Source organism: Zingiber officinale, chromosome 4B (genome assembly GCF_018446385.1).
Source record: "Zingiber officinale cultivar Zhangliang chromosome 4B, Zo_v1.1, whole genome shotgun sequence".
In the NCBI taxonomy this organism is placed as follows: Eukaryota; Viridiplantae; Streptophyta; class Magnoliopsida; order Zingiberales; family Zingiberaceae; genus Zingiber; species Zingiber officinale.
Window position 1 is genome coordinate 140,868,877 of NC_055993.1, and position 66,895 is coordinate 140,935,771.

Below are 66,895 nucleotides of genomic sequence, written 5' to 3' on the forward strand. Positions count from 1 at the left end.
GTAATTTCTCCTGAGAGGAGTAGGTGATGGCGCATTCCCCGAAAAGGGAACAGTAGGCGTAGGATCGACATAGAGTTTTAGCGAAACTCAAACTCAGGACCGAATAGTCTGACTAACTCATTTTTGCAACAAAGAGAAGTGCAAAAAAGGGGAGTTCGGGCGGGTGTTGCAGGCACTCGAGCGGTTCAGGCACCCGGGCCATCCAGGCATCTGGACCAGAAAAGTTATCCTGAACATTATTTGGAGCGCGACAACTGGTCAAACTCACGTCAACAATCCAGGCGCCCGGAGGGGTTCCAGGCGCCCATAATGGGTTATAAAAAGAGGCTTGAACCAGTTGGCTCAAGAACATCATTCCAAAGTTCTTCTTCTCTTGCGCGCTGCTTAGAAAAAGCTTCCACGACGCCAAAAAGCCGCTCCAATGACGATTATGCTGAAGATTTCATTCTCCAAAATCGTCAGTATTTTTATTGTTCAAATTACTTGTAATCATTCGAAACTATAATTGTATTCTTTGATTGATTAGTGATTGTCCAAAGAAAACACTCTCACGTGCGGGCCTTGGAGTAGGAGTCATCATGGGCTCCGAACCAAATAAGTTTTGAATAATTCAATTGACTTTTCGTCTCTTTATTTATTCCACTGTGTTCTTTTCGAAGTTTTAAACGAACGTGAAAGCCACGAGTGCTATTCACCTCCTTCTTACACGTCTGGATCCTACAATTACAACATAACAAACTCATAACATATAACAAATGCACAGTACATCACAGACAACACAATAATCCATATGAACTAAAATGAACAATAAATGCATAATAGTAAATCCAAACACATGTCCAAATCTAATACAAGATAAAGTTTGTCATCCTAATGAAAATAAGGAAAAAGATAAAATAATCTAATACAATACATCCTAAGGGAAGTCATGAACAAAATTATCTCTGGGTCCTACATGAAATTTCATTGAGATTAGTTGTGAATAGAAAATGCGATGTTAAATTACAAAAGACATAACTACTTATCTTAAACTGATAAGTAGTTTAGCTAGCAGATATTCTTTAAAAAAACATACCTACGTCTCTGGGATAAAAAAAATACAAAATTTAAAAATGATCATGGAAATGTATAATACAATTAGAGATGCATATAATTATTTGAAAATAGAATTATTTTTTACTAAAATTAAAAGTTAAGATAAATGGTACATACCTCAAAATAATCTACTCCGCGGGAGAATCGTTGGTATACACTATGCCTCCATTCTCAAAGGTATTCGGGTCATACACCGTGCCTCCCAGACTCTCATGCCGCTCGATCGAGTTATAAGGGAACATGCTCTCGTGCCTGTCCTAGACTCTCGTACCGACTAACCGAGTTATGAGCGAACATGCTCTCGCACCCTTGTTCCAAAACATTCAGGTCATACACTGTGCATCCATTCTCCAAGGTATTCAAGTCATACACTGTGCCTCCAAACTCCCGCACTGCCCGACCGAGTTATAAGCAAGTCTGCTCTCAAGCTTGTCCAGATTCTCGTGTCGCCCTGCCAATTTATGAGCGAGCCTATTCTTATACTTGTCTCAGACTCTCATGCCGACCAATTGAGTTATAAGTAAGCATGCTCTCACACTCATGTTCCAAGGTATTCGGGTAATATACCGTTCCTTCCAGACTCTCGCGTCATCCAGCTGAATTATAAGCGAGCCTACTCTCGTGCCTATCCCAAACTTTCGTGCCGTCCGCTCAAGTTATAAGCGAACTTGCTCTTGCGCATGTCCTAGACTCTCATGCCGATCGACCGAGTTATAAGCGAGCATGTCCTCATTCCAATGTTCCAAGGCATTTAGGTCATACACCATGCCTCTATTCTCGAAGGCATTCAGGTCATACACCGTGCCTCCTAGACTCTCGCGCCCTCGGTTGAGTTATAAGCGAGCATGCTCTCGCACCTGTACCAGACTCTCATGCCGCTCAGCCAAGTTATAAGTGAGCTTGTTCTCGTGCCTGTCCCAGACTCTTGTGCCGACCGTACAAGTTATAAGCGAGCATGCCCTCGTGCTCATGTTACAAGGCATTCATGTTATACATTGTGCCTCCATTCTCCAAGGCATTCAGATCATACACTATGCCTCCCAGACTCTCGTACTGCTTGATTGAGTTATAAGCGAACCTGCTCTCGCGTATGTCCCAGACTCTCGTGTTGACCTGCCAAGTTATAAGCGAGCATACCCTCATGCCCATGTTCTAAAGCATTCAGTGTTGGAGTGTATACTGAAAGCCTAAGCTTTGTAAACATTCATTATGAATAAAGAATCACATTTGGTCAAATTGTCTATATTTAGTTGTAGTTGTTCAATTAATTTATACTGTAGGTAACATAGTATGTGGTGCCACACGCAGAAGATGATGTTATCAGTACCTTATAAATTATAAACAGTAGCTCACGACCAAAATGGAAAGGAACAAATCATTAGAAGGTCGTAGTGTAATTAGGTATCAGTTTATCTTGACTGTATAATTACACTAGTACACTTAGAGTGTAATGAGTACGACCATTTGATGTCATTTCTTTTATACTGACTTTATAAAGAAACAAAAATCTCGGTTATTATGGAAGTGTGTGCTCTTAATTCTAATATAATAACAAGCACATATATTTGATATTTATTTTTTTAATTTATCAATGAGTGAGATTTAGTTCGATGAATCAATAAGCCCGATAAGTTGGGAAATGGTATCACTTATAGTGTGTGTTGTTGATTATAGAAGGAAACTGTGTCCTAGAGATACTAGGTTGATAATGTCCTCAAGAGGAGCTCATAAGGATTATCATGTTAAACCCTGCAGGTGGACTTAGTCCGACATGATGATAAGGTTGAGTGGTACTACTCTTGGACTAAGATATTAATTAAATGAGTTGTCAGTAACTCACTTAATTAGTGGATATTCGATATCTTAAACACAGGGAGACTAACACACTTATAATAAGGAGCCCAAAAATGTAATTTGGGATTAGTGCGGTAGTTCAATAATAGTTCTCTAGTGAAATGAATTATTATTGATAAAATTAAGTTGTGTGTTCGGGGCGAACACAGGATGCTTAATTTTATCAGGAGACCAAAACCAATTCCTCCTCTCGGTCCCTATCGTAGCCTCTTATTTATAGAGTACTATACCCACCTATACCCACTTTCTATACCCACCTAATAGGGGCCGGCCAAGCTAGGGCCGGCCTAAGCATAAATTGGGGTGGCCGACCCTAGCTTGAACCCAAGCTAGAGGGGCCGGCCATATTAAATTTAAAAGGATTTTAATTTTAATTTTTATTATGTGGAAGATATAATTTATTAAAGAGAATTAAAATTAAAATATCTCTCTTGTAAAAGATCTACAAAAGATTAAAGAAAGAGATTAGATCTCTTTCCTTATTTGTAGATTGGTGAGATATTTTATTTTCTCTTTAAAAATTATTCACATGATGTTAAATTAAAATTATAGAAATTTCTTTTTATATGAAGAGATTTTTGAAGAGAAATTTTATTTTTAAAATTTCTGGAAACAAATTAGGAAGTTTTAATTTGTTGATTAAAACTTGTCTAATTTATTTCTCTTGATGTGGCCGGCCAATATTGTTTTAATTAGAAATTTTATTTTATTTTTCTCAATTAAATCATGTCAAGGAAATTAAGGAAATTTTATTGTAATTAAATTTCCTAATTTACCTAGGCCAAGGAATATAAAAGAAGGGGTGGGGGTGTCTTCACAAGACACAACCTCTATTATTTCTCTCCCTCTTTTGTTTCTTGGTGTGGCCGGCCATCATCATCCTCTCCCTCTCTTCCTCTTGTGGTGGCCGAAACATCCCTATTGCTTGGAGTTTTTGTGGAGGTCGGATACTACTTGGAGAAGAAGAAGAAGAAGGAGAGAAAGCTAGCATCTCTTGGAGCTTGGTTGGTGTTTTGATCTTCTTCCTTGGTGAAGCTTCCTTATTGTTGGTCGAACCTAGCTAGGAGGAGAAGAAGGTGGTTGGTGGTTTCTCATCTCGGAAGATCGTTGCCTACACAACGTCCGAGGTTAGAAGAGGAATACGGTAGAAGATCAAGAGGTCTTTCTAGAAGGTATAACTAGTAATTTTTCCTTTCCGCATCATACTAGTTATTTATGGAAATAATACCAAATACAATAGGCTTACATTCTAGTATTTCGAATATATTTTTCGAAGTTGTGTTCTTTTGTTTTATTTTTTCCTTGTGATTTGATTGTTCTTTTCAGTTAACCTAAAGCTATTTTAGGAAATTAAATATTAAATTTCTATAAAAGGTTTTATCTAGTCAGTGGTGGTTGCTCTCATATCCAAGAAGGTCATGTGCCTCGCCACGTCAGTACTGGGAACCAATTATGGAAATTAATATTTAATGGAATTAATAACTTAAGGTGATTTGGGTCGAACGTGTTAAGTTCCACAGGCGATCCAAAATTTAATTTAAAAGAACACATGGTAGCTAGGAAAAGGTTCAGACCTTTGTACAAAATTTTTGTACAGTGGAACCTCTAGGCTTTCCGAGTAGCAACCAACATTCAGGTCATACACTGTGCCTCCATTCTCCAAGGTATTCGAATTATATACCGTGCCTCCCAAACTCTCGTGTCGTTCGACCGAGTTATAAGCGAACTCGCTCTCACACCTATCCCAGACTCTTGTGCCTCTTGGTCGAGTTATAAGCAAGCATGCCCTCGAGCCCATGTTCCAAGGCATTCATGTCATACATTGTGCCTCCATTCTCCAAGGCATTCGGGTCATACATTAAGCTTTCTCAGCTCTCTAAGGCATTTGAGTCATATACCGTGCCTCCTCAGTTCTCCAAGGCATTCAATCATACACTGTATCTCCTCAGCTCTCCAAGGCATTCAGATCATACACTATGCCTCTTAAGCTCTCCAAGGCATTGAGGTCATACACCGTGCCTCCTCGGCTCTCCAAGACATTGGAGTCATATACCATGCCTCCTTAGCTCTCCAAGACATCTGGGCCATACACCGTGCGGTCCGTGCCTCCAGACTCCCGAGTCATTTAGTCGGGTTATAAGCGAACATATTCTCGCACCTATGTCCTAGACTCTCGAGCCTTTCGGTCGGGTTATAAACGAGCATGTTCTTGTGCCTATGTCATAAACTTTCGAGTCGTTCAATCAGGTTATAAGCGAACATGCTCTTGGGCCTACGTCCTATACTCCCGAGCCATTCGACTGGGTTATAAATGAGTATGCTCTCACACCTATGTCCTAGACTCTCAAGCTGTTTGACCGAATTATAAACAAGCATGCTCTTGTGCCTATGCCTCCAGACTCCTGAGCCATTCGGCCGAGTTACAAACAAACATACTCATGCGCCTATATCCAAGACTCCCAAGTCGTTCTGCCAGGTTATAAGCGCACATGCTCTCGCGCATATATCCCAGACTCCCGAGCCGTTCGACCGGGTTATAAGAGAGCATGCTCTCAGGCCTATGCCCAAACTCCCGAGCCATTCAGCCGAGTTATAAGCGAGCATGCTCTTGCGTCTATGTTCCAGACTTCTGAGCCATTCAGCTAGGTTATAAGCAAGCATGGTCTCGCACCTATTCTCAACTCTTATCACAACTGCAAACTATTCTAAAGGACAATGCTCCCAACATAAAACTTGAACGGCAAAAATATGACCAAGCGTCCAAGCCAATGACATTCAAGAACATGAATGTCTAGTCAATTCAACTGGCAACGTCCTTTGACTAAATTTGAAAGGGAGACTAGTGATACGATGAGTAAGGTGACACACTCGAAGTGGTGTTCAACGTCAAGAAAATCAGCTGATGTGGCAGTCAAAGTCAAGAAGGGGCCAACTCTCAGATTGTATCGATATCATGTCGAAATAAGTCTACTGTCCTCGCCGAGTGCTCTGACCAATCGAACCAAAAGGTCGATCGGACACGCTAGGCACATTGCTCGACTAGACCGAACTCTATATTTAAGTATAACGTCCGAGTGAAAAATGAACCCCCAACAAAAAATCCAATCAGATATATTGTCCAAGCGGGTTTCGAATCTTCAAGCATAAACTCGGTTGGATCAAGGCCGATCGGATCTTAGGGGATCAACTATAGGATTGTTACGCTAAAGGAGATGAATAGCGCTTGTGGCTTTTACGCTCATTTTAAAACTCAAGAATAACGGAAGAGGAATAAAGATAGAAAGAAAAAAACAATGCAAACACACCAAGATTTACTTGGTTCGGAGCCCGTGGTGACTCTCACTTTATGGTCTACACGTGAGAGTGTTTTCATTGGGTAATCACTAATAGCTTGAACAAAATTACAAATTTGAATTACAATAGCTATAAAATAAAGTTATCGACTGTTGGTGCAGGTTGCAGTAACGGTCTAACTCAGATTTTGAAGAATGACAAATAAGTTAAGTTAGGTATAATTGTGATCTAACTACTTTACCAAGTGTGCAGGAGTTAACCAGATAGGTCGACGGACCGACCGGATATATGGTGAGAAGTCCAAATAGGTTGATGAGCCAATCAGATATCTGGCGGAAAGTCCAACTATGCCAACGAGTCGATCGGATAGCTGGTGTGAAGTCCATCTAGGTCAACGGGACGACCGGATAGCTGGTGCAAAGTCCAAATAGGTTGACGGGCCAACCGGATATTGGCAGGAAGTTTAGTTGAGTTTGCGGACGGACAATTGTCAAACTGGTATGTAAAGATAAGTCACTGGAGGAGAGTGACTAAGTGAGAACGCGTCCCGGTTAAGGGGACAGTAGATGTCGGTCCATGTTAGGTCCATTTCGGATCCCTAATCTGAGACCTTGACTAGTTCCTAGTCCCGAGAGGATAGGAACTAATTACTACTACATATTATTATTATGCTAACACTTATCTTGCAGGTTATTATTTGATTTATTGGACTAACGTTATTTTGCAGGACAAAGGAGCAAGTTTGCCTTCAGATGAACAGTGTCCGAAGGCACCTTCAAGCAGCTAAAGGAGCCTTCAAGGTGCTTTCCAAAGTTATGAAAGGCGTCTTCCACAGGATGAAATTTAGACATCGTCGCAGATAAAAGCCAAACTGTTCAGGATAAAGTTTATCCCATTGGAGGCGCCTTCCAAGGCTATGAAAGGCGCCCTCAATGCCCTATATAAGGCAGTCTCGAGGGAACTCCAAAGTACAACACATATACGAGCTACTACGCATCTATTTGAGGTTCCGACTGCTCCGAGCTCTTGCTACGACTTTGCTACGAAGCTGCTGTGCCTAACGACTGCTCCGAGGACTTCTGATCGCGGTCGACAGACCGACATCAATACATGAACAAGCTATTGTTGGGACCCTTAGCGGCCGGCAAGAGGGGGGGTGAATAACCCCTACACAAATCAAGGAAAAAGAACCTTTCTCGGACTTATAACTTAAAATAATACTTACATAAATATAGAATGAATAATAAACTAAAAGACAGAGGCACAACAGGTTTACTTGGTTACAACCGGGAAGGTTGTTAACCCAAGGTAGATGAAGTCACACTAATTTCTCCTTCAGGTGGAAAAGCCTCTTTACAGCAATGAAAGCTCAAAATGACAAAGTTAAACAGAAAAGAAAGTGTGTACAAGTGTTGCTTAGATCTTTCTTGTTGTTGTTAGTTTCTGGGAGCAGGACTGCTTATACAGCCCTGCTCAGGGTGCTTAGAAGGGTTCCAGGCACCTAGAATGGGATAAAACTTTATCCCTGACGTAACGGTACACGCCATGTCGAGTTTGGCTAAAACTTGGGTTCCTGGCGCCTGGAGTCCAGGTGCCCCGGACTGGTCCAGGCGCCCCAAACTGGTCCTTCCACTCCGACTCCGCTCACTTGGGTGATTTCGGTCATCTGGAATAGGGTTCACCCAAACCCAACTTTCGATATTCTCCTTGAGCAAGCTTCCGCTCTGGCTTCTCATCCCTCGGAATCGTGCATGCTTCCTTCTCATCCACCAGCATACTCTTCAACAACTTTTCGTCCCTTAGACAGTTGCGTCTTTTGCTCATTGAGCAATCTTTCGCTCCGGCTTCTCGTCCCTCGGAAACACTGTAGGCTCCCTTCTCGTCTGTCGGTGTACTCTTCTGCAGCACTTCGTCCCTCAAATGCACTGAGCCCGTCGGCTCTCTCCCGTGTCATCCTTCTCGCTAGTTGCTTCTTTTGCTCGACATCCTGTCCTCCTAAGTTTCTGCACACTTAGACACAGGGTTAAACACAACATGACTTAACCTAACTTGTTTGATCACATCAAAACTACCTTGGGGTACCAACAACTACCTTATTCCCTAAGTGTCGGTAACATTTTTTGTACTTAAATTCTACAAACGGGAAGTGCAGTCTATTGCACTTCTCTGATATTCTTTGTACTCGATTCTCTCTTTTGGAGGTACCGAAAGAGGTTTTTAGTGGATTAGGTTTGCAGGACCAGGGTCTTGGAGTAGGAGTCGCCGAAGACTCCGAACCAAATAAAATCGTCTAAGTTTTTGTGTGTTATTTTTTTTTAATTTCTGTTGCGTATGATTTCAAAACGAGAAAACGAGTTGTTTTCAAAAACCACGTGATTTACCCCCCCCCCCTCTGTCACGTGCATATCGATCCAATACCAACAACTAGAAAATTAGCATAAATTTGTTCATCGATTGTCGAAGTAGCATTTGGGCATCGTCGAGTCGTTTCTGAAGTAGCACGGAAGAGCGAAAGATGTTTGAAATGTTGTGTTTGAGGTGCTGGTAGAATCCTCCTTTTATAGTCCACTCTTGGTGCCTAGAACCTCCCCCGAGTTCTCCCATAGGGCTGATATAGCGTGCTCTCATCAAAACTCGATCCGGCAAAAGTTATCCATCTCCGAGCGCCCAAACCACCCCCAAGCGCTGGATTGTGATGTAGGCTGACCAACTGGAGTGCGCCAACTCACTGCCTGAGGGTGCCTTGTCGATCTGACTCTGGGCGCTCAAACCACTCCCGGGCGCACGAAGTCCGGGTACCTGGACCACTATTTTTTCTAACCTTGTTTTCCTGCAAAAAAGAGTTAGTCAAGGTAAGTTTTCCTTAAAAAAAAGAGTTAGTACAAGTAATAAACAATATATTAAGTATGATTTGGACAACATCTGGACTGTCTTATCCTGACTTTGAGTTTCGCTGAAACTCTTGGTCGGATCGACACCTACTATTCCTTTTTCGAGGAACGTGTTATCACCTACTCCTCTCAAGAGAGTTTACCTTTTGCCAGATTGATCCTCCAGACCATCTAGGCTTTTGTTCAGCGTCCAAGACTTCATGCTGAACGTCTGATCCACGAGCTATCCAATTTTCCACCTGGGGTCCCCTAGGATTTTCACCTAGCATCCTCGACCCACCAAGACTTTGTCCAGTCCCTCGAACCAGGACTTTGTTGTCTAACAGCAGCTAGGACTTTCCATCCCCTAGTCCCAACTAGGACTTTCCTTTAACTAAGATCATTTAAGACTTTCTTGCAAACTTAGTTACACTTATTAGATTACAAGATAGTTTAACTATTAACCCTATTGTCATTATCAAAATACAGGTTTGATCATATGGTGCTCCTTATACCAATAATCTCTCCCTTTTTTATTATGACAACCTGGTTCAAAAATTAAGTAAAACGATATAGCAGTTCAAGAGAAAAAGACATAGTAATTTAATACTAAAGCAATTTTTTTTTAAGAATAAGTTTGAGTGTTACAATAACTTTTAAAGGAAAGATTAAGAAAATAATCTTTTCAATTTAACTCCCCTTAATTTATCACTCCCTCTTAACTTTCTTTCCTCCTTTACCATTTATCAAAAATAATTTCGGGAGAAAAAATAATTACTTAATTTTAAAATTAAACATTTTAGTTTTTCAAATACTTAATTTTTTGCCAAAGTTTAAACTTGAAAAAACTTATTATTTGAAACATCATTTAAAACAAATTATGCTTTTGAGATAGTTAAATTTTGCTTTGAAAGACTTTGAGAAGGAGAGTAAAAAAAAAATTCAAGTACAAAGTTTAACTAGAGTACTTAATTTTTTAGAAAAAAAGCTTACTTAAAAAATATTAATTAGGTTAAAAACAAACTATCTTTTGAAAATACTTAGTATTTTTTAAAAGCCTTGAAAAAAAACTTGACTTTTAAAAATACTTGATTTTTAAAAGATATCTTTTTAAAATAGACTTTAACTTACAAAAAACTCAATATCTATGAAAAGATACTTAAAGGTTTTGACAAATAGATTAGCTTTTAAATACTTAAATAATTTAAATTAGAACTAAGCTTTGTTTAGCTTTTAAAAATTTTGTTTTAAGAAAAAACTTAGTTCCAAAAAAAACTTTATTTTGAAAAACCTCTTTCCTTTGTTTTTGGTTAAAACAATAAAAAAAATAAAAAAAATAGGCAAGACTAACAGTATAATATTAGGGTCCAAGCATGAGTAACAATAACTAAAAAATATCTATTTTCCTAATTTTTCATCTCATCCTTTCTAAATTATTAAACATGTTAAACTTATGAATTTGTGTAAGATAAAATTAATTTTGAAGTTAATTTTTAAGTTTGAAAATATTATCTTAGAATTTAGAAAATATTTAAGTTTAAAATTTAAAAAATATTTAAATCTGAATTTTAAAAAATATTTACATTTTTTAAAAATATGTATGTTTGAATATTTAATTTTTTATTTTAAAAATGTTTAAATTTGAATTTTGAAAAATATTTAAATTCTAAAAAAATATTTAAATTTAAATATTCAAATTTTAATTTTTAAAAATATTTAGGTTTGAAATTTTAAGTTAAAAAAATTAAGTTCTAATTTTGAAAAATATTTAAATTTAAATTTAAAATTTGAATATCTAGAATTTTTAAGTTTTAAATTAAAAAATATTTAAGTTTAAAAAATTTAAGTTTCAATTTTTAATAATATGTAAGTTTGAAAATTGAATATTTATGTTTGAAAATTTAAGTTTAAAAAAAATTGCTTTGATTCAAAGATTAAGTTAGATTTAAGTTTTATTTAATTAATTTTAAACCTAAATCTATTTCACCCCTTTTTAGATTATCAATCATATAACCTTATCTAGTGAGATAGTTAATTTTATCTTCAATTTAAATTAAAATTTAAGGATTGATTTATATTTAACTTAGACTAAGGTTTAACAATTAGTCAATTAAACATCTATTTCAATAATTAACTTTCAGGCTGTGACAAGTCACTAGGTCTTCTTGGGTATTGTAGCAACAACCACTTCTAAATAAAACCTTTTAAAGAAATTGAATATTTAATTTTCTTTCTGAAAATCCTAGATCTAACTAATCAAGTATCAATCAAGCCTAAGTCTTTATCTATCCTAATCTAAGCATCAATCAAGCCTAAGTCTTTATCTATCCTAATCTAAGCATGTATAAGGAAAGCGGTAAAGCAAACATCAAACAAGTTTATCTAATAATAAAGATGATCTTTCTATTGACTCTCCTTGGATTATAACCTCGATAAGGGCTATCAAGGTAATGGATTTAATCCTTCGGGATCCAATATTGATCAAGTCTAACTTAATTAATCATGTTAGACTTGGGGATCCATACTTAAACTAGATTCTTAGTTGATCGATTCACTAAAGACAAGTAAGATTTGAATCGCTGTCTAGCCTTATACCTAAGTCCGGTTCGATTGTATAAGATCCTTTATTTTCCAAGAATCCGATCAAGATTCTTGAACCCCAAGGTGAACCATTCCAACGTGTTCTTAAGTCCTTTGACTTGAGTTTTTAAATTGAAATTTTCTTCCTCAAGTTGTTGGACTTGGATTGAATTTCCACTTTGAACTAACTCAGTCAAACGACTTGGGTTAGTCTTCTCCTTAAGGTATTCAATCTCCTTTTGGAGTGTCTTAACCTAGATATTGGACTTAGCTAATTTTCTTGATAAGTAAGAAATTAAATTACGTGATCTAATTAAGGAAATACTTATAGTGAATTGGGAACCTTTTGAACTGGATACTAATCTATGACTTCGCTTGGACTTAGCTTTCGATTTTGTCTCGAACTCAGATTCAGTCTCGATAACATGAGCTTACTAATAGAGCAAGGATGCTTGCTTGCTCGTGTTCTTCGTTGGAGTCTTCACAGGATTTGGACCACGTTACTTTCAAAGCCTTCCTTCTTCTTTGCTTCTCGTTTGGACATTCAGGCTTGGTATGCCCCTTTTTATTACAGTCGTAGCAGGTGACTTCGGACTTGACCTTTGTGTTTGATATTGGACTTGGTTGCATCGTTTTTGACTGGATCACCTTCTTGATCACTCTTTTGGTGAATCCCTTCTTCTTGTATAGTTTCGGAAATAGGTTCACGAGTTCAATGGTGATTTTGTCATCATCTTCCGAGTCCGATTCATTTTTGGACTCGAGTTCGGTCTGACGCTTGTTCCTAGACTCCTTTGTCATGCTTCTACCTGCAACCAATGCAATACCTTTCTTCAAATTCTGAAAATAGCTCGTCTAGTCTAATTAAAAAAAATGTCCTTATATACTCTCGGAAAAGCATTTAATGTGTATCTTATAGTATCACAATTCTCTACCTTCCGGTCGATTGCGTGTAGTCCATTAAGCAGGTCTTGGATCCGAGCGTAGAGTTGACTTGTTGACTCACCATCCTGCATTTTAATATTGTATAACTTATTTAAAATTATGTCATGTTTGCTTACCTTAGTATCGAAGGTTCCCTCATGCAGCTCGATTAGTTTTTCCTATAATTCCTTAGCGTCGTTGAAGGGGCCGACCCAGTTCAACTCTTCTTTAGTTAAGCCACATTGGAGAGTTTGAGTGACTTTCACATCGGCTTCGTTCTTCTTATGGGTTGGTGTGTCCCATTTGTCACAGGGGACGAGAACTCCGTCTTCGGTGGGATATGTGAATCATTTCTGAATGATTGTCCATATTTCCACCTGCGTTTTGAGATGTCACTCCATTCGGCTCTTCCTGTAGCCGAAATCTTCGCCAGAGAAGAGTAGTGGGCGTGTGGTATTATAGTCTTCTTGGTATGCCATTTGAAAACAAAAACTAGCACACAACAAAATAAGTAGACTTGTCCCAAGACTTGGTCTTGGATTAACAATGCGAAATAAAGAACTTATGAAAAACTAAAAGAATTCGAGTGGTGTTGCACCAACTTCGACAAACAAAAAAACTCAATTGTGAGAAAAATGATCAGAAGGGGCAATTATACCTATTCCGATTGACTCCAAAAAAATTTAAAAATAATATCACGAAAAAATTATTTGAATGGTGGTTTCACCAATTTGAAGCAACCTCGCTCTAACACAAATTGTAGGATCGTTGCGCTAGAGGAGGGAGTGAATAGCGCTCGTAGCTTTCACATTCATTTTAAAACTCGAGAATAACGACAACGGAATAAAGACAGAAATAAAGAAACAATGCAAATACACCAAGATTTACTTGGTTTGGAGCCTGTGGATACTCTTACTCCAATGCCCGCACGTGAGAGTACTTTCGTTGGACAATCATTAATAGCTCGAACAAGATTACAAATTTGAATTACAATAGCTATAAAATAAAGTTATTGACAACCAAAAAAGTAGCAGAAATTCGTTCGTTAATTGTCAAAGCAGCATTTGCCTATCGTCAAGTCGTTTCCGGAGCAGCGCGCAAGAGTGGAAGATGTTTGAAATGTTGTGTTTGAGGTGCTGGTTGAATCCTCCTTTTATAGCCCACTTTGGGCACCTGGAACCTCCCCCGGGTGCCTCCATAGGACTGACGTAGCGTGCTCTCGTCGAAACTCGATCCGGCAAAAGTTATTCATCTCTGGGCACTTGGACCACCCCTGGGCGCCTGTACTATGACGTAGGCCGACCAACCGGAGTGCACCAGCTCACCACCTAAGGGCGCCTGGTCGATCCAACTCTGAGCTCCCGAACCACTCTTTTTTCCAGCCTTGTTTTCCTAAAAAAAAGTTAGTCCAAACAAGTTTTCATGTAGAAAAGAGTTAGTATAGGTAATAAATAATATATAAAGTATGATTTGGACAGGCTCTGGATTGTCCGGTCCTAACTTTGAATTTTGCTGAAACTTTAGGTCAGACCGACGCATATTGTTCCCTCTTCAGGGAACGGGTCCTCACCTACTCCTCTCAGGAGAGTTTACCTTTTGCCAGACCGGTACTTCAGACCGTCTGAACTTTTGCTCAGTATCTGAAACTTTAGGATTTCATGCTGAACATCTGATCCATGACTCATCCAGTCTTCCACCAGGTGTTCACGACCCCCAGGATTTTCACCTAGCATCTTCAACTCTAGGATTTCGCCCAATGTCTTCAACCCGCCAAGACTTTGCTCAGTCCCCTAGACCAGGACTTCATTGCCTAACCACAACTAAAACTTTCCACCTACCAAACCTCAACTAGGACTTTCCTTTGTCTAAGATCACTTAGGACTTTCCTACAAACTCAGTCACACAAGATAGCTTAACCTTTAACCCCTTTGACATTATCAAAACACAGGTTCAATCGTCTGGTGCTCTCTACACCAACATCAGCCTCCCACTTCTCCAAAATGCAAGGCTCTCAATTTACATCCGCCCGACCCTAGCACTAGTCAATTTCATGTCAATCCAAGGTCATTTGGTCGATCAACCGATTTTGAACAAAATCGACTGATGGACCAAATGACCTTAGATTGACATGAAACCAGTTCCTATGTGTTCATCTACGTTTCCTTATTATTTTTGTGCCCTCAAACGTCAATTTGACGCAATATATTGAGAGCAATAATTTTTTAAACACAAATTAAATTTTTAAAATATATTCGTATTCAAAAAATCATTGCTCTCATTATATTGAATTAAATTGACGTTTCAGAGCATGAATATAATACATAGGAATTAGTTTCATGTCAATCTGAAGTCGTTTGATCCATCAGCCGATTTTCCCCAAAATCGACTAATGGACGAGCAAAACTGGCTGATGGATCGAATGATCTCGGATTGACATAAAACTAATTTCTGTGTATTCATCTACTTCTCCTGATTTTATTCATGTCCTTAAACGTCAATTTGATTCAATATATTGAGAGCAATGATTTTGTGAACGCGAAAATATATGAAAATTTTAATTTGTGTTCAAAAAATTCAGCTAATGGGCCAAACGACCTCAAATTGATATAAAACTAGATCCTATATATTTGACTAGTTCTCCTGATTATATCCATTCTCTTAAATATCAATTTGACATAATATATCACTACAAAAAATAAGGCATTTTGGGACGAATTTTGGGACGAATTTTACAAAAAAATTCGTTGCAAAATTTTTTGGGACGAAATCAGGGACGAAATTTTTTTCGTCCCAAAATGTTTGATGCCAACTTTTGGAACGAATTATGATTTGTTGCAAATTCGGCAACGAATTTGGGGACAAAATTGGCAACGAATAAAATTTTCGTCCCCAAATTTGTCGCAAAAAAGGAACGAATAATTTTTTTGTTGCAAACTTAGCAACGAATTTGGGGATGAATTCAGTTCGGAGGAAATAATTTTTTGTTGCCAAATTTGTCCCTATTTTTGCAACAAAATTGGGGACGAATTCAGTGACAAATTATTTTTTGTTGCTAAGTTTGTCCCTAATATTGCAACGAATTTGGGGACGAATTCGGTGACAAATTTTTTTTGTTGCCAAATTTGTCCCTAATTTTGCAACGAATAATAAATTTGTTGCAAAATTTTAAGCATTTGCGACAAATTTGGGGACAAAAATACTAATTTAATTAATAAATAAATTTTCGTCCCAAAATTCGTCCCAGAATCTGGGACGAATTTTGGGATGAATTTGTGGATTCGTCCCAAATTCTGGGACGAATCCACATATTCGTCCCAAATTCTGGATTCGATACAATTACGATAGAGTGGGAACAAATCGTTTTCGTCGCCAAATTCGTCCCTAATACTAAATTTTTTTTCCAGATTAAATTTCTTTTTGCAATTCAATCCATAGATACATAAACACCAAATTCAAATAACATTTATATACATTCAACACATCTTAATTTCACATACAAGAGTAATAATTGAACTCGATCAACTCATAATTCAACAAATATAAAGATCTCAACAAATTTTACAAGATCTATCTTGTTCAAGCTTCTAGAAAATATTATAAAGTTCAACAATCAAATGTTATATAAGTCCATCATCCATCCAAGGAGGTAAATAAACTAAAAATACATCAAGTCATCTTCGTCTGCCCAAAAGCTTTGCACCCCTTCAAATCTCCTTTGCCTACATAACAACAAACAAATAAACCAGATCATGTGTAACAAGAAAGATCATAAATATAATACGAAATGCCCATGTAACAAGAAAGATTGGAAACAAGACATAACTGTGAAATTCCTTAAACATTCAAATAAATGTCCTATTTACCAACGATATGAACCATCCATGTCATAAAATTATAAGAAGTATCTTGAAGCTAAGTAAAAACATCGTAAATATGATACAACCTAATATAAATGGCACATCAAATTGTTATAATAATACCTATTTCACCATATCAATCAATAGCTACAAATATTCTATGTCCATGTGATCACATGGAGAGCATGAAAGATATTCTTAAAATTTCCTAACATATGAAAATAGCTCAAATGAAGAAAACACAAACTAATTAAACTTAATTTTTTTGTGATACAAGTGTTTTAGTAATCATGGTTACTTGGTTGTTAGGTAAACTCTAATCATAATTTGCAATTTGAACTAATAAAGCAGTAGTAATAAATTTCAATAAATTAAAAGCAATTAGAAAATAAATAAATAAATAAATAAATAAAATTAAAAGTTTAACATGTTACTTAATACTTACTTTTTTTCTCGGACCTTTAGTTCGCCTCACCAACCCTGTTAAAAACAAATTGACAATATTAATTAAAATAAAAATTAGAAAAGTTAACAAGCCATTGATTAATGTGTAAAACAGTAAACATGAGACAAATAATCATCATACATAATTATGGGAAATTTCTTTAAATAAGCTAACAAAACTTACCCATCGTCAAAAATTAAAGTCATCATTATGATTATCATCCTCCTCCTCCTCTTCCTCATTCTGCATTATACTTGAATTCTTGTTATACATCCAACTTCGCACATTCTGCATTTTACCTGAATTCAGCTATTTAGTTAAACATTATTAACAGAAATAAATCTTATCATTGAAGACAAAACAACAAAGAAAAGCTTATCAAAAAGAAGAAATACAATTAATCAACTATAAAATAATTATTTAAAGCTAACTTTATATACAGATCATTAAATGCATATTAATGAACTTAGAAATACCGAAAAGACGTGAACAAATACAGTTGTCTTCAACTACACTGAGATCATGCCAAATTGAAACCTGCACAAGCAACATTATCAATTATATAGTATTATTCTAACAATTTTAATAGAGTTGAAGCAATTGTAATTAAATTGAAATAATAATATTTTAATGGAACAAAATTTGGAAAAAAACAAAATTACTCTCTATATTAGAGCAATTGTGGATCAGAATTGACATTTTTTAGATGAAAAATAAAATATTTTGATAAGGATATTTTTGAGATAAAAAATAGAATAGGGTCGCTTCTGTTTTTTTCTTTAAAAGAAAATCTTTTTAATAATAATAATAATAATGAGCACCCTTTGAATTTTGTATCAAAGAAAAAAAAACATGTCAACTCTATTGTAATTTGTCCCTCCATTAATTAATTCCAATCTAAAAACTATCCTACAAGTATTTGTAATGATAAAGAGGATCAGTACACAGAAAATCAAAGGTAAATTTATACCTATGGTATACTGGAGCTCCCCATACATTTAGGATTCGAAACCCTAGTATCAAAATTTTGCCCTAGTGTAGTTGAGATTTTATTACTTCCACACCCCTAAACTGTACATCTATATACAAGAAAAACTACAAATCTTTATCCAAAAACAGCCCTAAACCGTATTTCACAGATCATTGGTCATTGACATCTAAGTGATCAAGAGTTGCAGTGCTTTTCTTTGTTAACAAACAAGAATGAAGCCCTAAATTTCACAGATCAGTACTCCACCATTCCAAATCTTGCGACATCAGTGCTAGCAGCGGCGACTCGCAGCCCGGAATTTGGGACGAATTCAGGATTCATCCCAAATTTAAGAAAAATAAAAATTAAAAGAAAAATCATTCGGAAGGCCTAAATATGGACCTAACGATCTCAGAATTTCATGAAACAAGTTTCTTTGGGTTCCTAATTTTCTTATGATCTTAAAAATACCCTCATCCGTAATTTTAATCTCATATATTTAGTGTGGTGATTTTTTAACCCGAATTTGACCTAATTCAGGTAAAAAAACATGAAACACAATATATTATTTTAAAATTAAGGAAGAGGATATATTTATGAATAAGGGAAAATAAGAAACTTATAGACTCTTGTTTCATGAAATTCTGACATTTGTAGATCTATATTTTTAGTTTTAAACACATATTCAAACATGCGTTAAACGCTAACATACTTAATTAATACTAAACTATCTATGTTTCACTAAAAATGGACCTAACGATCTCAGAATTTCATGAAATAAGTTTCTATAGGTTTCTAATTTTCTTATAATCTTAAAAATATCTTCATCCATAATTTTAACATATTATATTGAGTGCGGTGAATTTTTTATTACAAATTAGGTCATATTCATGTTAAAAAATCACCACACTTAATTTATTAGGTTAAAATTCAGATTTAGGATATTTTTATGATCATGAGAAAATTAGGAATCCATAGAAACTTGTTTCATGAGATTCCGAAATCATTAGGTCCATATTTAGGCCTTCCGAATGATTTTTCTATTATTTTTTATTTTTTTTAAATCTGGGACAAATCCTGGATTCGTCCCAAATTTTAGAAAAATAAAATATAAAAGAAAATTTATTTGGAAGGCCTAAATATGGACCTAACGATCTCGGAATTTCATGAAACAAGTTTCTATGGATTTCTAATTTTCTCGTGATCTTAAAAATATCTTTATCCATAATTTTAACATAATATATTAAATGCGGTGAATTTTTTATTATGAATTTGGTCAAATTCGGGTTAAAAAATCACCATACTAAATATATGAGGTTAAAATTTTGGATGAGGATATTTTTAAGATCATGAGAAAATTAGCAACCCATAGAAACTTGTTTTATGAAATTCCGAGATCGTTAGGTCCATATATAGGCCTTCCAAATAAATTTTCTTTTATTTTTTATTTTTTTAAATTTGGAACGAATTCCAGATTCGTCCCAAAATCTGGGACGAATCCAGAAATTTGTCCCAAATTTTGGGACGAATTCCTGGATTCGTCCCAAATTTTGGGACGAATCCAGGATTTATCCCAAATTTAAGAAAAATAAAAATTAAAAGAAAAATCATTCGGAAGGCCTATATATGGACCTAACGATCTCGGAATTTCATGAAACAAGTTTCTTTGGGTTCCTAATTTTCTCATGATCTTAAAAATACCCTCATCCATACTTTTAATCTCATATATTTAGCGTGGTGATTTTTTAACTCGAATTTGACCTAATTCAGGTAAAAAAACACGAAACACAATATATTATTTTAAAATTAAGGATGAGGATATATTTATGAATAAGGGAAAATAAGAAACTTATAGACTCTTGTTTCATGAAATTCTGACATTTGTAGATCTATATTTTTAGTTTTAAACACATATTCAAGCATGTGTTAAACGCTAACATACTTAATTAATACTAAACTATCTATGTTTCACTAAATATGGACCTAACAATCTCGGAATTTCATGAAATAAGTTTCTATAGGTTCCTAATTTTCTTATAATCTTAAAAATATATTCATCCATAATTTTAACATATTATATTGAGTGCGGTGAATTTTTTATTACAAATTAGGTCATATTCATGTTAAAAAATCACCACACTTAATTTATTAGGTTAAAATTCAGATTTAGGATATTTTTATGATCATGAGAAACTTAGAAATCCATAGAAACTTGTTTCATGAAATTCCGAGATCATTAGGTCCATATTTAGGCCTTCAGAATGATTTTTCTATTATTTTTTATTTTTTTTAAATCTAGGACGAATCCTGGATTCGTCCCAAAAATCTGGGACGAATCCAGAAATTTGTCCCAGATTTTGGGACGAATTTCTGGATTCGTCCCAGATTTTGGGACGAATCCAGGATTCGTCCCAAATTTTAGAAAAATAAAATATAAAAGAAATTTTATTTGGAAGGCCTAAATATGGACCTAACGATCTCGGAATTTCAAGAAACAAGTTTCTATGGATTTCTAATTTTCTCGTGATCTTAAAAATATCTTTATCCATAATTTTAACATAATATATTAAATGCGGTGAATTTTTTATTATGAATTTGGTCAAATTCGGGTTAAAAAATCACCATACTAAATATATGAGGTTAAAATTTTGGATGAGGATATTTTTAAGATCATGAGAAAATTAGGAACCCATAGAAACTTGTTTCATGAAATTCCGAGATCGTTAGGTCCATATATAGGCCTTCCAAATAAATTTTCTTTTATTTTTTATTTTTTTAAATTTGGGACGAATTCCAGATTCGTCCCAAAATCTGGGACGAATCCATAAATTTGTCCCAAATTTTGGGACGAATTCCTGGATTCGTCCCAAATTTTGGGACGAATCCAGGATTCGTCCCAAATTTTGGGACGAATCCAGGATTCGTCCCAAATTTTAGAAAAATAAAAATTAAAAGAAAAATCATTCGGAAGGCCTATATATGGACCTAACGATCTCGGAATTTCATGAAACAAGTTTCTTTGGGTTCCTAATTTTCTCATGATCTTAAAAATACCCTCATCCGTACTTTTAATCTCATATATTTAGCGTGGTGATTTTTTAACTCGAATTTGACCTAATTCAGGTAAAAAAAACACGAAACACAATATATTATTTTAAAATTAAGGAAGAGGATATATTTATGAATAAGGGAAAATAAGAAACTTATAGACTCTTGTTTCATGAAATTCTGACATTTGTAGATCTATATTTTTAGTTTTAAACACATATTCAAGCATGTGTTAAACGCTAACATACTTAATTAATACTAAACTATCTATGTTTCACTAAATATGGACCTAACCATCTCGGAATTTCATGAAATAAGTTTCTATAGGTTCCTAATTTTCTTATATTCTTAAAAATATATTCATCCATAATTTTAACATATTATATTGAGTGCGGTGAATTTTTTATTACAAATTAGGTCATATTCATGTTAAAAAATCACCACACTTAATTTATTAGGTTAAAATTCAGATTTAGGATATTTTTATGATCATGAGAAAATTAGGAATCCATAGAAACTTGTTTCATGAAATTCCGAGATCATTAGGTACATATTTAGGCCTTCAGAATGATTTTTCTATTATTTTTTATTTTTTTTAAATCTAGGACGAATCCTGGATTCGTCCCAAAAATATGGGACGAATCCAGAAATTTGTCCCAGATTTTGGGACGAATTTCTGGATTCGTCCCAGATTTTGGGAAGAATCCAGGATTCGTCCCAAATTTTAGAAAAATAAAATATAAAAGAAAATTTATTTGGAAGGCCTAAATATGGACCTTTCAAGAAACAAGTTTCTATGGATTTCTAATTTTCTCGTGATCTTAAAAATATCTTTATCCATAATTTTAACATAATATATTAAATGCGGTGAATTTTTTATTATGAATTTGGTCAAATTCGGGTTAAAAAATCACCATACTAAATATATGAGGTTAAAATTTTGGATGAGGATATTTTTAAGATCATGAGAAAATTAGGAACCCATAGAAACTTGTTTCATGAAATTTCGAGATCGTTAGGTCCATATATAGGCCTTCCAAATAAATTTTCTTTTATTTTTTATTTTTTTAAATTTGGGACGAATTCCAGATTCGTCCCAAAATCTGGGACGAATCCAGAAATTCGTCCCAAATTTTGGGACGAATTCCTGGATTCGTCCCAAATTTTGGGACGAATCCAGGATTCGTCCCAAATTTAAGAAAAATAAAAATTAAAAGAAAAATCATTCAGAAGGCCTATATATGGACCTAACGATCTCGGAATTTCATGAAACAAGTTTCTTTGGGTTCCTAATTTTCTCATGATCTTAAAAATACCCTCATCCGTACTTTTAATCTCATATATTTAGCGTGGTGATTTTTTAACTCGAATTTGACCTAATTCAGGTAAAAAAACACGAAACACAATATATTATTTTAAAATTAAGGAAGAGGATATATTTATGAATAAGGGAAAATAAGAAACTTATAGACTCTTGTTTCATGAAATTCTGACATTTGTAGATCTATATTTTTAGTTTTAAACACATATTCAAGCATGTGTTAAACGCTAACATACTTAATTAATACTAAACTATCTATGCTTCACTAAATATGGACCTAACGATCTCAGAATTTCATGAAATAAGTTTCTATAGGTTCCTAATTTTCTTATAATCTTAAAAATATATTCATCCATAATTTTAACATATTATATTGAGTGCGGTGAATTTTTTATTACAAATTAGGTCATATTCATGTTAAAAAATCACCACACTTAATTTATTAGGTTAAAATTCAGATTTAGGATATTTTTATGATCATGAGAAACTTAGAAATCCATAGAAACTTGTTTCATGAAATTCCGAGATCATTAGGTCCATATTTAGGCCTTCAGAATGATTTTTCTATTATTTTTTATTTTTTTTAAATCTAGGACGAATCCTGGATTCGTCCCAAAAATCTGGGACGAATCCAGAAATTTGTCCCATATTTTGGGACGAATTTCTGGATTCATCCCAGATTTTGGGACGAATCCAGGATTCGTCCCAAATTTTAGAAAAATAAAATATAAAAGAAATTTTATTTGGAAGGCCTAAATATGGACCTAACGATCTCGGAATTTCAAGAAACAAGTTTCTATGGATTTTTAATTTTCTCGTGATCTTAAAAATATCTTTATCCATAATTTTAACATAATATATTAAATGCGGTGAATTTTTTATTATGAATTTGGTCAAATTCGGGTTAAAAAATCACCATACTAAATATATGAGGTTAAAATTTTGGATGAGGATATTTTTAAGATCATGAGAAAATTAGGAACCCATAGAAACTTGTTTCATGAAATTCCGAGATCGTTAGGTCCATATATAGGCCTTCCAAATAAATTTTCTTTTATTTTTTATTTTTTTAAATTTGGGACGAATTCCAGATTCGTCCCAAAATCTGGGACGAATCCAGAAATTCGTCCCAAATTTTGGGACGAATTCCTGGATTCGTCCCAAATTTAAGAAAAATAAAAATTAAAAGAAAAATCATTCGGAAGGCCTATATATGGACCTAACGATCTCGGAATTTCATGAAACAAGTTTCTTTGGGTTCCTAATTTTATCATGATCTTAAAAATACCCTCATCCGTACTTTTAATCTCATATATTTAGCGTGGTGATTTTTTAACTCGAATTTGACCTAATTCAGGTAAAAAAATACGAAACACAATATATTATTTTAAAATTAAGGAAGAGGATATATTTATGAATAAGGGAAAATAAGAAACTTATAGACTCTTGTTTTATGAAATTCTGACATTTGTAGATCTATATTTTTAGTTTTAAACACATATTCAAGCATGTGTTAAACGCTAACATACTTAATTAATACTAAACTATCTATGTTTCACTAAATATGGACCTAACGATCTCGGATTTCATGAAATAAGTTTCTATAGGTTCCTAATTTTCTTATAATCTTAAAAATATCTTCATCCATAATTTTAACATATTATATTGAGTGCGGTGAATTTTTTATTACAAATTAGGTCATATTCATGTTAAAAAATCACCACACTTAATTTATTAGATTAAATTTCAAATTTAGGATACTTTATGATCATGAGAAAATTAGGAATCCATAGAAACTTGTTTCATGAAATTCCGAGATCATTAGGTCCATATTTATGCCTTCCGAATGATTTTTCTATTATTTTTTAATTTTTTTAAATCTGGGACGAATCCAGGATTCGTCCCAAAATCTGGGACGAATCCAAGATTCGTCCCAGTTTTTGACCCATTTTTTTCATTTTTTTCTGAAATATATTTCGATTCTGGAACGAACCCTGGATTCGTCCCAGAATCTGGGACGAATTCTAGATTCGTTCCAGAATTTGGGACGAATCCTGGATTTGTCCCAGAATCTGGGACGAATTTTGCAACGAAAATAATGTTCGTTGGGAATTTGCGACGAAAATATTTTGTTGCAGATTTCGTTTCTAATTTGGATCAAAATTTGTGTTTGTCGCCAAAATTGTTGCGATTTTGGGACAAAAATTTTTCGTCCCAAACTTTCGTCCCTAAATTATTGTTTTTTTGTAGTGTATAAAGAGCAATGATTTGTTGAATACAAATTGACTTTTTAAAACATACCAGTGTTCAAAAAATTGTTAATCTCAATAGATTGAGTCAAATTGACGTTTGAGAGTATGAATATAATCAGAAGAGGTAGATGAACACATAAGACTAATTTTATTTCAATCTGAGGTCATTTGATCTATCAACCTATTTTGTCTAAAATCGACTGATGGACCAAATGACCTCGGATTGATATAAAACTAATTCCTATATGTTCATCTACCTCTTCTAATTATATCTATGCTCTTAAACATTAATTTGATTCAATATATTGAGAGCAATAATTTTTTAAATATGAAAATACTGAAAAATTCAATCCGTATTCAAAAAAATCTAGCTGATAGACCTAACTACCTCATATTGATAAGAAACTAGTTCCTATGTATTCGTGTAGTTCTCCTGATTATATTTATATTCTCAAAAATCAATTTGATCTAATATATTGAGGACAATGAATTTTTGAACATAAAAATAATTAAAACTTTTAATTCATGTTCAAAAAATTCGGCTAATAGACCGAATGACCTTAGATTGATATGAACTCCGTTACTATATGTTTGTCTACCTCTTTTAATTATTTCTATGCCCTCAAACGTCAATTTGACTTAATATTTTGATAGCAATGATTTTTTGAACATGAAAATATTTTAAAATTTTAATTCATGTTTAAAAAATCATTACTTTCAATATATTGGGTCAAATTGATATTAAGAGCATGGATATAATTAGGAGAACTAACCAAATACATAGGAACTAGTTTTATATCAATTCGAGGTCGTTTGGCCTATCAACCGATTTTTTTTAACACAAATTGAATTTTTCAAATTTTTCGTGTTTGAAAAATTATTACTCTCAATATATTGAGTCAAATTGAGCTTTGAGGGTATGTATATTATAAGGAGAGGTAGACAAACACATATAAACTGGTTTCATGTTAATCCAAAGTCATTTGATCGATCAATTGATTTTGGACAAAATCAATTGATGGATCAAATGACCTCAGATTGATATGAAATCAATTCATATGTGTTCGACTACTCCTCTTGATTATATTCATACATTCAAATCTCAATTTGACTCAATATATTGAGAATAATAATTTTTCGAACATAAAAATATTTTAAAAAATTAATTCATATTTTAAAAAAATTATTGTTCTCAATATATTAGGTCAAATTGATGTTTAATTGTAGGGATAAATCAGGAGAACTAGTCGAACACATAAAATCTAGTTTCATGTCAATCCGATATAATTTGGTCCATTAGCCTATTTTTTTAACACGAATTAAAATTTTCAAATATATTCATCTTCAAAAAATTATTGCTCTCAATATATTCAGTCAAATTGACATTTGAAGGTATAAATATAATCATGAGAGTAGATGAACACATAAGAACGAGTTTCATATAAATTCGAGGACATTTGATTCATCGGCCAATTTTGGACAAAATTGACTAATGTACCAAAAGAGATAACTGAATATATAAGAACTAATTTATGTCAATCGTTGTTTGATGTATTAACCAATTTTATCTAAAATTAACTTTGAAAAAATAAATAAATAAATAAATCAGTCAACTGATTTACTTAAAATTTAGACTTTTCAACATAGAACGAAATCAATTAAACTAACTTAAAAAATCAATCAACTGATTTAGATAAAATGAAAAATAAATACAAAATTTGATAATTTTAAATTTCCCTGCATGATTTGATAATTTTAAAAACTTATTACATGATTTAATAAAAAAGCCCTTTATGTAAGTTTTCATAGTAATCCATCCGAAGTCCAATTCTGGTCCACCAACCAACCAACCATCACAAATGTTTTTATTTTTTATAATAAAAGCCACACAATTAAATTCAATTAAAGATAAAAAATCGAGCATTCTAATGCTGCTATAATATGATTTCAGAGAATAATAATAGCATTAAGTGATTAATTTTTAATATAAGAAGAAAAAAATTGTCATCCTCTACCCACTTAACAATCGACTATCCTTTTCTTCTCACATAATTTGAAGATGATCGTAAAAATTGAGATCATAGAATAATAACTTTGCTATAATGAAATAAGTATCAATTTTTAATATATACATGATTCGAAGGAAAAAATTCTGTCATCCTCTAACCACTTAACAATCGACTATCCTCTAACCACTTAACAATCGACTATAAACTGACCTTTCCTTCTCACATAATTTGAAAATGAACCGTAAAAACTGAGATAAACATAATCATCGTCTCACCTCTAGAGAGGGAAATGGGAAATGGATAATATCGTGGCCGTAAAAACAAGAAGATTCATAGTTCTGCTCTTGTCATAGCAACATTAGATAACATGTTTCCCGGACTGAGCTGAGTTGATACCCATAGACTATATAATATGTCCCCGCTGAAACTTGTTTAGAATTCTTCCCTCCGTTATCCCTGTAAAAGCACCCCCTCTAAACTTGTACTTTCTGCTGAAGTAAACAAGAACTAAATCCATATCACCATTAATGCCACGTAACAGTTTTAGTAGTTAGTAGTTGGAGGGTAAAACGACCATCAAGTTCTTGATCTTGAAAATTTTCCAGACATTTAGAGAGAGTAAAACTAGAGGGAATGAAATTTTCCCTCATACCATCTTATCAATACCTCCAGATTAAAAGTCACATAAACAATTTTAATGCAACCAACATTCAATCTAACTCATCATTAATTATTCATGACATCTCGGTGATTGATGCCAAACCTCAGTCAAATAGCAATGACGATATCGTGGCTGAATAAGCAAAGTAAATTTCAGCTGGGTGGAGGAACTCTGTAATATGCAGGAACAGTTGCAGGGAGGAACATTTGCCGAACCCCTTCTGCCTTTATGATAGGAAAAATTATACCTGATGCACTCTGAAAAAAAAAATGGAAGGATGATGAGGAGCATTGACAAAATAGATCCACAAGCAGCCACATCCAGCTATGTTGATCATCGATCAGAAAGTTTATTACTTACAGAAATCAGTCTAGCTCCAATCCACAATCCCTTAAGAGATGGAAATGGCAGAAGCAGGCGTCCAACCCCATAGACTGCGACAGCAAAGAAGTGAGCGACCAAACTCATTGGACGAGGATTAAGACCAGAGAGTAAGGCGATTGGTCCACTTGAATAGATGCCTCCAAGACTCAGGTAGTCAAAACAGGCTTGTCGCATTTCGATCCTAGCTCTGTCAGGAGAGGCACTGAATACCTTGTACAAGGCACCTGCCAATGTGTTTATGGTAGAAGCCACTGGCTGCAAGTAAAATGTGAGCTTCAAGTAAAATGTGAGCTTTTAAATGAATGACGTTCAGCATGTCAAAAATAGAAGAAATGGCAACGGAGATTCCTTACTTTTCTTAAGGTGTAGAAAGATTCCAGGTATTTGCAAAGAGAGGATGCATCATGGAGATCATGGAGAGGCCTCAGGAGGTCCCGAAGAACAACAATATCAGACAAGGCGACTGTCATTCCACCACCAGTGAGTGGGTGACGCATATTAAATGCATCCCCTAACAAGAGGGCTCCGGGAGTGGGATGTGGAGCAGCCGGCATACTTCTGTTTGGCATAGATCTAATGTTTCCTTTATCAATGGCCTCAATAAACGCAGCATGCAGTTCAATTGGAACCTGCATCAGCCATATGAAGTTAGTTTTTTCGTTGTCAATTAGTTGTTAACTGAAGCAATTTTTATAGGAATTCTGGTGGCAAAGTAAATCCATGTAACTGATTCTAAAGTACCTGAGGTGCCACGACAGTCTTCAGATAATTTGCCATTTCACCATTGGCAACAGAAGGTACCTTATTTCCAGGTATATCAACCAGACAGCGAACTTCGGTGCTACTTATTGGGTAAAACAGTATTGGTGAAGGATCTCCTAAGATGACATGCCCGTGGTTTGGAAATGGAAGAAGACAATTTTCAAGAACCAAACCAACAAAGCATGAAGGCACATCAACCTGAGGAAATAAATAATGAATTGCAGCTCACAATTAAGTTCAAGTATGTATGATGCTAGCTTACATCTTGCGCAAAAACACATGAAATCTGGAGTATCCAATACCCACATAGATCTAATTATCTGAGCATCCAACATCTCATTTTCTGATTTTTTTAACATGCATCTGAATGTTGGTGTCAGAGTGTAATGGTAGAGTTGTATGATAAATAGCATGAAAATAAATCAATATACTTATTGGGAAGAACAAAAGACAGTCTGTTACCTTCGGAGAGCAAAGTCTACGTCTCAGATTTGAGAAGCAACCATCACACACAATTGTAAGTGGTGCAAAAGCTTTACACTCTTCGCCAGATTTAGTCTTGTAAACTACTCCCTTAACTGTTCCATTTTCTTCAATCAAGGACGTGACCGTTCCCTGCTCCTGCTGGACACTGCAAGAAAGGTTGACAATCTACTTGTAACTACAAAAGTAAAATATGTGTAAACTAAGTTGGTATAAATATGCATTCAATGTGATGAAGTGAATCTTGATGATGTATTGCATAGATAGATCAGGCCTATGAACAAAGCAGTATCAAGAACTAATGGAAGAAAGATGCATTTTGTTTTCCTTATGCAATACATTGCTATAGGCCTATAGCTAACATAGGAAAGACCACATATTGTACGAACTTGTCAGGGTTTCCCAAGCCTAGTAAAAGCCACTTAAACACATTGTTGAGACTTATGTATATATATCTTTATACATATATATCTTTATGAATTAGTGATCATATTCAAGGTTCCTTTTATCTCCCTAATCAGCTCTGTGGAAGTCTTAAATGAGGAAACTCTTTCCAAGTAAGCTAAATATTCCCTTTACTAGCTTGTATCGAAACACAGATCTGGGTATGACATTAAAAGTGCAAAATTATTCAACTAAAGATCATAAATAGATATATTCAGAAGTCTACAAATGGTTTGAAGGTTACTTAGCCAAGGATGCTGCTTTCTCTCGCATCCTTTGGATGAAACGGCCATTATGGAAGCTCCTTCCAGCAACATCAGCATGTTGCTTTTCCAATGGGTACGAGAGCCTGGTGCCTTTCCCATCTTTAAAAAGGGCATAACCAACTATTCGTTGAGCATCAATTTCACCAACACAGTCTGAGACAAATACAGAGAAGATGAGAAGATATCAGAAAAGACATTGAACAAAAACATAAATTAGGAAATTAGTCGTTTTCCTCCAAAAGAACGTGAAAATTGTAGAGACGCAAAATGAAGTCTTCAATGTTGGCAAAAATCATTAGGGTGCCGTGCCAGCACAAAAAATCATTGAAATTCAATTAACACTGATTGATTTGATGGATTACCTTCAAGGCCCAATTCTAATAATTTTAGGTAGCCTCCAGGTTGCAAAAGTTCACCAACAATTCTGTCAGGTTCAGACAAATCTCTCTCAATTACATGCACACGTCTACCATCCTGCAAATAAGAGTAAAATCAATCACAACCATGAAACTACTTTCTAATCTTAGATCATAGTGCATTTTCTCAACCAAATTGACTGGTCAGATGCGTATCATTGACAACAAATACATTAGATTGTGAGATGGTAGTTTGCCATTTGATAAACTAGCAACGGAAGCAACTTGAACAACATAAATGACTTACGAAATTTACATAGAAACCCACGATTTTTTTTCGCAGTCTCTTGCAATAATCTACTCAGGAGTCAGGAGTGCATTTTCTTCACAAAATGTTAGTTTTCCACAAGAGTGAAACACAGCTCTCGAGCACAAACACTAATTTACACTCGTCACAAACACTCAAAGGAGGAAAACATAGGGGATGAAAGCATAGATAACTAATGAAAATTAGGAGCGCTAGTAATGCATTAAGCATAATTTTCTCATCTAAAAAAAAATAAAAGATTAAGGCTAAAGAAATCAACTTACAAAACCCGAGATATATTCAAAAGCGAAAAAATGAGCTAAATTTTTTATAAAAGCAATAAGTATAGAAAATTGTCCTATTTCCTGTCGGCATCGAAGAATTCAAAACCTACTTCTGGAAAATCGAAGAGCGAAGCAAAGGCACGCCTCACCTTTCCAAGCGTGTACGCTAGGGCAGAGCCGGCGACTCCAGCGCCGACGACAATAACGTCTGTGCCAGTGCCTCCCTTTTCAGCGCGAATACCACAGGAACTCCGGTTTCCCGGAGCCAAGTGAGCCTTCCGCTTGCACCCCCAGAACCCGACCAGCAGAAAAAACATTAGGATCGAAGCCATGATCGTTCCCAGGAGGTACTGATCCGCCATCGCCTACTCCTCTGGAAGAGAAGCCTCTTCTAATTTGCTCGGAACACGGTATCACACCGATCGCTTTCTCTCTCTCCCTCGATAGTCGCACCTTTACTGCAATTGAAGCTTTTTTTTTTTGTTCTCCACGTAAATAACATTGCAATGAGAGTATCGTACTCCGCTCTTATCTCCACCTCCTATGCTTCGCCCTGTGCAATTTGGGAGATTAACATTTTAAAAAAGAAATATTCTATTATTATTTAAGTTATTCACTCTTACCTTGTAAATTGTATGTTACGTTTTTTATCTTTACAATTTTATTCTTGAGCTTAACATCATTAGAACTACGAGATGAAAATTCAGTCATTTTAAAAAAAATACCTTCTCAAACTTTTAAATAATATAACTAAATTATGTAAATCTTCATCATTTCATATCAGGTACAAGCGTTATAAAGTTATTTTAATGATTTTACAGGTGCAGAACGTGATAATTTGTTTTTCTTTGAAAGGTTTCCGGGTTTGTAGACCCTTCTTCTTATTAGCTTGCCTTGCACTGACGTGACCGTATACTGACATGACAACTTGGGTCTTTTCTGTACGGCCAATTGCCAGCTGTTTTGAAGTTTCTACGTGGCACCACCGCTTGCCTTAGATAACAGAACTGATTCATCGATTTTACCAGGACAAAATTCCACCGTCGACAGAGCTATTCGGAATCAATTACATCGATATACTTGCGTTATTTCAAAATTTTCTCAATAATTTCAGAATCATCTTGCACATTTTATTCTCTAACTATTAAATCTTATTTTATTCTATTAAAAAAGCAAAGTAGCATATAAATAATATATTTATTATATGTCAAAATTAATATGTAAAAATGAGAGTTTAAAAAATTTAGAGTATTTAATAATTTGAAATTTTTAAAAATATCCTTTAAAATATAATGTAAATTTTATAAGACAAAAAGTTGGAAATTTGCTTTTTTTAGATTTTGAGTTTGTCGTCTTCTTTATTTTTCATATTTAATTTATAAAAAATGTGCGTTGGGAAACAAGTCCTCGTGTTGGAATAGATTGCCTCACAGTTTTTAGTGGTTCGACCCCCTTCCCAATATCTTGAAATTATTATTATTATTATTATTATTATTTTAATAATTTCTTGTCGCAAATTCGCAATCACAATTATGTCGTCTTTAATTGGCCGGCAAAAAAATGGATATGCGTTTCTATCATAAGAATATGAAATCTGACTCATTATTTATTTTAAGGGAGACGAAAATAAAAATTCATATAAGTGTTTTTTTTAGTTGGTACTGTGTATCGCCGATTAATTCTTTTGATAATCGATATGGTCCATAAATTTTTTTATTAATTATTATGATAAATTAAAAAATATTCATAATAAACGACTCATTAGCCAACATCTCATTACAAAAATTCATGTATAAATTGATCGAAACTTAAATTCAATCTTTAAATAGAAAAAAAATTAAAAAAGGTATCCTCTTATTGTAGTAAAAAAATAATTATACTCATTCTAAAAATTTTATAATTCGTTCCCACGAAAAGAGATAGATTTAGAATTAAATGAGAGAAGATTATTAAATAAAAATTCGGTGAATTCTCAACGTTCACGAACGGAGTACAGCGAGTGTACTTTTCAAAGTGAAGGCCAAAAAAAACTTCTGTATAAAATAATCCTTTAATCTATTTAGACAATATCAAAGCATGAAATAATATTTTAAGCTACCTTACACAATATGAAAACTGTATCTTTAGCCCGGAAGTCAAATGATTAGGCCTCCAATAAATAATTAAAAATTAAAAATTTAAATTTCAACTACGAGATTTTTTTTCCGATAAAAAATAATCTAAAAACATGAGCTGGATAAATCTTTATCAGTATTTTTTAACTTATCTTGATTATCGATGAAAATATTCGTAGTGTTAGATACTTCATGCTAAGTTAAAAAAATATATATTAACTAAAAATAAAAATAAATTCTATTAAAAACTAAACATTTAACACATAATACAATTAACTCCGAGAGTTTTGATGTGTCACACTTTTTACGTCACACTTATTACAGGTAGCGTAAGCATTCATGGCACAACCCATATCGAACTAAAAAGTTGAATGAGACTGAACAAAATTATGAGACCTAAATAAATGCAGAAAAATGTACATTTATTACACCATTCAACAGCATAATTAATTGTGATGGCTCTTTTTCAGCATTTGTACTTTACACGCACATGACACAAATTTAACAGGGAAATAAGAGATGAAAGAAATAATTCGGTCAATACACATCTCCTCTGGAAAATGGAGCGTTAAAGAAGGAGCTGGAGAATGTGCCACCGCCATTTGGAAGTAGAGTAAGGAAGCAAATCAAGGCCAAGATAAAACCCCAAGCGTAGCGGTTGTCGCCAAGCGGAGATATTTCATCCTTCGCCGGGAGTTCTTCCCCACCGCGGAAGAACGTAGCAAATAGGCCCCAGGCTAAACAGAGCACACTGCCACTGAGACCACCTATTCCGAGAAGCAAGGAAGTCGCAAATGATAATATTGTTGCAGTATTCCTTCCAAAAAGAGCCTGCGCGATACGCCCTCCTTCGAGCCTTCCGCATGGTAGTAGGTTCAATGATGTCACAACTATCCCTGCAACATACATTGTCATTGTCATAGTTGAGGTATAAAAGAAACTTTCGAAAGGAAAATTTAACATTTAAAATTAGAGATTATTTACTCCCAGCAATGGGATGAAAAAAAAAACAAAAATGAAGAAAGAGGAATCAGTAAGCATGAATTATGGAAAAATATTGCATAATTAATCCGTTAGTTTTGTTTACTTTATGGATAGACAAGAGAATGAATTCATTATTTTCTCTTCCATTGTCGGTTTGATAACAACCAATCGCTTCAACTAGTTTTTGACATGTTTACATGTCTATCTGATCCAATTCAAGGAGCAGACCTGATGAAAACTAAGCTTGACTCTTTCCAAATGGACCGATTTATTCAGTTCAAGTTTAATAATAATGCAAGTGACTTGTTCGGCCAACCCCAGCCAACTAGTCCACCCACTTGGTCCGACTAGCCTATCTAACTCAATCAATCGACGCATTCACCACAACCCATTTGATTGACCTGTTACACCGTTTCCAGTCAGTTGGCACATTCAACCTGTTCAGCTCGACCAACTCATTTTACCGTTCAATCGAATCGCCCCAATTGGTCTGACTTATCCTTCGAGCTTCACTCAACCTAACCTACCAGAACTTTGATGTCAGGAATTATATTTGCAAATATAAGATCTATATGCTTTAATCTAGTCTATTGTCGGCTTAAAATCTATATGCTTTCCTTGTGATTCTCAATTAATTCCTAAACATTCTGCACATATAATTTTCTTGACAGTTGACAATGTCAATAAATCATATAGATCTTAAAGCTGACAATAGACCATGTTATGTCCCAGAAGGCAAAAAAGAATAGTTACTACTCTATGAAGAACCCGTATACCTAAAAGTCCAGCGAAAGCAAGAGGATCAACAGGTACTCCAACTCCTTCAACTGCATTTGGCAATACATTACCCAATTCATCGGCATATGGTCCTATCACCAGTTGAATGAAAGAAAGAAGTGGGTTGTTGTAGAAGAACTGCGGCCTAATAAATCTGTAGCAAGGAGAAAACGAGAAGAAAAGCATAAGTTTTTTTTAAAAAAAAAAATATCATCTTACAAGATCTCTAGTTAACACAAGGATGTGTTTGGCCCGGAGTAGTTAGATTCTTACAGAGCATTGTCTCCACCATTGAAACTACCATCAACTACAAAAGCAGTGATGGCGAGGGCTAGAGATGTTATATATGCACTGGCAGTGCGTGCAACAGGGATGTCAAACAGAGCCTTTTTATTGGGCAAGAGTGATTCGTAGTTATTCATCACCCCTAAGCATCCAGTCCAATTTGATGGCACAAGGAATGACGGACTGAGCTTGACACCATATTGAGCTGCTGTTACCCTTGTTGTAATCTGTAAGTCAGCAGAGCTTTCATTACCATAAAACCAACAGCGAGTAGAACAAGGAAGCAATGCCAATCTAAATTAGAACTCAATATGTGGCTGATAATTTAGTAAAACATGAATTTCATACCTCGGATACACCTAAAATCCAAAGAAAGCCGCTGAAAAGAGGGAGAACATCTGCTATGTAGTTGTCAAAAGTAGCACCAGGCTTAAGGAAGAAGCCGCTCATCAATGCTATGGTTCCAAATGTTGCAACACACAGCGCTATGGCACTCACATATCCCCATGGCGTGCTCAGGGTTGTTGACTCAAATTGAAGATCGATTTCAGCTTTGGGTTGAACCACACACACCTACATAAAAAGGATTAAAAATTTCACAGATACTGCTTCAGAAAAATGAAACTCGTGCACTGAGAAATAAGGATGTTATCCTAACTAAGCTAACTACAATTTCCAGGCTAGCTCTCTTATTTGTCATTTCATGATCTTCTTTGTTGATTTCATAAGCTAATTCGTGCACAGGTATTAAGTTGAACTGTTTTTTTCTAGTAGGTTCTTCTCTTAGCTAACCTTGAATGTTCAAATGCTTCCTTTGGCTTGAAGAAGTAAAGAGGACTGTTTTGTTTTGGGTAGAGGATTGAGGTTACACAATGGAGTTAAAAATTAAAAAAAGCAGGCTAGATGAACGAACTATTCTAGAAGGACCATGTCATCTAAATCAAATGAAGATAATATGGAAATTCGAATACCAGCAAATAGAAAAGTTCAGAAATCAATAGTAACTGAAAGAGAAGCAAGAGTTACAATGATCATCCAAAACATAGTATGGCAATGAAACGAGCAGAGTCTACATTTCAGTTGAGCTAATTATACCTGCTTAGTTATGTCGTCCTTAGTCTCCTCCATGAACCACAACACCACATCCCGCCCAGCGGTCTCAGATAGCTTCTTTTCCAGCTTCGGCATGACCTCTTCAATTGGTCTCCTCAAATTACCAATAAAAATACCACCATCTCCAAACCTCCGAGCATCCACAGCAAAGAATGTATCAAAACCAAAGCAGTTCTTGAGCTGCAAATGCATAAATTCCATTTCAAGTGCAAGTGAACAAAAAAAAGATGTCATAAACTCAATTTTACCTTGTTGAGATCCAGAGCCTTGAATGCCTCTTCCGCCTTCTCCAACCTCTCCTTCTCCTTGGCTATGCTATCCCTGAGCAGATTCCTCAAAAACATAGAAAAGAGATTAGTATCAGAATCCCGGTCAAGGTCCCTGAGCTTCCTGTCAGCCCGCTTCTTCTCGAGTTTGATCGCAGCCTCAATGGAGGGATTGCTCATGAACTTCTTGAATTCCTCGTCCGTCTTCCAATCCACTTCCTGCTGCTGGACCTCCTCCGCACCTGGATCTCCTTCCTCTGCGGCTTGGGCCACTGGTGACCCGTTGTTACCATCTTCATTAGTGGCGACGGCAACAGGAGAAGACGACGATTTGGGAAGCTCTTCCTGGTCCTGGGCCGAGAACATCGGGGAGCGTCCATCTCTCCGGCGGGATAGGAGCCTAAGGCTGCGAGGTTGCCAAGGCTGGAGCTTCGGGCGAAAGGAGATTGGCGAAGAGGAAGGGATTTTAGGGAGAGTCAAGAGGAGGAGGTAGGAGGAAGCCATTGGACTAGGGTCGAAATCCCTGAGAGAGGGGTGTTAAGGATTCCCACTCTTTGATTGGAGAACGCTGAGTGCGACATGGAAGGCGAAAGAGAAGAGTCCGGAAGGCGGGATAAGCCATGGCACATGTGAATAGGACGAAGGAACTCGACTCCTTGCAGGCCCACCTCATCCAAACTCATGAAACCACACAAGACTGCAAGGAACCCCAAGTTCATCGAGCAAAGATCGGAATTTAAGCTGGTGACCTTCTTAATCAAAACACAACGCAATGGAATCACAAATCGAGCACGAAATCAAGCAGAAGTTCATCGCTTATTTTGAACAAGTACTGCAAAAATAAGAGAATGAAACCAATTTACTCGTCTCGATCCAATTAGAAGTAAGAACCCTACTGAAAGCGCCTCTGACCGAGCACGCTTAAAATGGTGTGTCTTCGAGGGCATCTACTGTGCTTTGCATCGGTGCCGGTGACGAAGACGCCTCCGGCGGCAATTGACGGAGAGGAGATCGAGGGATACAGTCGATAAGGAGAGAATGAAGAGCATTAAAAGGCTATCCAAATGTTCTCTTTCGTATGGGCTCGGCCCAACTTTGTGACCTGTTGGGACCCAGAGCCTCTTTTCTATTAGTATTATTATTTTTTATTATTAAAATGCAAAAAAATTATTTTATTAAAGTTGAAATATTAATACATTATTGTGTTGTTGTATGATATTTTTTTTTTTTTTTTTTTTGACTATTTCAAAATTATGAGATATATTTTTCAGAATAATGAACGTGATGTTTATTCATGAATCTAGTCCTAGAACAAAAATTAGATAACAATGAGCATAAAACATACATTAAATAATATATATTTTTTTTTCTTCATGGTGGTAAAAAATGAATATGTTCGTCCCCAGCGACCCAGTCAATTTGTCCCAAGACTAACACAGAGGAGGTAAATCACGAACGATTACTAATCTTTGAAATAATGACTAACACATAAGGAATATATTTATTCCGACTTTACTTAAATTGGAACTTTAGATCTCATGCTCGAGGAGACCATTTTTTTTTTTTTTCCTTCGCGTAGCCCAACTCCAGTAACATGTGATGTGGTGATGCTTTTGCTAATCATTATTTAAATTGCACGCTTTGGCTAGTGACTAATTTAATCAACATTTGCATGTGTGCTACACATGCAGGAGACCTTGGCTAGAGAGGAGCATCATATCAATTATCACACAATAGTTCTTTAAAAAAAAATTAAAATCTGATTAATTCAAATTAGTTTACTAATTTAATCGATTTGGATTAACCATTTATACCTCAATTAGTTTATTAACCATTTCAACCTGTGCATCTTGATTCTTGAGGCATGGAGTGTGGAATCTTTCAGTGTGCCGTAGGAATGTGCGAACTATGCAGATCAAGACTTCTCTTTTGTTCTGTTTAGCAACTCATGTCTCATGTTAATCAATATATATTTTAATTATATATTTTTTAATAGGTATATGATATGACCGTGGAGATTATAAATATATATAGAGTGAAATGAGTCCGAGTAGATGAGTTTATATTCAGGTAAGTGAAATTTTCATTCGACCACAAGTTTTTTTTTAAATCTTTATTTATTTTATTCTATTTATTTTCGTGCTTGTATGTATGTAAATAATAGTACATGTGGAACAAGTAGGTGTGTAATATAATTGCGTATAAGAAAAAGAGTAGATCCCGGCCAGTTAGCCGGATGGGTGTCCTTCTCTATGCTGTAATCAACTGCTTTACCTCTTTCGTTGACGAGCTGGCAAATGAATCATTTTTTACCACGTATAAATGAAAAACAGAGGCTTCAGTGTTGCTTTTGTAGTAAAGCCCCTCATGATCTATGAGACGTCTTTGTCATGCCGTGGAGCCGGATTCCCTCCACTGTTCCGTCCTCTCCTTCTCCCCTTTCCTCCGGCAATCAAGCAAGTGGATGAGAGGGGATGGCGATCGATAATAATCACAATGGGAAAGAAAACTCACATGATTTATAAGAGACAAAGAAGATTAAGGAAGAAAAGAGACGGAAGAGATGAGAAGAGAGGAAGGAGTCTTTTCGAAATTCCTATGGAAAAAAAAAGACAGTAAACAGGAGGGAGAGAAAAGGAAGTGAAGCATGATAAATTTTTGTAAAACCTAAGTCGTATAAATTCTAGATAATCAAAATAAGAATTCGAATAGGAAAAAATAAGAACATAAGAACATATGAGTATAAATCTTCGTTTCATCAAGAATATGACATAAGAAAAATAAATACATAAACAAATATGATAAGGAACCTGATTGAAAAGCAATATCCTTGTCTTTAGCGTTGTCGACTTGATTTCTGTGAAAGAAGATGCAGCGGAAAGGAATGTCTTCCAAGGGGCTTAAGGGATGAAGGTGTCGTAAATTTTCTTGTCAATGGAGAACAAAATTATGTCAAGATGATTCCCTAAGCCATTGGGGACCAACTTTATATATAGTGGACATCTATTATCAGCCCATAGATAATAATAAATGAGGGACTATAAGTCCATATATATACTAAACATCTATTATCAATATATAGATGATAATATATACGAGACTGAAGGTTCTACACATACAAGGTCTACATCTAACAACCGAACCCAATAAGCCTAAGTTAGATCACTTTAAAGGATTCAGATCATATTCACATATGCAACTTACAAATAAGCCCACATAATAGGATTAATTATATTCAACAATCTCTCACTTAGGCTATATGTGAGTTGTATGTGGAATACAAGTAAAACTTTAGTTGATATCAAATTTTATGGGTACAAGATATCCATGCAAACAATCTGGTCCATTAACTTTATTAGTATAGGACTAAAGAGGTCATACCTACTGTATATGATTGTAACAAGCCCCAACAATAATCACAATATCAATGTCATTAATGACATAGATCAAGATGTAGATGTGTAGAGTGAAAATTATATGAAATATGATCAATACATGTCAATTTTCAACTGGTCTTAAGATGACCTCAAAAGAGGTCAAATCATATTTGCAAAATACTTTATGCTAAACTGCAATAGTAAATCATGATCCAAACTGTATAATATCATATTTACAAACACCAAATGCTAAATAGCAACAGTAAATAATGATATCATAGTCAGAGTCTCAAACAAACATATAAATTTTCATTAATGTTTTGAATTTTAAATACATACAATAATCAAAACAAATGTTCATCTTTATTAATTAACATAGAGTAATAAATACAGACTCCTACTAGATGAGTTATTCTTCCATAAGAAGGACTCTCATATCCACAACATGCGCATGAAACACATTAGGCACTAAGTCTTTGGTGAGTGGATGGACCAACATGAAATCTGTGCTGATATGCTCTACCATAATCTGACAACTCTGAACTCTTTCTTTAACTGTTAGAAACTTGATGTCGACGTGTTTAGACTTCAACGAACTGCGATTGTTCTTGGCATAAAGTTCTACGACTTTATTATCATAGTAAATTCTCAATGGCTTGTTAATGCCATCAACGATGTGCAATGTTGTGATGAAGTTCCGCAGCCAAATCCCGTGATTAGATGCTTCATAGCATGCTATCAACTCTGCCTCCATAGTAGAAGTGACTATTAGCATCTGCTTAACATTTTTCCAAGATATAGCCCCTCCAGCAAGCATGAAGATATAGACCGAAGTGGACCTCCTGCTATCCAAGCATCCAGTAAATCAGAGTCTAAATATCTAATCACCTCCAAGTGATATGATCTTTGAAACGTAAGCATATGTCCTTTAATTCTTTGCAAATACCGCATCACTCTTTTTACCACTTTCTAGTGTGGCGGTCCTGAATTACTAACATATCTGTCTAACATTCCCACTATAAATGTTATATATGGTCGAGTACAAACTTGTGGATTTATAAGACTTCCCACTGCTGACGCATATGGGAATTGCTCCATCTCCTTTATTTCAAGTTCAAGTCGTGGACACTACTATAAGCTGAATTTATCACCTCTTAACACAGATGTGTCACCAGGTGTATAGTTATGCATATCATACCTTATAAGCACCTTTTCAATATAGGTCTGTTGTGAAAGTCCAAGAATGTCTCTTGAACGATCACGATAGATCTGTATGCCTAAAACAAAGGATGTTTCACCAAGATCTTTAATTTCAAAATTATCAGATAGAAATGACTTGATTTGATGCACCATACTTTATTATTGCTCGCAAACAATATATTGCCCACATACAAAACAAGTATAACAAACTTGCTCCACTGAACTTGACATATATGCACTGATCAACAGGGTTCTCTTTAAATCCAAATGAGGTAACCACTTGATCAAATTTCTGATACCACTGACGGGATGCCTGTTTTAAACCATAAATGGATTTCTTTAATCTACATACTAGGTGTTTTGAGTCTTTAGACTCAAAGTTCTCTAGTTGCACCATATATATAGACTCCTCTATGTCTCTATTAAGGAATGTAGTCTTTACATCAATTTGATGTAACTCCAAATTATAATGAGCTACAAGTGTCATGATTACCTTAAGAGAGTCTTTTGTCGACACAGGTGAGAAAGTCTCCTTGTAATCAATGTCTTCTTTTTGAGTGAATCCCTTGGCAGCAAGACGAACCTTATACTTTTCGACATTGCCCCTTGAATCCCACTTGATTTTAAATATCCATTTATAGCCAACGGGCTTCTTTCCTTCAGGTAATTCGACAAATTCCCAAACGTCATTGTCCGCCATAGACTTCAACTCTTCTTGTTTGGCGTTAATCCACCTTTCAAGGTTAGAACATTGTTTGACTTCTTGGAAAGATGTAGGATCATTCTCTAACCCTATGTCAAAATCATGCTCTTGGAGATAAACATAATCACGATAATTCGTGGTTCTCCACTCCCTTGTGGATCGCCTTAAAGGCACTTGTGTTTGAGATGGTTGAGGTACTTGCTCATCAATATGAGGCAATATTTCAATTTCAGTGGCAGGTTCCTCCAATTGCATTGAAGATGTCATGTGAATAGCTTGGTTCACTACATTCACTAGAGATACCCATAATGTACGGTATAGTAACCATATCGCTACTGATCGCACTAGTAGTAACTACAAAAGGATCGCCAATGCTTTCCTTAAAAGATACTTCCCTGATTTTATTACTTCCACTGTTCTCAGTGAACTTAGCATTTCCCGTTTCGAAGAAGGATCTATTAGATGGATCATAAAATTTATACCCTTTTGACTTCTCAAAGTATCCTATAAAATTACAGCTAACCATTCTTGAATCTAGTTTTCTTTCATTAGGCTTGTAAGGTCTAGCGTCAGCTAAACAATCCCAAATGTGTAAGTGCCTAACGCTAGACTTTTTACCTGTCCACATCTCGAATGAGATTTTAGTTACTGCCTTACTAGGTACTCTATTGAATAGGTAAACTATAGTCTTGAGCGCTTTACCCCACAAGGACTCTGGTAGAGAAGTGAAAGTCATCATACTTCTTACCATATTTTTTAGGGTTCGATTGCAACGTTCAGCTACACCATTCTGATTGGGTGTACCAGGCATGGTATACTGAGGTACAATTTTGCACTCAGCAAGGTAATTCACAAAAGGTCCTGAAAGTTGTTCACCTAATCCATCATATCGACCGTAATATTCACCTCCACGGTCAGATCAGACAGCTTTAATTTTCTTACCTAGTTGAAGTTCAACTTCGGTTTTGAAAATTTTGAACATGTCTAAAGATTGTGATTTCTCATGAATAAGGTACAGATAGCTAAATCTGGAATAGTCGTCTATGAAGCTAATAAAATATATGTGTCCATTCTAAGATGTCTTAGGGAATGGTCCATAAATATCCATATGTATTAGCTCTAAAACATCACTACAACGACTAGCCCTCTTATTCCTTTTGTTAGTGGTTTTCCCCTTGATACACTCTATGCAAACATCAAAGTCTGACATGTCAAAGAAATCGAGAATTCCATGTGACATTAACCTTTCTAAGCGCTATTTTGATATATGTCCTAAACGCCTATGATACAACATGGAAGAATTCTCGTTAATCAATTTACGTTTCGTACCTATACTATGCATTATTACGTTATCAACCGTAGGAGTAAAAGTGTTCAATTTATAAAGTTTATCAATCAATGAACCATTGTCAACCAACACTGAATTAAAGAAATACTAAAAATTTCATTTCTAAATGAACACAAGTAACTTGATTTGTCCAAACAGAAAATTGAAATTAAATTCTATCGAAAAGACAGTACAATAAATGTATTTTCTAAATCTAGAAAAGATTAGTTCCTAAACAAAGCCTAAAAACACCAATCGACTCGACTTTAACCTTCTTTCCATTTCCTATATAGATGTATCTTTCACCATCAAGCAAAAGTCGACTCCTAAGACAATCCTGCATAGTGACATTTATGTAAGTAGTAGCACCGGTATCTATCCATCAAGTGTCAGTGGATACAATAGCTAGATTGGCTTCCGAACTAACAAAGTTGAGAAGTTTACATTTCTTTACACTCTAGTTAGCGTACTTGAGGCAGTCTTTCTTCATATGACTTTTCTTCTTGCAAAAGAAATAAGTGGATTCCTTATCCTACTTTCTGTGCTCCTTATGGTCATTGCCTCCAGAATCTGCAGTTTATTTTCCTTTTCCTTTGTTATTGATCCTCTTTTGTTTCTTACTCACACTTTGTGAACCAGATGCTAAGTGAGCACTCTCAGATGTCTTAATCTTTAGTCTCCTTTCCTCTTGCACGCATTGAGCAATGAGCTCATTCAATGTCTACTTTTTCTTGTGAGTATTATACAATATCTTAAAATGAGTGAACCGTGCAGGCAGAGATATCAAGATGAAATGCACTAACATACCCTCAGACATATTGAGTTTTAGTGTTTTCAGACTTGTCGCTATATTGGACATCTCCATAATGTACTCTCTTATATTTCATTTACCATTGTACCGTATGGTTACCAACTTTGTAAGAAGTGTGGTAGTCTCGACCTTTTCATTTGAGGTGAATCAATTTGCTAATTGGTACAAGAAACTCCTAGCATCTTCTCCCTCTGTTATTGAGTCATTTATTGGTACCGGTATGAAAAACTTCATGATACTTAGACACATGCGATTTGATTTCTCCCACAGCTAAAATTCAGTCCTCTGCTACATAGTTCTAGCACTGGTCAGAGGTACAAGATGATCATTCTTTAATGCATAGTCTAAGTTCATGCAGTCTAAGACTATGGTCACATATTCTTTCCATTCAGTAAAATTCGAACCAGTTAGTGTTGAGATGTTATTAATGTTAGTGATTACAAGTTGCACCGAAATTAAAGAGAAATTTATTTAAGCTCATGATTTAATTAAAGCCAAGAACATATAAGTAATATATAAAATTATACAAATAAAATGAAATTTTAAATGCATATAAAAGATACCAAGTATAACATAATATGTCTTTCTTTAGGTTGACACATTATTTGTTAGCGATACTCTATGATATAACTCAAATTTTAATTGGTCACACAATGTATCTTCTTTTGGGTCGACCCCTTATGCGCATAATATGATACTTTATATTAGTTATATTTTGGTTCATAGCTCATAATAACCTGTATCGGCCACACAATATACTTTTCTTTGAGCCGACATATTTTGTGCATAATCTAAATAAAATAATATTTTATTACATAGTTGTAAGCTACATTATGCATATATCTGACATAGAAGTAACCTTTCTTTTGGCCAATTACTTTTAACATAGAGATGTATCTACCAACATAAAATTCACTAAATCTACCTGAGGTGTCTTTTTTAGGTCGATGCATTAGTTGAACTTAGTAGCACGTTATGTGGATAGACTCAAGAAAATTTTAGGAACTTAATTCGAGCAGAAATTATTTAATCAACTTTAACAACTCTAAATTAGACTTATCAATTAATTGATATCATTAATTTTATTCAATTAATTATCACAATTGATTTAAAAATTTACTGTATGTGACCCTATTAAGTTAAAATTTCCTTTAAGTTTTAACCTTAGTTAAAATTTTCTTTAAATAGTATTATTTAATACTATTTCATGTCTTAATTATTTTTTTTATAAATATATATATATTTAATGTAATATTTTTTTTATACATGAAATAATAACGGTTTTTTTCTTTTACGGTTTCAACGAAACAGTCCCTTGGTTTTTTTCCTTCGTTTGTTTTTTTTTTCTGAATATTGTTTCAAGTTTTTTTTTCAATATGAAACAGTACTCATGAAAAAAAAAACTTAATTAATTAAAAAATAATCTCAATCAATTAAAATCAAACTTAATCAAAATTAATATAATCACAAGTTTAAGACTATTAATTAATTGAATTTTAATTATTTCGATTCAAAATTTTAAACTTGACAATCGATTGAACCATCATAATTTTATCTAAAATTATGTTACATAATGATGATTTTGTTGGTGCGGGTAGCACTAACGGTCTAACCCAGATTTTGATGAATGACAAATAGATTAAGTTAGTTGTGTTGTTGTCTGACACTTTGATCAAGTGTGCAGGAAAAGTCCAGCTAGGTCGACGGGCTGACCGGATAGCTGGCGAGAAGTCCAAGCGGGTCGACGGGCTGACCGGACGTCTGGCAGGTAAGCAAGGTAAGTCACTGGAAGGGAGTGACTGTGAGGACGCGTTCCCGGGAAGGGGACATTAGGCGTCGATCCGGCTTAGATCCATTTCGGATGTCTAAGTCGAGATCGTGACTAGATTCCGGTCTCGGAGAGACGGAATCTAAGTCATACTCTTTTTATTTATCTGTTGAACTTTAACTGTGCTGACAATCTGTTTTACAGGATATACATTTGCCTCGGACTAACTTTGTTTTGCAGGAAAAGGGAGTTTTCTGGAATAAGGTAGTCCGGGCGCCCGGAGGTCCGGTCGCCACGTGGAGCATCTCGGGTGGAGCAGCTACGTCACATTCTAGGCGCCCGGAAGGGATCCAGGCGCCCGGAACAGCATATAAAAGAAGCCCCAGACAGGAGCTTCAGAACAATCAATCAAGCTGAGAACTCTTCTACTGCTGGTCTTGCTGCTCGACGCTCAGTGCGACGCCAATAAAGCTCCGACACTACGCTTCGTCTTTTTCCTTTTGTCGGTATTTGTTTTTCAGTTTCATTAGCATTCCCTGTACGGCTCTTTTGTAATTATTATTCTGAATTGCTAGTGATTGCCCAACGAAAGTGGTCAAGGACCACGGGCCTTCGAGTAGGAGTCGTCACAGGCTCCGAACGAAGTAAAACCACTGTGTCTATTTTATTTTTCCGCTGCGTTTAAACTCTTGTTTTTTCGAATCAATATTCACCCCCCCCCTATCGAATCTAACGGTCCTACAAGTGGTATCAGAGCAGGTACCGCTCTGATTTGGTACAACCACCAATCAGACAGGGGGTGAATTGTTTTTGTTTTTTTTAATAATTAATTTTAAAACTGGTGTTTCGTTAACTTAATATTTCTCTAATCAATTTAAATTAGTGCAACACAAATCTAGATTTTTTTTATTTTTCTCTTCCCGCACTACTAATCCAAGACCAAGTCTTGGGATATTTTTTTGGTTATTTACCTGTGCACAGAATGTCTCAACAAGAAGGATTCAGCACAGTACGACCTCCACTCTTCAACGGGGACGACTTCCCTTACTGGAAGAAGCGCATGGAGGTCTACCTCAAAACAGACTTCGACCAGTGGATGAGCATTACGAAACCGTACAAAATTCCAGTGGACAACGCCGGGAATCTAGTGGATCCTGAAGACTGGACAGCAGATCTCAAGAAAAAAGCATCAACAGAAAATAAAGCGATCAACACTCTACAGTGCGGATTGACAAGAGAAGAACTGAACAGAGTCGGTCCACACAAAAACGCTAAAGAGCTATGGGACAAGCTGATCGAACTGCACGAGGGAACGAGCGACGCTAAGGTAACAAAACGAGACCTGCTTCTAAATAGAATTTTTAATATAAAAATGCAGGAAGGAGAAACAGCGAATCAACTACACGCGAGGATCAAGGACATCCTCAACGGGCTTCATGCGATAGGCCACCAAATGGAGAACAGAGACTTAATAAGGTACGCTTTAAACGCCTTTCCACGTAATAGTTTGTGGGCATCAATAGTGGATGCCTACAAAATTTCTAAGAATCTTTCCAACTTAAAATTAGGCTGTTTTGTGAATTAGAATTACACGAACAAACTAATGCTGGAGCCGAGAAAGGTATAGCTCTATTTGCAGGTTCCTCCAAAGAAAAGAAAAGCAAGCCTGAACTTGAAGAAGACTCCGATCAAGATTCTGAAGACGAAGAACACCTGGTGAACTTGGTAAGAAAAATGTTCACCAGGAGAAAGAGGAGCTTCAGCAAAAAGGATCTTCAAAAGATCAGCTCTCCCTCAGAACAAAAGAACGTGACTTGCTACGGCTGCAACAAAAAGGGACATTACAAGAACGAATGTCCAAAACTAAAGTTCGAAAAACCAAAGCCAACCAAAAAGAAGGCACTCAAAGCAACGTGGGACGACTCCTCGGACGAATCGGAGGAAGAAGAGCAGAAACATCAAAGCCACCTCGCACTGATGGCCCGCGAAGCCGAAACAGAAAACGAGTCGGAAGATGAAGACGGGTCTGAACCCGAAACAAGCCACGAGTCCGTACTCGTTTCCGAAGGCCCGAATGAGGTATACTTTAATTTAAACAAAAAAAATTTTAGAATTATTTCCTGTTTAAATAGTAAATTAACTAAATTAGAAAATGAAAACAAATCACTTCTTGAGGAAAATCAAAACCTCAAGGAACAATTAAAAAATTCGAATCCAACTCAAGATCTAACACTTGAAGAGGAAAATCTATCGTTAAAAAATGATGTTAAAGATTTAAAAGAAATGCTAGAAAAATTTACAACAAGATCAAAAAATCTAGACTTAATCCTAAATAATCAAAAAGCATGTTATAATAAAACCGGACTAGGATATAAGTCGAATTCAAATAAAACCTTCAAATCATTAATAACCCAATACAAGTCAACCAATTTAGCTTGGGTTCCGAAAGCGTGTCTGACCACGCAAGTAGGACTTAATCAATATTATATACCTAAAGAAAAAATACATTATATAAAATTAAATAAACCAAACCAAAATCCAAAATACAAACCTAAATCAAATTCAAAATCTAAACAGTTTAAGAAACAACAAAATTATCACCAAGTTAACTATAACTATAAAAAGAAACGACACAAGCCTAAAATTAAAAATTAATGGCCAATAATTCAGGGGGAGGCTCCAGAATAGCTGGCACCTCCAAAACTAACTTACCCGACAGGGTAACCCAAAACTAACAAACCCGGCAGGGCAATTAGAATTAGAGACCAAGTTTAACTTGAATCATGATATTGGTGAAATTTTTGAATGATAGTACGTTAGGGAAACTTGGGCATCGCATGTCTAGAAAGATATGGTTTCGATCTGGTGCATTTGGTCAAGTGGAACTGACCGAAGCTACCCTTAAACGAATCCTAACCAGTTAGACCAAGATTTAGTACTAAGTTCCGTGGATAGGACTATTCGGAAAACCTCGAAAGGTTGGTTACTTCTAATGATGTCCTTGTGACTCACCAAGCTTAGAAGTTTATCCGAAGAATGCCTATTTGTGGAAACCAAAGCTAAGTCTGAATCTAACACAAGTTAAACCAAAAGTCTGTAATCAAACCAATTTCATCTCACAAAATCATAGGATTCCATGATTGATAATATAATTCGGGTGAGATGAATAAGGCTTAAAAATTAATTTTAAACTTAAAAATTAATTTCAAAATTTTAATTTTAACTTTAAAAATTAATTTCAAAATTTTAATTTTAAACTTAAAAATTAATTTCAAAATTTTTAATTTTAACTTAAAAATTAATTTCAAAATTTTAATTTTAAACTTAAAAATTAATTTTAATTTTAAACTTAAAAATTAATTTCAAAATTTTAATTTTAAACTTAAAAATTAATTTTAATTTTAAACTTAAAAATTAATTTCAAAATTTTAATTTTAACTTTAAAAATTAATTTCAAAATTTTAATTTTTAACTTAAAAATTAATTTCAAAATTTTAATTTAAACTTAAAAATTAATTTTAAACTTAAAAATTAATTTCAAAATTTTAATTTTAACTTTAAAAATTAATTTCAAAATTTTAATTTTTAACTTAAAAATTAATTTCAAAATTTTAATTTAAACTTAAAAATTAATTTTAAACTTAAAAATTAATTTCAAAATTTTAATTTTAACTTTAAAAATTAATTTCAAAATTTTAATTTTTAACTTAAAAATTAATTTCAAAATTTTAATTTAAACTTAAAAATTAATTTTAACTTTAAAAATTAATTTCAAAATTTTAATTTTAACTTTAAAAATTAATTTCAAAGTTTTAATTTTAAACTTAAAAATTAATTTCAAAATTTTAATTTTAACTTAAAAATTTTAATTTTAATTTCAAAATTTTAATTTTAAACTTAAAAATTAATTTCAAAATTTTTAATTTTAACTTAAAAATTAATTTCAAAATTTTAATTTTAACTTAAAAAATTAATTTCAAAATTTTTAATTTTAACTTAAAAATTAATTTCAAAATTTTTAATTTTAACTTAAAAATTAATTTCAAAATTTTTAATTTTAACTTAAAAATTAATTTCAAAATTTTAATTTTAACTTAAAAATTAATTTCAAAATTTTTAATTTTAACTTAAAAATTAATTTCAAAATTTTAATTTTAACTTAAAAATTAATTTCAAAATTTCAAAATTTTAATTTTAACTTAGAAATTAATTTCAAAATTTTTTAAAATATTAATTTCAAAATTTTAACTTAAAAAATTAATTTCAAAATTTTTAATTTTAACTTAAAAATTAATTTCAAAATTTTAATTTTAACTTAAAAATTAATTTCAAAATTTTTAATTTTAACTTAAAAATTAATTCCAAAATTTTAATTTTAATTTTAAAAATAAATTTCAAAATTTTAATTTTAACTTAGAAATTAATTTCAAATTTTTTTTTAAAAAAATTATTTTTAATTTTAACTTAAAAATTAATTTCAAAATTAATTTCAAAATTTTAATTTTAACTTTAAAATTAATTTCAAAATTTTTTCAAAATTTTAATTTTTAAACTTAAAAAATTATTTTCAAAATTTTAATTTTAAAACTTAAAAATAATTTTCAAAATTTTAATTTAAAGCTTAAAAATTAATTTCAAAATTTTAATTTTAAACTTAAAAAATTATTTTCAAAAATTTAATTTTAACTTAAAAATTAATTTCAAAATTTTAACTTAAAAATTCATTTCAAATTTTAATTTTTAACTTAAAAATTAATTTCAAAATTTTAATTTTAAACTTAAAAATTAATTTCAAAATTTTAATTTTAAACTTAAAAATTAACTTTAAAATTTTAATTTTAAAACTTAATTTCAAAATTCTTTAATTTTAAACTTAAAACTTAACTTCAAATCTAATTTTTTTTAAAAAAAAAAAAAAACCAGGGGCGCCCGCCCCTGGTATTACCCTCCGGGGCGCCCGAAGGGGGATCCGGGCGCCCCGCCCTAGCAACCCAGGGCGCCCGGAAAGGATCCGGGCGCCCGGAGTCCCCTATAAATAAGGGGCAGCAGGCGCCCCCAACCTTTGCCCCACTACTTCTCATTTTTGCCAAGGTTCACTTTGAACCTCAGTGCGAAAATACTCTAAATCAAAATTTTCTTGCGGTGAAGACGCTGTTGCGATTCAACCGAGGTCGTCAAATCTATATTTTTCGATGGCTCCTCGGTAAAATAATTCTTCCCCTCTCTAAAATTTTAATTTTTGTCTTCTCAATTTTTTTTGAATATTCTTTTATTTATATACAGTAGGAAACGAACAAATACTGGTGCTGGACCCTCCAATGCTAGTACAGACCCTAGGTTTCCCACAGACGAACTTAGGATTAAATTTGAGTCCACCATTTATAAGGCCATTAGGACTACCTGCATAGATAGATCGTTCTTTCTAAGGTCATGTCCCTCTGCTTTAGAGGTTATAGGCCACTATAATTTAAGGAACCTTGTCGAATGTACCAGTCTAATAAACATAAGTCTGTGTGCCGAATTTTGCAATAACCTAGTAAAAGTAGACGATCTTACCTATACCACTAGGGCAGCAGGCACCGATATCGTATTTTCCCCTACGACCATCCGAGAGTTTTTAGAGTTGCATCCATCTACTTGCTCCTTTTTGTGCTATCCTCCGAGGGATCTACCGTTCGAAGATCCCTACTCCCATATTACTCTCGATACGATTTATTCGTATTTTTTCGGGGGAGAGAGAGATCCCACGGTGACACAGTTTAGGTCAGTAGAACTTCGAGTCCAGGACTACGCTCTTTATAGGGTTGTAGTCCTTTGCATTTTACCACTGACTACTCGAGACATCGCCGTGATGCGCCCTTTCCATTCGTTCTTACTTTATGCCCTGATTCATAGGTTAGAAATTGACATCAGCCTACATATCTTCTCCACCATCATCTATTCAGCTGGATATGTGACTGACAGTAGAGTCCATATGCCATTTGGTCACATTCTGACAGCCTATTTGTCCTCGTTACACATTGATGTCACTAGGGGAGACGTTGCCCATATGACCAAGTTCGATGTTATAGCCGCTCGGAACTTTTCTCTAGCCGGCATCCATATAGATAGAGATGACGGGACTATGTCTTGGCGGAGGGGGGCACAGCACCAGCCCGATCCAGACGCACAGGTGGACGAGTTCATGCTCGCACTATTTCCAGAGGAAGCCACACCGGCTCCACCACCACCCCCAGCTCGAGCACCACGACACGCTCCCCGCACTCTAGCCGACCGTATGACCGGACTAGAGAGAGCTATGGCGAGTCTCCAGCAGGAGAACTCTGATTTTCATCGGGACATACGGCGAGAGGTTGCCGAGTTACGAGCTGCCGGGGACACCCGACACACTGAGCTGATGACACTTCTTCGATCCTTGGGATCTGGACCACCCCCTTCATCATCTCAGTAGCTTTAGTGATGACCTACTTCTGTAGCTACACTACTTGTAAAACATTTTGGATTTATCTAGTGACATTTCAAAACTTACATTGAATATATTCTATCTTAATAGGCTAGGATCTTTCAAAAATACTTTCAAAAATGATTTTACCAACTTATAGGTTAAACTTGTTTGAAAACTTTCCATTTTTAGATTTTCAAAAACAGTTTTGGCCTTAGACTAGTTTTGAATCCTTAGAAAGCATGTACCCATAAGACTAGTTTTTGAGCATCTCACCAACACCTTAGGTTTACCTTGCTTGTGTTTGACAAACATAGAAAGGGGTGAGATGTATAGGCCAACTGTCTGGACTTAAGATGCTTAGTTCAGTGCATCAACATAAGTCTGGACGTTAAATACAATTCAGACATTAATCAGATTAAAGTTCATCAGTCAAGTCAAACACTGACTGGTTATAATTAACTTAATCTGACTAACCAAGTGAAAGCTACTATCTTCTGATAGTCAGTTAGTAGCTAATTGGTTAGACAGCTGGTTAGAGTAAGTATCAAGTTCAGGGGGAGAATAAACTCAAATTTTGTATGTTTGAAAAATGCCTTTTAAGACCTAACCTATGTTTGCACATTGATTTACAAAAAGTTAAATTTAACTAAGTATTTGAAAAATGTGATAATTTAATCCCACCTAATTTTCAAACCTGATTTGAAAAATTAACTATTTCCAAAATTAGCCTTAAAAATTAAATTTTGACAAAAAATTTATTTCTTGAAAAGTTTAATTTTTGCGTTGTTTTAAATCGAAGTTGAAAATTTTACCTTTTTGAAAATTAATTGTTACTTAACATAAAAAGTAAATTTAAAAAAAAACCTGTCTTGAAAAATTCTACACGCTTGAAAAGTTTAAAGTTGATTAACTTTAAACTTTTCAAAACTCAACTTGTCTACCCCAAGTCAACTTGACTATTTTTTTAACTTGGTGTTAAAAAATTGCACTTTTATCTTTCAAATTTTGAACCAAACTTACCTATCTTTTAAAATTTGATTACCTGTTACAGTAACTCTTCACTATGGTTATTTACCTTTGTTCATTTTTTTTTTTTATGAATGCCAAAGGGGGAGGAGGGTTAGGTGGTTAAGTTAGCTAAACCAATTTGAAAATACAAACTAACTTTACAACCACATAAATGCATGTTGTTTTCTTGCATATGTTTTCACTAACTTAACCAGGTTGTCATTCCATCAAAAAGGGGGAGATTGTTGGTGCGGGTAGCACTAACGGTCTAACCCAGGTTTTGATGAATGACAAATAGGTTAAGTTAGTTGTGTTGTTGTCTGACACTTTGATCAAGTGTGCAGGAAAAGTCCAGCTAGGTCGACGGGCTGACCGGATAGCTGGCGAGAAGTCCAAGCGGGTCGACGGGCTGACCGGACGCTTGGCAAGAAGTCCAGCTAGGTCGACGGGCTGACCGGATAGCTGGCGAGAAATCCAAGCGGGTCGACGGGCTGACCGGACGCTTGGCGAGGAGTCCAGACGGGTCGACGGGCTGACCGGACGTCTGGCAGGTAAGCAAGGTAAGTCACTGGAAGGGAGTGACTGTGAGGACGCGTTCCCGGGAAGGGGACATTAGGCGTCGATCCGGCTTAGATCCATTTCGGATGTCTAAGTCGAGATCGTGACTAGATTCCGGTCTCGGAGAGACGGAATCTAAGTCATACTCTTTTTATTTATCTGTTGAACTTTAACTGTGCTGACAATCTGTTTTACAGGATATACATTTGCCTCGGACTAACTTTGTTTTGCAGGAAAAGGGAGTTTTCTGGAATAAGGTAGTCCGGGCGCCCGGAAGGCGAATTCTATCCAGCCAAGTCGTCGCCACGTGGAGCATCTCGGGTGGAGCAGCTACGTCACATTCCAGGCGCCCGGAAGGGATCCAGGCGCCCGGAACAGCATATAAAAGAAGCCCCAGACAGGAGCTTCAGAACAATCAATCAAGCTGAGAACTCTTCTACTGCTGGTCTTGCTGCTCGACGCTCAGTGCGACGCCAACAAAGCTCCGACACTACGCTTCGTCTTTTTCCTTTTGTCGGTATTTGTTTTTCAGTTTCATTAGCATTCCCTGTACGACTCTTTTGTAATTATTATTCCGAATTGCTAGTGATTGCCCAACGAAAGTGGTCAAGGACCATGGGCCTTCGAGTAGGAGTCGTCACAGGCTCCGAACGAAGTAAAACCACTGTGTCTATTTTACTTTTCCGCTGCGTTTAAACTCTTATTTTTTCGAATCGATATTCACCCCCCCCTCTATCGAATCTAACGGTCCTACAGATTTTTGTTGTTCTTCATATTCTTCATAGAAATACGAAAAATTTGAAAGTCCATCCTAATTTTTTCTTATATGATTTTCGACGATAAAAAAAATTTATATTAATTAGAAAAAACTTGATCTAGCATACAAACAAAAGCTTAAACTTTATTGCTAATAAAAAAGATGAAACAGATCAACTTGGCTCTGATACCAATTGAAAAGTTCTTGTAAAACTTAAGCCGCGTGAATTCTAGACAATCAAAATAATAATTCGAATAGGAAAAATAAGAACATGTGAACATGGATCTTCGTTTCATCGAGAACATGACATAAGAAAAATAAATACATAAACAAATAATTGATTTCTGTGGAAGAAGATACAACGGAATGGAAGGTCTTCCAAGGAGCTCTTCTAAGGGGCTTAAGGGATGACGACGCCATAAAACTTCTTGTTAATGGAGAAGAAACTATGTCAAGATAATTCCCTAAGTTCTTGGGGATCAACCCTATATATAGGTGACATCTATTATTATCTCATAGATAATAATAGATGCGGGACTATAAATCCAAATATATACTAAGGGGGCGTTTGGTTTAGGGGAATAGAAGTGGGGAATGGGAATGAGAATCATTGATTGTCATTGTTAATGTTTGGATTATAGAAATAGGAATACAAATAAGGGAATGAATCCTTGAAATTGGGTAATAACTCATTCTCATGTACCTCCCCTTCAATGAGCCATTATCCTATTTTCATCAATCAAAATATTCTCTTATTCCAATCATACCCTTGACCTAAAATTTTCTCCCTTAATATCAAATATCAAAATTTATTTATTTCTTTCTTTCTTTCTTTCATATCACTTCTCTCTCCTTGTTCTCTCTCATCATATTTTCTCTCTCATCATTTTATCACACACTTTCTCTCTCCTATCACACTCTCTTTCATCTTTTTTCTCATTACACTTTCTCTCTCCTCAATCTCTTCCATCACACTCTCTTCCTTATTTTTTCATCATACTTTCTCTCTCCTCAATCTCTCCCATTACACTCTCTTTTCTATTTTTTTTCTCATCACACTTTCTCTCTCCTCAATCTCTCGTCACACTCCCTTCTTTTTTTCCTCAACACACTTTCTCTCTCATCATACTTTCTCTCTTCTCAATCTCTCCCATCACATTCACTGTTATTTTTTTTCTCATCATACTTTCTCTCTCATCACATACTCTCTCTCTCCTCATTTTTTTCTCATTACATTTCTCTCTCTTCATCCTCTCCCATCATATTTTATCTCTCATCTTCTCTCATCATGCTCTCTTCTATCACACTCTTTTCTCCTTTTCTCTCATCACACTTTCTCTCTCTTCATTCTTTCTCATCACACTTTCTCTCTCGTCATACTTTCTCTCTCATCATTCTCTTTCATCATATTTTTCTCTCACATTCATTTTTCTCTCACATCTAATTTTTTTCTCTTATTTTCCTTTAAGGGTAAAAAAGGAAATATTGATTTATTCCGATAGAAAGTATGCAACTAATCAAACATTGCTTTTAAGAGTGATATCCATGCTCATACCCATTCTCATTCCACAATACAATGATTCTCATTCCGATTCTCATTCCTATGCTCATACCAAACACCCCCTGAATATATATTATCAACATATAGATGACAATAGATATGAGACTAAAGGTTATACATATATAAGATCTACATCCAACAACCGAACTCAATAAGTTTAAATTAAATCATTTTAAAGGGTTCATATCACATATGTCACTTATAAATAAATCCACCTAATAGGGATAATTATATCCAACGGAACAATAGAGAACAAAACAGTATAATCTGACACTGAAACCATTCAATCACTTTGCAAATTTCTATCAATAAATTAAAATTTCTAACTCGATAAATTTTACCTTATTGATAATTTGTGGCCACACCAGTAAACAAAGAGGTCGATCGAAAGTCACCTCTCATAATTCCCTCCATTAGAGGGAGTAGCTTTTAGCTCTGTTTTGAAATCCAAGTTCAAAAGTGATCCTTCTGTTGTTGAACTGCCTGAACAAAGACAGAAATATCTCCTCTTCAACTCGAATCATTGCCTTTCCTTCATTCCATTCTCAACTTATCAGTGAGAGAAACAAAGAACTCTGTTTCCGTTTTCCACCGTGCTAAACAAACAATATATATTTGGAACCACTTCTTCCTTCCTTCCTTCTTTCTTTCATTTGTTTATTTTCTTTAGAAGAAAATGAAGCCCAAAAGTGTTCCCTACTGTTGGGAGTCATACCATACCATGGGGGGCAGCCTATATATATATGCCAAAGGACTCGTAGAACTAGAGCAATTAACCCTCTCTCAGCTGATCTGTACAATGACATACATGATTCAGAGTTTAGAGCTAGGGAATCAATTTGAATGGAATATCGTACGTGAACTTTGGAGCAACTATATATTGTTCATATCCTATCTCATATTTCCCATCTTAATTGCATTCAACTTGTTCATCATATTAGTACTGCTATAATTATTTTATTGTGCAGTAAAAGGATGAGGAAGAGGTGAGTGAGTGAGGACTGAGGCAAAATTTTTTTATAGAATTGTAATTTCTTATAGTGATTGCTTTTCTTGTTTGGAAAATGGTCTTAGCATGTCCAAATAGCATAAAGGATGAAACGAAAGGAAAAGAAGCATCAAAAGGCAAAAGCATGACAATATGTAATGAATAACTTTGTACTTATCCAAGTGGTTAGTTTTAATATTCTTATTGTATAATTGTTCAATTAATGATCGACTATAAATTATTATATACTTTATTTCTTTTTATATAATTTGAAGGAAGAATATATTTGACAAATATAATCACTTTTATTATTATATAACTGTTGCAAAGGCTGTGGATGCACTCTCACAGGGCCTAACTTTTTATTCCCTTTAAAAGAATTAAGTTATATTAATTAGGGAAGGGATTATATATCATTAATTTGACCAAAAATATAATTAAGGAAGGAGTAAGTCAAAGACACTCATGTAATTTTTTTTTCTAATTTTTTACTGTTATAGTGACAGACGTTAAGTTTGCAGTGGGATAGTTATTTTATTATCCAATCACATTATAGTAGTAATATTACCGTAGTTAATACAATATAAACCGAATATTATAACAATTATGAAACTATATTATAGTAATTATAGAACCATAATTATTATAATATGATCATGATTTATTTAATTATTTTATAGTGGTTACAAGTTCATAGTAACTACACTGTTAAATTTGTGTTATAGTAATTACAAAATCATAACTAGCATAATATGATTGAATAGATATAGTTCAAATAATGTTGTTTCTCTCTTTTTATTGTTCATCCTAAAATATTTTTGAATCTCTTTCTTTTTTTTTTTACTATTCATTAAAAAATTTTGAACCACTATTTTTTACTATATTATTGATTTTTAAAAATCAATAACACCGTAAAAAATAATTCTTCCATAATGTTATTGATTTTTAAAAATAAAAAACATGGGGATGTTGTTGATTTTCAACAACACAGTAAAAAAGTGGTGTTACGACGTGTTGTCTAGGGGCTCAGAGGTAAGGAGTCAACAGTCAAGACGATATGATAGTCAAAGTCAAGATAAGATAGCAGTCAAAGTTAGGGTATACATATATTTGCTCGGCCCCAAAGCTAGCCGGACCTCCGAACTCAACTCTCTCCTCCTGGGTGCCAGATCCCAGTATATATCCACTTAACTCTAAAACTGGTTGGACGTCTAGACTTAGTTTCTCACTCCTCTTGGGTGCATCTCCTAGCATATATCTGCCGGCCTCAGAGCCCGTTGGACCTCTAGACTCAATTTATGTTGGAACAGGTAGGGTCGACAAGAGAGAGTTGAGTTTATCTGTCAAAAAGTAAAACAATACCTTTCTCGACCATTCAACTCAAATTAATAGCAATAATATAACTAAAATAAACAACAAGAAAATGAAGGAAGAGGCGCAGGGTTTACTTGGTTACAACCTACGTGGTTGTTAATCCAAGGACAAATGAAAGTTCTAAAAATCTCCTTCGGTGAAGGCAGAAAAATCTCTTACACTCGTTAATTGCTCAGACTATTGCTAGGAAAAGAATACAGGAGTTGTTGTCTATTTCCTAGGTCCAAGGATCTTTTTATAACCCGTGGAAAATCTTATCTGTGGCTTGAAGATGCCTTCCATATAGGGCTGGAAGGCGCCTACAACGAGGCACCAAAGGATAAATCTTTATCCTTTGGTAACGGTTAAAATCAGCCTTGTCGAAGGCGCCTTCCATGTACATTGAAGGCAGGGTTAAAGGCGCCTTCAAGTGCTTAAAGGCGCTTTCCAGCAGAAGGCTTCAACAGCTATCGAGCTTCACTCTCTTCCTCTGGCTCTTTCACTTGGGTGATTTTGGCCAACCGAAATAGGACTCACCGGAACCCATTTTCCGACCTTCTCTTCGAGTAGGCTTCCACTCTGGCTTCTCGTCCCTCGGAACGTCGCGCACATCCTTCTTATCCACCGGTGTACTCTTTCGCAGCACCTCATCCCTCGGATGCACCAAGCTCATTGGCTCCCTTCCCGTGCCATCATTCTTGTTAGCCGCGTCTTCCGTTCGACTTCTTGTGTTCCTAAGTTCTTGCACACTTAGACATAATGTTCAAACACAACATGACCTAACTTTAACTTTGTTGATCACATCAAAACTTCCACGAGGTTCCAAAAATCTCCCTCCTTTTTGATGTGCATAAACCTAAGTTCAAGTTAGGGAAAAAAATAAACAAATTGTAATAGCATAAGTTTTGTAAAGAAATTGCAAAATTAAGTTAAGCATTAGCTATTTGAAAAGTAAATCTTGAACATAATAAAATGTGGGCATTTGTCCCAAGACTTAGTCTTGGATTAGAAGTGTGGTATAAATATTTTATAAAAAAAACCTTAAGAACTAGAGTGGTGTTGTATCAACTTTAAGAAAAAATCGATTACAAGAAAGAATGATCAGAAGGGATAATTATACCGATTCCGATCGACTCTGAAAAATTTAGAAACTAAACTACAAAAAAATTGTTTGAATGGTCGTTTCATCGATTCGAAGCGGCCCCACTCTGATACCAATTATAGGATCGTTGCACTAGAGGGGGGGTGAGTAGAGCTCATGACTTTTTCGTTCGTTAAAAACTTTTGAGAGATAAGCAGCGGAATAAAGATAGAAAAAAAAAGACAAACAATCGCTAATACTTTGATTTACTTGGTTCGAAGCCTGTGACGACTCCTACTCCAAGGCTCACACGTGAGAGTACTTTCGATGGAAAATTCACTAGTAGTTCGAAGAAAGATTACAAATATTATCTATAAGAATTACAATTATAAAACTGTAAACAAAACTATATCGACAATTTGTAAAGATCTGAAGTCACGAGCTTTCGATTGTCGGAGTAGCGTTTGAGCATCATGGAAGAGTTTTTTGAGCAGTGCAAGACCAGAAAATGCTAGGAATGTTGTACCTGAGGTGCTGGTTGACTCCTCCTTTTATAGCCCACTCTGGGTGCCTGAAACCTCCCCAGGCGCCGCCACAGGGCTGACATAGCGTGCTCTTGTCAAAACTCGATCTGTAAAAAATTATCCATTTCTAAGCACCCGGACCATCCCTGGGCGCCTGAACTATGACGTAGCTCTACCAGTCAGTGCACTCCAACTATTCAAGCAGATTGAATTTTGACTATCCGGGCGCTTGGAGCAACTCCGAGCGTCGAACCGCTAGGGCGTCTGGCCAGACATCCATCCATCATCATGCCTTTAAGGAGAACTATCCCTCATGTTCCAACTTCTATCATTGTATTAGTAATGATTTGGAGCCCCTAAACCTATAGGAAGTTCCAAAATTTTAAGTCATATGGTTAAAACTTCATCCTTTAATCTAAACATCCTCTTTAATTTCACGTTAGTCCTCTTTAACTATTCCTTTATTATTTTCATCAAGAAAATTACTCTTAAATGCTTACCTAAGCACTTCAAAGGGTTAGTGATAGTTAAATTGACTAAATGTGACTGAATGGATTGAAAACAGACCATTTCAGCCGAAACACAATCATGTTTATCGATTGGTTTAAGCCACTAATTGATTACAGCTCGTGTGAATTGATTGGTGCTTACTATCAATCAATTACAGCATGTCCTAATCGATTGGCAACAGTGCGGGTTTCTGAACTTTCAATTCAATTTTAGACCCAATTTCAAAAACTCAAATAATTCTATAATATTTTTAAAATTATGAAATTTTGCATAGACATTACTTATGTCATACACTATTAGGGAAAAATAGTATTCTACGAAAATAAGTCTTATTTTCAAAGAATAATATAAAATTATAAACCATTGAAACTTCAATATTTCACTCTAAGTTGATATCTAACTAACCATTGGTGATTTCTACCAATAAATAGACTATACCAAGGTTTTACAAAATATTTTTGAAATAATTTTAAAAATAAATTTCCAACCATGACTTTAGACTAAATGTACATGACATGTACATTAGTTTTTCCTATGATTGGACTTCACATAAAATAATATTAATATTAATTATTTATGGTTCAACTATCTATTTATTCATCTTTAATCTTTATATCCCATTTTTTTTATTTTTAAAATTTTTTTAATATAAATACTGCTAATTAACGACGTTAATTCTTTAAACACAGTTAATGTATGGATGTTGATCCTGTCTGGAATCTGAGTCAGACGAAGGACGCCTGAGGTGTTGTCGGTGTTGATGGAGAGGCGACTTGGGGACAGTTGGCCTATGTGCACCGGAAAACATACTCCCACGTGGAACTGAAGGACGACGGTGACCTACCTGACGGTACTTAGGCTCTATGCACACTCAAACAAACACACGGAACGTTATAGACCAGAAACCAAGGAAAAAGTCTCCGGCATATACCCTCTGACACTCAAATCAAGTACTTTTTCCCTAAAAGAATAATGTATACATAGATTTTGGGAATATCTAGGGATAAATGGATCACCTCAAGGTCACAACTATCGAAATCAAAACTAGTGGACATTTACCAAGGGCAAAAGTTTCCTGGGCCATGGATGAATGAAGAAGAGAGACAAAGAGATTGAAAAGAACACTTACTAGGGAGCATGAGTGAGGGGGTGTAGGCAGCAGGAATCACCGGAGAAGAAATCCGAAGAAGACAAGTCACGAATGGTTGTTCTTGAAACACATAGGGTTTTTAAACAAGAGCCTGGAACACCTGACCACCCGATCAAAATGACCTGATAGGTGACAATCGTCAAATCAAAGGAAATGAATCGACATCAATTCGTTGGAAAGGGCGTGCATCAATTGTCACATTGTAGAAGCCTATGAAACGATATTTATGATGAATAAGATAATCAAATTATTTCTCTAATACATTCTCTCTAAAGCTTGTTGGATATTGGGGCCTAAATGGACCAATACGATTTTGAGGAGGAAAAATCGGAAGCCATCAATTGTTGAAAGTCGTAATTGACTTCAAAATTGAAATCTACGTTTCGCGTAGATAGATTTAGACTATTAATTTGCTCAAAACCGATTAAGGGTGAATGAGAAATTAATGTTCAAAGTCGGCCCAAAATAACGTTGGTTATTCATTAAGGAAATGCAAGGGAGAATAGTCCCACATCGGAAATTTCCGATGTGCATTCCTTACTTATTAATGATGTTGAGTTATTGGAGTTAACTCAGAAAAGTACCAGGTACTCTCTGCTCAGGGGCGAGCAGGTGCTCGCACCTGTGAGCCCGCCACCACTACAAGAAATTTACTTTTCCGCAGCGCGCTATTAACAGCGCACATTAAAAGCATGCTGTTAATAATATTATTAACGGTGTGCATATTGATGTATGCTGTTAATAGTATAAACTTGAGGAAAAAAAGAGACATTAACAGTGCACATTAAAAGTATGCCGTTAATATTATTATTATTAACGGCATGCATGTTAACGTGAGCTGTGAATAGTAAATAATAATAACGGCATAAAAAAAATGGCACGCTGTTAATACATCTGTTTATTATCAACGACGTGTGGTACGCTGCAAATGAAATTACAAAAAATGTAATGTTTATTTTATCCAGCCTTTTTCTTTTATTTCTGCCTCTTTCTTTTATGTCTTTCCCAAAACCCTCGCGCCTCTACTCTCCGCGCTCCTCGCGCCTCTAATCTTTGCCTCCTCCTCACCGCCTTTCCACCATCTTCTTCTTCGTGGCTCAACCTCTGAATCATTCAGGCGATTAATCCGTCAGGCGGTGTAATGATCGAGTACCAGACCCTAATCACCTTCCGCCAGACCGACAACAAGATGGGGGGTGAAGACCTACAACATCACCAAGTATGAACCCATCTCCGAGGGTTCGATCGCGTACGAGACGTCGGATTTGGTGACGGAGTTCGCCGATGGTGTGGTGCGGATGCTCAGGTAAGGTGAAGCTGCCCAAGGGGACGACGATGGTGAACCAGGTGTGGCAGATGGGGGCAAAGGTCATGGATGGTGTGCCCCGGAAGGACAATTTCAAGCCTTTGAAGTCGATGGGGAAGGTGGATCTCCTCAGTAGAGGAATCTCCGCCACTGGGTCTTCAACATCCAGAAGCAAAATTGTGAGTGAGATTTTAGCGATTTCCATCTTGTTGTTTACTCAAAAACTCCTCTCTGGTAGCAAAAATAACTTCTTAGGGTTCATCGTCGCTGTCATCTTGTGCACTGATCTTGGGGGAATTTGTGGGCGAGCTCAGCTATTTCATACCGCCACGACGCCATCCAGAGATCTAAATCTGCAGCTTGGAGATTTCGTTTCAGGCGATGTTTCTTACTCCCTTTCACTTTCTATTTTGATTTCATCCATTCGTTTTGATCATTGTGCTTTTGATTGAGGAAAGTGGCGATGGGTGCGAGCGAAATGCTTGTCAAAATCTATCCTCAGGAACTCAGGTTCACTTTGGACGTTAATAATATAGAGTACATGTTCTGTTCAACTTGTTAACAATTCCAAAGATTTTATTGCATTCAAGGTTAAAACTACATCTCCTAAGTGATATTGTGTTCATTCAAATGCAGGAATCATCTACCAAGATCAACATGTGATTTCATAGTTACTACACAAGCATCAAAGGACACCCCATCTAATATGCAGTTAAAAGATAAGTTTCTGATTCAGACCACAGTTGTTCCTATGGTTGTATGGATGAGGACATCATTCCAAGTTTTTTCTTAAAAGAAACTGGAAGGTATATCCAAGAGAACAAGTTGAGAGTTGTTCTTGTCAGTCCACCACATTCTCCAGAGGTAGAAACAAACAAAGTGGTTTTCAAGCAGGATCTGGCCTTTAAAACTCTTGATTCAGCTTACCCTATTGTAACTATCAAGAGTGAGCTAATTAAGGAAGTTCTTATGGTGAGAGAAACTTCTGTTCCCAACTATCAAGAGTGAGCTATTCTGGACTGTACACACTTAACAATGATAGTTTTTCATTTTGGCTGAAAAGAGAGTCCGCAGACCCTGCATGGTTTACCTCCATGTTTCTTGCCAAATCCTTGGCTATGACATTGGTGTTAGTGGCTGGACTACTGGTCTTGCCCTTGGGAACAAATCCAAGGGTATTGTGCACACCATTCACAGGAACATTGGCATCACCCTCTTCACTCTTTGCACTTTACAAGTAAGTTGCAACTCCCATTCCTTTTCCTTATCAAATCAATTGAGTTTTGGCACATATTTTAACTTTAGTGAATGAAATATCTATAAGTTAGCTATTAGTTCTTGTGTTTGAAGAAATAGGGAACTCTTTGGAGTTTCATTTAGTAGTTTTAAATTTTGAGCAACTTGAAGTGCCTCTCTAGAGGTGTCATATTTGCTATTATAAACTCTTCTAGATCTTACAAACGATGTTGCACATTTTTTTAAGTTTAACAAGATAAATGAACAAGATTAGAATATATTGAGCTCACATTATTAATGTTCATGAATATGAACAAGCTTGCATATTTTTAAGTCTACCCTCGTTCCTTCTTTAGTAGCTACCAAATAGATGTACATAGTTAAGGTCTATATCATACTTGCATTATTGCTTTGTCTGATTATTTCCCATGTTCCTGTTTTGAAATTGCTTTGTTTGGTAGTTATTCAAATAGTTTGTTACCTATGTTGAAAATTAACAATTAGATGTACATAGCTACCCTTGTTCCTGTTTTGAAATTGCTTTCTTCGGTAGTTATTCAAATAGTTTGTTAACTATGTTGAAATTTAACAATTAAATAAGATAAAAGTTCTTGCGATACTATGATTTCCAGTTATTTATGTTGTCAAATGGAAAAGAAAGCAATTGCAATTTTGGAAGTATCTCTTTGAATATCAACAAAGTGCTTCATTTTGGAGTTGATTCCTCATGCCAAATCTTAAGCTGAATTGCCTTTTTGTATCAAACTTTTTTATACAAACTTTAGATGCAAACTGAGTTGGTTGAATTTGATCCAATCACAAATTAGTTTAAAAATCTTGATGTTACTTTCTTATAAATTAGTTCTTGTTATCATTTTATATGACGATTAAATCTTGATGTTGCTTTCTTATGAATTATCATTTTTTTTTACAGAAAGAAATACAAGAATGTCCACCCGAATCTATACTTGTTCTTCCCTGAAGCTAGTTAGAGAGTCTTAATTAGCTTCTTAGTGTTATATTATGATACTTGTTCTACAGTACTGAAGGTAGAGAATTTTATTGTATTTTTTCCTACAATTTGTTCATTAATTGTTAGAATTTTGCTGAAAAATATATTCAGGTCGACAATCATGAATTCTGGTTCATGGGGTTTCTGAACTACGACATTGCTGTGCACCATATGTACGAAGCTTTGCACTATATGCAAAAGGAAGCATCGCCGCAACGATAGATCTAGATGTTTCAACCGTGTAACTTTGGTACTCGACAATAGACTTAGGGACTTTCTTTAGTTCATGTCAATATTTATAATGTTGTTTAGAGAAATTGATGAACTTTGTAAAATGATTATTAGATAAATAAAAATTATGTATTCACATTTTGATTTTATTTTATAATTTTTATTCTATTTTAAGTGGTGTATGAATTGGGATAATGTCTAAATTTTAAATTTGTATTATATATTTTAAATAAATATTAGTGAAAATTATATGTATTTTAACCGCGGTGCGCAATGCATGCTGCAGATATTATTTTCCACGACGTGCATTGCATGCTGCGGATAATAATATTTGCGGCGTGCAACGCATGCTGCGGATATTATTTTCCGCGGCGTGCGTTACGCGTCGCAAATAATAATATTCGCGGCATGCAAGGCACGCTGCCAATAACATAGAACTTTTAACAGCTTTCAATTGTGCAGCATGTAATGCGCGCTGCGGAAAGCGAATTTGCGCGCTGCGAAAAGTCATTTTTGTTGTAGTGCACCCGCCACGTGCGCACGTGCGCAATGGGCGCTTTGTAGGTCACACCCCTCCCTAAAGCCTCTTCCTTCTGTATAAATAGAACCCTCCAGATTGGAATCAAATCACTCAACTTAATCTTCTCTTCCTCAAGTATTCACTCACTCATCTTGTGCATTCAAGAGTCCAAGAAGCCTACGAGAAGGTTCGCTGGTCTCGGAAGTCGGAGTGCTACGATTCCGAGACGATTGTCATCGTTGTATCTTGGGAACGAATTGCAACAATCCGTTAAGCACCGTAGCAGAGCAATATCGTTTACAGAGATAGTGTCGAACACTAGCCTCGACGATCAGTTTGCATACTCCGGAATTTACCGGAAATAACAGTCGTAAACGATATTCCGTACAAACTGATATGGCTACCAACGACGTTCCAACCGCCATTCCGACCGCTGTTCCGACGGCCGTTCCGACCGCCGTTCCGACATCCATTCCGCACGGAGAAAAGCCGGAGAAATTCACCGGAGCCGACTTCAAAAGATGGCAGCAGAAGATGCTGTTCTACTTAACAACGCTAAACCTTGTACGGTTTTTGCGTGAAGACCCGCCAGTCGCTACGGACGGTAGCAAGGCTGCTTGCGATACGTGGACGCACGGAGATTTTCTGTGTCGCAACTACATTCTCAACGCCTTGGACAACACGTTGTATAACGTGTATTGTTCATTGGAGACAGCGAAATCTTTGTGGGAATCGCTTGAGAAGAAATACAAGACCGAAAATGCCGGACTGAAGAAATTCATCGTTGGCCGGTTTCTGGATTTCAAGATGGTGGACTCAAAGAGCGTCTCATCTCAAGTCCAAGATATGCAATTAATACTGCATGATCTGGACGCCGAAGGAATGAAGCTGAACGAGTCATTCGCAGTTCGCTGCGGTAATTGAGAAGCTCCCTCCGTCATGGAAGGATTTCAAGAATTACCTAAAGCACAAGCAAAAGGAGATAGGGCTGCAAGACCTGATCCTGAGGCTACGAATAGAGGAGGATAATCGAAAGTTATCCGACTGCAGAGGAACCAAGCGGACTATAGACGATATGTCCAACCTGGTCGAGCCGAACGCTAAAAAGCCGAAACAGTTCAAAAAGAAGGCTGGCGAAGAAGTTCAAGGGATCTTGCTACAACTGTGGAAAGCGGGACACTGTCAAGGACTGCAGACGCGAAGAAGCCAACCAAGGGGCCAAAGGATGCTGCGAACCACGTCGCAACCTCTCTTGAGGACTTGGATCTCACTGCGGTTGTATTTAAAGCCAACTTGGTGGATACCAACCCGAAGCAGTGGTTCATTGATACTGGAGTAACTCGTCATATCTGTTCCGATAAGGCGATGTTCTCCAAGTATACTCCGATAAATGGCAGGAAGCTCTATATGGGTAATTCCACGACGTCGCCAATTGTCGGACTCGGAAAAGTTGTTCTGAAGATG

General features: G+C 35.3%; 2 protein-coding genes and 1 long non-coding RNA gene across 4 annotated transcripts; all 3 read right to left on the reverse strand.

Moving 5' to 3' along the window:
* Window positions 1-16,122: 16,122 nt before the first annotated feature.
* Window positions 16,123-17,161, reverse strand: LOC121978053. The gene is made up of 3 exons (XR_006111123.1): window positions 17,103-17,161; window positions 16,920-16,954; window positions 16,123-16,336 (listed from the first exon to the last, which is right to left on the reverse strand). It is a non-coding gene; the product is annotated as an uncharacterized LOC121978053 (long non-coding RNA).
* Window positions 17,162-27,127: 9,966 nt separating this feature from the next.
* LOC121977218 (squalene monooxygenase SE1-like) lies at window positions 27,128-30,956 on the reverse strand. 2 transcript variants are annotated; one of them, XM_042529812.1, is made up of 8 exons: window positions 30,616-30,956; window positions 29,882-29,993; window positions 29,498-29,672; window positions 28,789-28,957; window positions 28,306-28,524; window positions 27,918-28,193; window positions 27,541-27,819; window positions 27,128-27,437 (listed from the first exon to the last, which is right to left on the reverse strand). In XM_042529812.1, exons 1-8 carry the CDS (start codon window positions 30,826-30,828, stop codon window positions 27,333-27,335), a joined length of 1,548 nt encoding a protein of 515 aa, XP_042385746.1. In that variant the 5' UTR covers window positions 30,829-30,956; the 3' UTR covers window positions 27,128-27,332. The 2 variants fall into 2 exon arrangements, with proteins under 2 accessions (XP_042385746.1, XP_042385745.1); XM_042529811.1 differs by having other exon boundaries at window positions 27,541-27,837.
* Window positions 30,957-32,958: 2,002 nt separating this feature from the next.
* Window positions 32,959-37,021, reverse strand: LOC121977217 (probable zinc metallopeptidase EGY3, chloroplastic). The gene is made up of 6 exons (XM_042529810.1): window positions 35,988-37,021; window positions 35,722-35,919; window positions 34,975-35,199; window positions 34,615-34,853; window positions 34,341-34,495; window positions 32,959-33,476 (listed from the first exon to the last, which is right to left on the reverse strand). Exons 1-6 carry the CDS (start codon window positions 36,507-36,509, stop codon window positions 33,118-33,120), a joined length of 1,698 nt encoding a protein of 565 aa, XP_042385744.1. The 5' UTR covers window positions 36,510-37,021; the 3' UTR covers window positions 32,959-33,117.
* Window positions 37,022-66,895: the final 29,874 nt, after the last annotated feature.

What these genes read in the sequence shown, in the direction of transcription:
- LOC121977218 (XM_042529811.1), bottom strand. Translation starts at nt 30,828, where the DNA reads ATGGCGGATCAGTACCTCCTGGGAACGATCATGGCTTCGATCCTAATG. An exon ending in AAAGCAGCATCCTTGGCTAA is followed by an intron (nt 28,958 to 29,497) that starts GTAACCTTCAAA and finishes CCTTTCTTGCAG; the next exon opens with TGTCCAGCAGGAGCAGGGAA. An exon ending in AGACTGTCGTGGCACCTCAG is followed by an intron (nt 28,194 to 28,305) that starts GTACTTTAGAAT and finishes TGGCTGATGCAG; the next exon opens with GTTCCAATTGAACTGCATGC.
- LOC121977217 (XM_042529810.1), bottom strand. Translation starts at nt 36,509, where the DNA reads ATGGCTTCCTCCTACCTCCTCCTCTTGACTCTCCCTAAAATCCCTTCC. An exon ending in AGGCTCTGGATCTCAACAAG is followed by an intron (nt 35,920 to 35,987) that starts GTAAAATTGAGT and finishes ATGCATTTGCAG; the next exon opens with CTCAAGAACTGCTTTGGTTT. An exon ending in GGATTTTAGGTGTATCCGAG is followed by an intron (nt 34,854 to 34,974) that starts GTATGAAATTCA and finishes GCTGACTTACAG; the next exon opens with ATTACAACAAGGGTAACAGC.